Consider the following 71,070-nt stretch of genomic DNA (forward strand, 5'->3'; position numbering starts at 1 on the left):
CCATACCATCGATCATCAACACCGACGACACCAAAGAAAACACCAGAGGCACAACGAAAGTCTTCGTTCACCTCTCACCTGGCCTCCGGCAAAGGTGACTCGCCGAAAACACCGCGAAAGTCATCACTCTCCCGCATGAAGTCATCCCCGCTGCCTTCACGGGGAAGTCCCAAAAAGAGCTCGCCCAGTCCAGAGATGATGTCATACACCCAGATCAATGAGTCATCAGCGCAGGGCAGCATCACCATTGGCAAGCGCTCGGAGACTGGTCTGTTTGAGTTGCAGCTGAGGAAGTCCATCGCCGGCCTTGGGATCAGTACACAGAGAGGACAGGATGGTGCAGTGCTGGTCAAGGCGGCACCCACTGGCAAGGGTGCTGAACTAAGGTAAGGATTCACACAAGATTGCCAGAAAACGATAACTCTGAAAGTTCCTCCCGAGTGCTAACTGTTTTTGTTAGAGAACCAGGGGGGGGGGGGGAGGGGGGGGGGGAGAAAAGGGAGAGGGGGTGGGGGTGGGTTGATGGTTGTGGGATACCATAACATTAAAATTTTGTTGTTGGCAGTTTCACATACAGGGACGTTTGCCAACCGCTGCAAACCTCTGCCTGCCGGCGGTGTGGGAAATTTGAACTGGATATGTTGTACTTGATCTGATCTAAATCGAGGTTTTGTGACTTTTGTCTGCACCTTCCGACAAACAGCCGCTTTGCCGTATAAGCATACCGGTTTATTCCCAACGAATTTTGTTCTGTTTCTGTCCTCTATGTGGCTAGATCGGGTGATCAGCTTGTGAAGGTCAATGGGCAGGATGTATCCGGTATGAGCAGTGCTGAAGCAGATTCCCTGCTTAAGAGCCTGCCACGCGGCAAGGTTACCTTACTCGTGCGACCGGCCACGCTTGTCACTGCCAAGCCAGTGGAGAATGGCAAAGGTTAGGCCCGTTGATCATAAAGCAGAGTGATGTCTTTTCTGTAGGGGTGAAACGAAGTAGTCGAAGGTTCGAAGGACCTTCGTTTTCCTTTGAAACGAACCTTCGTTTTCGATTCGAACGAAGGTCGACACGGGTTTTAGTGCATGCATATGCATGCATTGATTTTGTGCGGTGTGCTGAATGCACTAGCACTGTCCATGCTGTACTACAAGTACAAGTAGGGGCACGGTCCGCGTGCGCACCGGAGCTGAAGAAGTGACAAGTCACAAGTCAGTACGAACTGGCCCTGTTCCAGTCACCGGCGCTCAGCGTGTTCCCGTTTTGCTGCAGTGTGTGGATCTACCATGGTGTACTCATAGATTACTTTCTTGATTGTATTCGTCCAGAGTGCTTGGCGCTCTGCGATACTAGTAGGAGAGTAGTTTTGCGATTTCGATCCTGTTTTCGCTCAGTAATGCTGCTTGTACCAGGAATATAGCTTGCTGTAGCTGCCGTCGATATCTACTACTACTAGTAGTGATGGTGTCTGGAAAAAATTGTAGCAGCGATACATACGAGTGTAGTCTCATAATTTGAATCGATAATAAAAGTTTCCATCGCTGAAGCCATTGCAGTATTCACTCTCCCAGCAGCAGCGAGAGGGAGCACAGCGATGGCCTGAAATCATCGAGGCAGGTGAAGTTCCTCACCCAGTGACTATTCACTCTCCTCTCCATCACCAATGCAGTCGCTGGATGCGAGCAGATAAGCGAAAAGTACATATCCAGATTTGACAATTTTTGATGAATTTGGGCATCTGATATTTACTACGCAACATGGCTCTTTCCATCCATTTTGGTATTGTTCAAGCATGCAACTGGCTGTACACTAGAGCAGTGATCTCTTGTCGCTTTGTGTCAAAAAGGCGAAGGCTAACACGTCTGTACATGATCCAAAGTACACTGATCTAAATTGTCAGAAATATGGACAATTGACTCACAAACAGGTATTAGGTATGGCCTCTATCAAGAGTATGTTAAAACTTTGCCTCTATCTATAGTTGTGTGCTGGGCCAAAGTATTCTTTTACCTGGAATGGATATACATTGATACCACCAGATTCAGAAAGAATTGCACATACAACATAAGTATGGGGTTCTGATTTTTTGCCCCCTTCTATTTTTAAGATTTCCGAGCGTTTCCGTGATCATGTTAAAAAGAGAATCCTTCGACACCTTCGTTCGTTTTAATAAAGAAGGTTCGAATGGTAATTTGAGACCTTCGTTTCACCCCTACTTTTCTGTCTTCCTTTCTCTCCAGCTCTCCGGTTCTTTGTCTTTCTTCCTTTCTCTTTATCTTTCTCTCTCTCTCTCTCATGAACCCTGCAACAAACAAAAGTTCCAGATACATAACACGTTCACAGACGAGCCCATTGGCAACATACCCAACGCTATCTGGCATATATGTACCCACCAACCGAGCTAGCTCCCCCCCCCCCCTTCAAACACACACTGCAAGCACGAGTACACGCACGCACACACGCATGTACACATGTACACATGACCTTTCCGATCAGATATGAATGTATGCCTATGCATGGTCTATACTAACAGTAACATGGTCTGTGTGTGTACGTGTGTGTGTGCACAGTGGCATCCCCATCCAATGACGATCATCTACTGGGTACTTCGCAGTCCTCTTCGGGACTCGGAACCAGTGTATCCACACTTGAGTCATCATCTTTTGACTCGCGCAAGCTGCCCCCGCACTCCAGCCCACCAGACATGCGGAAAGTACCGTCGTCAGTGGCTGATGATGCCAAGCCCACGTCGGTTATACAGCGGGATCCAGAAGAGGGGGTCATCAATATCGAGGTGAGGGAAGCGATGCGTGCCTGCGTGCATGCGTGTGTGTGCGTGCGTGTGTGAGATTACGGCTAACGGTCTTTCTCAAACTTGTGTCTATGCTAGTACCTTTTCTTTTTATTTCGTGGTATGGGAGTAAGGAGCGTAGCTGGTCCCCCTCTTTGGAGGTGCACGGCCGTTTCACCAAAATATTCTTGCGGATTGAGACATATTACCACGTGCCCCCCGTGCCCTATGCGGGCTACGTGTCTGGGAGTGCATGCTTATTGGAGGGCCGTTGTTGCCTGTACATCTTACATAGGTCTGTGTAATCGGTCTAGCTAGAAACACTCTGCAATTTTGCACTGCTATTCCTCTCTCTGCCATGTATGGAAGTGAGCACGTTCTCCACCCCTTCTCTCTGCCGTGTTGCCGTGCATGCCGTTCATCTTGAGGATGAACTGAAATCCGAGAATCTCTCCTTGGTATTGATTGTGTTAGTGTGTGTGTGTGTGTGTGTGTGTGTGTGTTCGTGTGTGTGTGTGTGTGTTCTCTGCTGTATGTACTTCAGACGGCTCTGTAGCTGCATGAACCTGGATAACATCCTAACATCATGACATCATAGGTGTGCCTTTGCCTGTTTGAATGAGGTCACGTGTGATTGTGCGGGTGTGTACATGTGAGCAATGAATGATGTCATTGGTGTCAGTGCATGATGTCATCAGGGTCTCTCTGTGTGTGATTTCATCAGTGTATGTGTATGATGTCACCAGTGCATTTTCATTACATCATAGGTGTCATGGCGTGCATGACATCCTGGAAGTTCTGCATTGCACCACATGCTATATTGCTGCCAGTACTTAGTGCTTGCTGGGGGCTGTTGATGCGACCATGGCATGCTTGGTGAACATATTCCGTATGGCAATCCTTCACTGCTGTGGCATGCCATTACCTGGATATGCACCTTGTCACCCCAGGCTGGACGATGTTTCGTTCTCAGTTTCTGTTTGGAAGTCGAAATAATTCTGACATGGCTAACTACCCGTGACAACAGTCCACATGATAACAATCCAACGCTTTCTAATCTTTTTTAAACTCTAAATAATTCATGCATGTACCTTGAGAATTATTGTTGCATGACTGCGCTAATCGAAAAAATAATGATGATTCTTCTAAGCTGATCTTGAGTGATATGCGTATCGTAGTGAACTGACCTACTGATATCTATTTCTGCTAAATCTGAAGATTAATTGGCCCACTATTAGCTGCCACTGACAACACTGAAAATGTTCTGAATCAACTTAACACATAACTGTCGTTTCCTGATGCATCGACATGCATGCTAGACGCACACTTGAAGTGTGTGTGTGTGTGTGTGTGTGTGTGGGTGTGTGTGAGAGAGTGTGTGAGAGAGTGTGTGTGTGCGTGAGAGAAAGAGTTTGTAGATTGAGTCGAGAGGGTGGTGATGACAGTGAAAGTGAGTATGGTGCAGTGGGGCATGGAAAATGTAATGACTTTGAGGAAGAGATTTTACCCAGGAAAGAAACCCCAATACCGCTGAAATGACTTCTCATGTACCCTGGGATCTAGTGGTTTGAATGTGTGGATCCTCCGCAACATTCCACTTCATCATTGCCCAGACTTGCACCACTACCACCGTCGCCACCACCACCACCACTGTCGATGCCACGACTTTCCCCGGCACCCTTGCCCTCCCCCCCCCCCCCCACAACCATAGCAGGGACAATTCCATTGAGACACGATATGGAAGATTTCCAGACAGCCGGCTTATTCCATTAGAGATCACCAGCGGAAATGGAGGATATTGAGTAAAAACTTTAGGTGCATGTTTAGACTAACAGGCCTAAAAGGTGTTTTTTTGCACATTCTAATGTTATTATCTTTATTCTCACGATGGCCGTAGCCAATAAGAGAGAGACAATACTATGTGTTATCAATCAGAGTGGGTGCAATAAACCGGGAGAATGTGAAATGGGCATACCCCTGTGCCACTGAAATGATAAAATTGAAAACAGGGTCTTGGATAACAGAGCGTGGTCATGGATAGTCAGGGTCAGTGCATCCATGGTGTGTGAGAAAAAGATCGGATAGTTGCATGGAAAACAGTCCGGCCGCTACAGAGCTACACGTCTTGTTTTCACCACACAACTTGTTTTCGAGAACAAAAAGGTGATAGCCTCGTCTTGGTTTGTTGATGCCATCTTCATTTCGCTCCGTCCATTCATAGTACATGTAGTAGTAGTTTTTGACCAGACGTGACCACACGGTGCTTGCAGCCACCAGCACAAACAGTTCACCGGCCATACTCTACAACAGCAAGTAGTTGTTTCGCTCCGAACCAGCTTGTTTCATTCCATTATCTTTTGTGGTACAGTCTGATCGGAAAAAAGAAGAACCTACAACTGCTACTACAAATATTGTCCTGGCATTAGAGGATGTGGAATTGTTTGTCGAGTACAGTACAATATCAAACGCTAAACTGCTCAAATGAATAATACCATGTCAGGGTATTATTCATTCGAGCAGTTTAACCTTTAGTATCAGCACCCATGGGCATATTGCCCCCCCCCCCCCCCCCCAGTCATGCTTCTCTTGAAGAAAGGCTATTGAGGTTATGCGAAAATAATAATGCTGTGTTGGTGAAGTAGTGGATTCTCGTATGGGCGCAGAGTATACAATGCAAGTTGGTGGATTCGCTTATGGGAGCCAACTATGCTGCGTGAATCGGCAGTTTTTGCCTGAGCTCTACATGTAGCTAATGCATCTCTGGGTACAGTGGGTAGCGGTGGTATCTCAACTAGTGATGTAATCCCATGACCTCATAACATACTGTAACATGTAGCTAATGCATCTCTGGGTACAGTGGGTAGCGGTGGTATCTCAACTAGTGATGTAATGCCATGACCTCATAACATACTGTAACATGTAGCTAATGCATCTCTGGGTACAGTGGGTAGCGGTGGTATCTCAACTAGTGATGTAATGCCATGACCTCATAACATACTGTAACATGTAGCTAATGCATCTCTGGGTACAGTGGGTAGCGGTGGTATCTCAACTAGTGATGTAATCCCATGACCTCTATAAAATCATACGGTAGTATGTAGCTTGTTAGATAACTGAACTGTCAATGCATTGCTCTGCGAAATGATACACATGTGCTCGAGCATGAATAACCGGCTGTGCTGCATACATCATTTTGAAGACTTGTGCTGGCCGGTGTGTGTATTTGTGTTTTTGTGTATGCGTGCGTGCTTTCGTATGTGGGTGATTGCCTGCAGGCATATATTATAACTATGTAAATGTATACCCAATACCCAATGCTGTAGACAGCAAGCTGTAAATGTATATGTACTAGTATGCGCATATGAATGTTTGCTTCATCGTTGCTTTTCCCGGCGTTCTCCCTGGTCCCACCCAGCTGAATCGTCTGCCGAACGAGCCCCTGGGAATCGTGCTCGAGGGCGGCATAGACACTTCGCTACAGTACGTCTTCGTCCAAGCAATTGAACCGAATTCCTGCGCCGCTCGCAATGGCAGACTGCGCGCTAACGACCAGCTAATCATGCTGGGTGATGATTGCTTGGTTGGCATGGACAGCACCATGGCAACACAGGCCATTGCAACAGCCAAGACGAAAACAAAGGCAAGTGCAGAAAAGAGTCACGTATCCAAAAACAAAGGCTTGCTAGTGGAATGATAGAATTTGTGTAGACGAATGACATCATCTTCTATAAGACTGTATAGTTTTCTGGCTTAGGGGCCATCCAAGGTTACCTGTGGTATTTTCCAAACGAAATGTTTTCGTTTGGGGGTGGGTAGGTTTTATGAGTTTCATTTTGAAAATAATAATTATTAATGAATGTACACGGAGAATGCCCAGTTACGTCTGGGTGCAGAAGATTGAAATCACTATTTTGTTGGGCTGCGTTTTACCTGCACAAAGGGTGGGTGGAAAAATACTAAAACTGTTTTGCAAAAAACAATCGGTAACCCCGGACTGGCCCTTAGAATATACGCCAGTAAAATCATAGAATGTACGCAAAGATGCATCGCTTGTGCATGCAGTAAAAGTGCACAACAATGATAAACCCTAAACCATTGCAAGTGGTCTCTTCCCTGAAAACCTCTTCAATTTCAATGGGGTTTGTCGGCCAGGGCCCACCATCAGGATTGAGTGAAAAACTGGCGAGGTGGACCTTTATCATACCAAGCAATATGAATTGATCTACGCCATACGCAATAAAAGCGCATGTGCAGTTAACACTTCAATAACGTATCCTGAGTATAGCCTGCATCTACATTCTCTTTGCATAGGATATCGAGTAGGATCAGATTGTATAGGATATCGAGTGCTGTTTTCTTAGGACCCACCCTGGGTATCTTACCCTGGGTATCTTACCCTGGGTATCTTACCCTGGGATCTTACCCTGGGTATCTTACCCTGTTATTTGACCTTGAGAATGGAGTGCCCGGGCTATACAAATACTAGTTTCCATCCCTTGAAGAGTACATTGCCGCAATGTTTCACTGTGCTCTAAGACCTGATATTTTAACGTCAATAATTAAAGTTAGCGACCTCCGGATTTTTGTGGGTTAGCGAGGTGAAATTCTAACGAGTTCTGTCTCAAAACCGGCAAAGGACTGTACATGTGCATATCGTTTTGCACATAACGACTGCAAATGTTAACAGATATTTTAAATTCGTTAAATCATTAGAATTAAATGTTCGTTAACATTACTGATCTTACAGTGAATGCAATCAAGTGGGATTGCTCACGATCATGCAACCGACATTTCAAACTTTCTGATCAATACTCTTGTTATCATCAGGGAAGTTGCGGTCGCCTTTCTGACAGGACCGAGTTTTTCATGGCAGGTAGTGGGAATTGAAAAGCTTTCCTCTCTTTTAAGCGTGCTGATATGCCGCCGGTTGGTGGTGGGTGGGAGTCTGTTCCGTTCAGCTGAGCGTTGGACTGGGCCTTTAAAACTCCAATGCATAGGACATGAGTTAGACATGTTGTTTGGTGTGTGAGCTTCTGGTTCACTCTTGACCATGTTTCACCAGCTAGATCTATCACGATATGCAGCTGCTACTGGTTTGGTACTGAGGGCACTGTATGTTCACTTTCCTGGTGTTCTGTATTGTTATCGTTTTCTTTACAGATTGAACTGGTTGTGTCTCGTAAGAAGGCTGAAGAGAAGCCCAAACAGCCCGAGCAGCCCAAACAGCCCGAACAACCCAAACGGCCCGTCCAAGCCGACAATAAACCAGCATCAACACCCTCAGCCAGCCCGGTGAAGCCCAAGACATCGCGGCCGTCAGTGAAACCAGCGTCGCACAGCACACGCCAGAGCACGGAGAGCATTCCGCACGCCACGCCAGAGCCGGATAAGCCCCCAGCGGAGGACGCTGGAAAACAGGGGGCAGCCCCAACATTACTCCAGTCAGCTACTAGCAATGCACCGCAACAGGCTACCAGCGTGAGCCAAGAGCCTGGCCGAAATGAAGTGGATGGAGAAGCAAACAAAGAAGCAGCAAAGATCATCACTCCGACACCTGCTCCTCGCAAAGCAGCACCAACGCCCCTGAAAACGGCCTCTAACCCGCCAAGGTCTGATGCTGCTATCGTAGATGTAGCTGACGGGAACGATGCATCAACACTAACTGTGGCTAATGAACACGAGTCTACACAATCAGACAAATCCAACGGGCGAGACAACGGGTCCGAAGAAACAGCAGCCACCAGAAAAGAAGAGGATTCAAAATCTGGAGACGTGGTCAAGTCAGCAACGACGACACAGCCAAGCTCTACAGCAACATTTGATTCAGCACCTGTCTCTACCTCTGCACCTGTCTCTCCCACTGCACCTGTCTCTCCCTCTGCACCTGTCTCTCCCACTGCACCTGTCTCTCCTACTGTACCCGCAGTGAAGATATCCGCTGACAATGAGGCACATCCAGCGACCACACCGGCTAAAGACGAACAGACACAAGAGCCGAAGAGAAAGGACGCCAATGTACTATCACCACCGACTGGCTCAACGCCGTCAAACCGAAGTCCACGACCGCTGAGTAGAGGTGAGTTGAGCTAGCACTACTCTTCTTTGCGTTCCCATCAAGTGCAACCATGGGTAATTTTAACCTACATACTGTGCAATTGTACTTGGGCATGATTGCGTGCAAGCAAACTCCAAACCTGACATCGTACAAGAATGATTAGAGACTGCAATGTGAGTTACAAAGTCTAAAGAGAATGTTGAACGGTCTCTGCTTGGAGGACAACTACACCATAGCTCAGTGGTTAGAGCATCGCTAGCCTCAAGAGAGGGTCCTTGGTTTGAGTCCTGGTGGTGACAGTCATTTGTTCTTCGGACTTTTCCCGTTTGCATGTTTCCCTCGACTCTGTAACTACAACATTGTAAGTTTTACAGGTAGATCCACAAATGACGTGTGCATGCACACACATGCACACACATGCACACGCATGCACACACATGCACACACATGCACACGCATGCACACACATGCACACACATGCACACACATGCACACACATGCACACACATGCACACACATGCACACACATGCACACACATGCACACACATGCACACACATGCACACACATGCACACACATGCACACACATGCACACACATGCACACACATGCACACACATGCACACACATGCACACACATGCACACAGCGGTTTATTTGCGCCCGCCTCTTTTTACATGTACTAGCATCTCTTACTTTACCCTCATTCCCGGTTGTGGGGTCCAAACGGACCCCAGGGGTCTGGTTTTTGGCATATCTTTATTTTCTTTATGATATCTCTCTGAAAATACAGGTATTCCTCAACAACTAGATATTAGAGGTAATCAAATTGTCTGGGTTAGAAGTTCTTGATTGGTTTCAATTTTATTTCGGAAATCAAAAACACTCGTCATACGACCTAACCGAGACTACCATTCACTATTCTCGCTGCGAGTACACTCGCGTGGGTGATACAGACCTGCTAGGCGATGCACACAGAAGTCAAGGACCTGCCTAGACAGTAGTGCACATGTGGGTGCAAAACAAACCCACAGTGTACAAATGCACATGACAATCCTGGGCGTGCCTGCACAAATCATGTGGGTGCTGCAGATTCGCTGCGTAATCGTTCAGCCCGCACAGAAAGTTGGTATTGTTGGATTCGACATTGTTCTCAGAAAGTTGGTATTGTTGGATTCGACATTGTTCTCAGAGCAAGATGGTTATTATAATGCATGTACAGGAATTACAGGTGCACATTACGCTGACAGGCCGTAGCCTACCAGTAAGCTGGCGTGTAACAGCAGTGATGCAGCACGCGTAGTCACACTGTTACACACTGTGTGCATGCGGCAACACACGAGGCCATTATCCACGCGATTGACCTTACTTACATACAGTCAGACCTCGCTTATCCGGTCCTCTTTTATCCGGATCCCTCGCCATCCGGAAGAAAATCCCAGGTTACTGATTTACAGCATATGCTATGCAGACATACAGTATGTGTGTTCGATTATCCGGTTCCCTCGCCTATCCGGATATTTTTGTCGAAAACGGATGTGTGCAGTTATGCGAGGTCTGACTGTACTTCTTCCGTCTAAATTTCCTTGTGCAATGTGATGCAGTAAAAGAGAGCAAGGAAGGATCGACGACCCCGACAACGGTCCACGGAACGGAGAAGCTGACGGTGGTGCTGCGTAAGGAAGGTGGACCGCTTGGTCTGGCGTTGGTCGGCGGGGTGGATACCGATGTAGGACCTGTCATGGTAAGACTGAATGATGATGATGTCATGATGATGATGGCATCATACAAGCGCCAGCGCCACAGCTTTTTAACAAGCTGCCATACCCTTAGAGCACGTTGATGTGTACGGGTGTCTTATGTTTGTTCTTTTATTTTCCATTATGAGCCGGTCTTCTCCGATTGGTGGCCCCATGCCCCATGCTCATTGTGTTCAACTGCACTTTGCGTTCCTTTTTATATTGAGTTCCAGTGCACTTTGTGTTCATTTTCCTCTCTTTTTTCATTCTATTTGAATTTTGATGTATTGCGTTTTTGCTTGCCCGTAGAAGAGGCTGTTCAAATGATGTCATGATGATGATGATGTCATGAGTGAAATACACCAACACCTGGTAAAGGTGACTAGTTAAGGTGAATCTAAACGTGATATTTTGACTGGAAATGATGGCATGTATTGCATGTTCTAGTGGAACACTGAGGAGAGGCAGTCGCGTTATCAGAATGGTCCCCGTGACAAGTGGGTCGCCTGCTTGTGTGTGTGTGTGTGTGTGTGTGTGTGTGTTTGGGTGTTTGTGTGTGTGTGTGTGTGGCGGTCAATTCTTCAGCCTTGCAAGCTGTTGAATGGTGCAATCCCAGCACAAGCTGCTATGGCTTCTGCTGTAGCATCGCTATCATTGCCTCCGGCGATGGGCGTGACATGATGTTTGTGTATGTGTGTGTGTCTCTGTGTCTGTGTGTGTCTCTGTGTCTGTGTGTGTTTTGTGTGTATGCGTGCATGCGGACACGGTGTGCAGATCAAGCGTATCGTGGCGAACAGCGCCGCTGGACGGAGCAACAAGCTGCAGACTGGCGATTGCTTGATCAGCGTCAACGGCAAGCCCATGGAGAGTGCCACGTATGCCGAGGCACTGGAAACTCTCAAGTCCGCTCCCGACGAGGTCATCCTGTCGGTGACCAGGCGTAAACAGGCAACCGCTGCACCGCTGAAAACACGCCGTGGATCAACAATGCGCCGCACCGTCAAGCGAGGGGAGTCAAGAAACTTCGACTCGCAGGCCACGCTGGACAACGAGCCGGGATTCAACCCGCGTGGCAGCAGCGAGACCATGGAAAAGTAAGCTGGCGTTGTCTTCCGCCCATGCTGTAGAATGTTCAGTTGTATTCTGTTACTTGACAGAGTGTAGCTGTGCTCAGGGTGTATCTCCTGTGTATACAGAGTGTAGCTGTGCTCAGGGTATATCTCCTGTGTATACAGAGTGTAGCTGTGCTGCTCAGGGTATATCTCCTGTGTATACAGAGTGTGTATACAGAGTGTGTATAGAGAAAGGACCAATAAGTGTGTACTCGGATGGAGAGCCAAGGATTACACTTTAAAAAAGGACTTCCTTCATAACTGAGAACCTTCCAAGCTGGAAGGCTGTTGGTTTGCGCATTCCAGACGTGATGCAGCTAAGCATCAGGTCGTTGAATGTCAGTATCACATCAGTCAGTTTTGTGCTAATTGTTGAGCATTCTGACCCACCATTATCCTGCTTGTAATCGTTAGTGTTGGACGAAACGGATAACTTGTAAAATTATGATCCTCTTTTTTTTTAATTTACTTCAAGTATGAACAATAAGTTACGAGTTATGATTATCAGTCCACCAAGGTAGCGAGATCTAAATACAAGTGCAGTCAGATAGTGCGACAACAAGGCTCAACACTGACAAGGATATTGAGACGTTCAACGACCTGACACCTAGCTCCAACACATATGCGAAGCGCAAACCAACAACTCCTCCCCTGTGTATGGACGAAGTCATAAGTGTCCAGGTTGTTCAACAACACTTTGAAAGTGTAAAAAAAAGGAACTCGCTACAATCATGCAGATGATTGACACTAACACATTGCACTTTTTTCAATGGCACGAATTGCATTACTCATAATCACACACAGACCAGATCTTTGCCAGGGTGTATGGCACGCATCATGCGCCCGTACACCCTGGCAGCATACTGTATTGCCAGCATGCACCCCATTCCACCTCGCAACACGACTCAACAGGGTGGATTGCTTATGTCAGTCCTTGAGTGTCTGAATAAGTATCTCTATGTAATGAAGATGGTTGCCCATGGCACGCGCATGCGCGCGCGCACACACCTCAGACCTCAGACCTCAGACATGCCCATCGCGGTATCGATGATAGCGAACAGCTATGTTAGACATAGCAACTTGTGCTGGGATTACACCATTCAACAGCTTGCAAGGCTGATGAATTGACCACCACTATTTTTAGCCTGGTATCCACCACACAGCTGTTTGAAGTGACTTTTTCTGGCCAGTGAATCCCTATTTTTTATTTTCCATTTTTTTAATTTTTTTTACGCACACACACACACATACACACACACACACACACAACACACACATGCGCACACACACGCACACACACACACATATGTTGTAAATGCCTTTCTCTACCTGCCCCAGCCCCATGCCATCTCCACACGTATACCATGGACAACGATAACTACATTGGAAAGACTGTTTATTACAAAATGACTACGGAAACACAACTAGACATGACAAACTGAAGACGAAGACTGCTCTTCACACCACAGCAAGACGCGCACACACCAACACCACATACGCACGCCGTACACACATTAACGTACTACAACACACATACAGGCGCTTTGCAGTGTACGGGTGCATACGTGTTATTAGCCTGCCTAAGTTCTGATTTGTCTCTGATGTTGTGAGGTGGAATTGGACAGCAATGGCCATACTCCGAAATCCTCACTAACAATGTATGAACCTGATTCAATCCTGTTTTTAGCCACTCCCCTCGTTCTTTGAGAACGCTTTCCCTGAAACATGGGTGTAATGAAACGCGTGTCTGTCTTCCCATCTGTCTGTCTGTCTTCCCATCTGTCTGTCTGTCTGCTGACATGCCCTTTTTCTTGTCCGTCCATCTGCCCAATGCTTGATAACGTAGGTACGGTTCGGATGAGGACTTTGACCGCATGAGCCTGAGCAGCACAACGAGTGAGAGACGCATGCGTCGCAAGGGTGGGCTGTCACCCGGTGGGTCGGCCAATCCAGCATTGTCTATGACCATGGCACGGCGCGCTGGCATTCAGATGTCGGACGTGAAGGCACTGGAACTTGTCAAGGGTAAGAACCACCGTGTTACTGTTATCCACCAGGGCGTCACACACGGCACGACCAGTATGACCATGCTCGTACCACCTTTTGTCCAGGATGGTCCGCCTAATTCATCGAAAAAAGAAAAAGAAAAGCAGTAAAGAGCACTAAAATGTGCACTAGCACTGTTGGCTGAAAGATCCGATTCCCCCCCCCCCCCCCCCCCGGGACACCCCGCACCCCACCCGGGACACCCCATACCCCGGGTCTTACCACTCCTCACTGCCCTGTGATGCCCCCTGTCTACAGTGTGACTTGATCTCTCTGTACCTACTCTTGTTAACGCGGCATACTGGCTTAGTGAGCCACAGAAGGAACAGTGCAGAGTTGTGGCCAGAGAGATCCGACCTGGGAGCCGAAAGCGCCGAGTCTCACGCGACCGCCTCGGCCCTCGGATGGGTTTTTGGATTGCACATGATGTAGGCACAGACCACTAGCAGAGAGGCTTGAGTAGCATTGTTGGTGTACTTCAGAGAGGCATGTATGGCAGGAGAGTCTACAGGGACAATAGATTATAACTGCCAGTAGTAGGAATAGAGTATTCATTGGTTTCGGGGAAAGATGCAAGCGGGAGAATCCTGAAGAGGAGACAATAACTTATAGCGGTATTAGTGAAGCGGACATTATGACATTATGCAAAGAACGAAGAGAATAATGGTGAGTGAATTTTCATACTCGATTTTCTTGAGACTCTCGAGATTCTTTGCGTAGTGTCCTCTTGACTAGTGCTACTTATCGCTATAGTAACAAAATCGACTCTTGAGAGATAGACGATCAACTACTAGATTATTGAACCTGGGAAAGAGAGTGAGTGGTCGAGCGACAGAGAATTGAATCATGAGCACGAAGACCGATTGCTGTGGCAACTTCGGAGGTTTCATGCTCTGAGAAATGGATCAGAGCATGATCCTCGCTTGCCAGGAGCGGCTCGGCAATCCTGTTCCTGAAAAGACGATTACTTTTTAAGCGGTAGAACTGTGCTGGACTACTGTGGTCTATTCTAAATAAAGAACTGCTTCGCCACGTACGTCAGTGAAGGAAGCCAGCTGTGCAGATATGTGAGCAATGGCAAAGCATCATACCCATATTTGGGATAACAGAGTGCATCGCTAGAGTTCTGACCCTATAATTATGGGCATACAGCTGTAGCACAAGCAGAAGCTGCATCACTTTGCACTCTGCATGCAAACACAACTTACTACTACTACTACTACTACTCACCCATGCATCCTAGGGTTCAGTGGGCTGGGACATTCTAGACAACAGCCCATGCTTCCTAGAGTCCAGTGGCCTGGGACATTCTAGACAACAGCCCATGCTTCTGAAGAGTTCTGTGAATTCTTTGAGATAGCGGGAAAGTGACAATCGTTTCCACTTGCAAGTGGTCAGTGTCAGCTGCACTGACTGTGTGTTCACTGTGCACAGTGAGTGCATTGACATTGACATGAATATGTCAGTTTTTGTTCGACGAGCATCAGTTCTGTCCTGCTGCTGTCTCTGAAGACTGAAGTGCCATGCCTTTTTTTTGGGGTTTGGTAATTATAATAATTAGTTTGTACAGTGTAAACCTCTCAAGGTGTACAAAAAGCACAGAGCGTTTGGAAACACTGGGTGGAGTAGATGGGGAGTTGTCCTAGTATTGACGCAGCAAGCTGCCTTCAAGCCCGTAACGGAATGACGTTATTTTCATTATAACTAATAACTATAACTATACTCGGCCGGCTAGACATAGCCTATAGAGAACTGTACGACAAGAGAGTCCAGTGCAGGTATGGTCGTGGAGATGAAAACACTGACATGGGTAGAAGAAAGGAATGACTGAAGGTGGTCCACGATCCAGCGTTAACCTTCTAAGAGCCACAGGAAATTTTCAAAATTCTGTTTTAATATCACCGGGCAGTTGTGCTGCTACGTGTATACAATTTTACATTTTTTTTAAACCCACTGGGCATCGAGCCATGAAGCTAAACCTAACTATCACGATATAGAACATACAGAAAACAACCTCAGTGCCCTTCAAGTACAGTATGGTGTATATACATGTAGAAACCTTACTTGATAAGTTTAACATGTTTTCCAAGTCGACAGCATGTTACAAGGCAAGGACGCACAGTGCTCCTGACTACGACCATAACCCGGTTGCCAGAGTTCCGGTCTTGTGATCATTTGAACCGTATTGGGAAAAAAAACCGGTTCGGACCCTCTTTATTGTAGAGGGCGGTAATCTGATTTTTTTAAATCTTTTTTTGCTGTTTATATTTGTGCAGGAAATTCTGGTCTTGGTTTTAGTGTGGCGGGCGGCAAGGGAGCGGGCCAGAGCGGTGGTCCCATTCAGGTGAAGACTGTCTTTGATGGCGGACCAGCGGAGAGAAGCAAGGCCGTGCATGCCGGCGATCTGCTGATCGAAGTCAACGGAAAAGACTTCACTAGCATCACGCGTCGTGAGGCGGTCGACTTCCTCAAGGCGATTCCGCCCGGCCCCGTACGCATGCTACTGTGCGGCAAAGGAAAATCCCAGTCGTAACATCGGAGTGTTGTGTTGACGTCCAGGTGTTTTCCGAATGGGCGCACACAGTCTGAACGTAATGCTGTTCCCTGCTTTTCTTGAATGCCCTTCTCACTATTCCCGGCGTATGCAGTTGCTATGCTGTGCGTGTGTAGATGCAGATAGTGTTGCACACCGTCCGCTAGTCCGTCACTGTGTGATGAATTGATGATCACTGGTGCGATGATGGTGCTGTCACCAGAGTCCCCCAGAGACCCCTGATGACGTCATGGCATGCATTTACTGCACATGTAGCAGTGCGCTCAAATGTTGACATGCCCACGAACATCACCCTGGCCCTGTAGAATTTTTATGGCATCTTTTTGACTTTTCAACTTTTTTTGGCATTGCCAGTTGTGTGACTAATCGATTATCCAGTGATTGTCGGCAGATAATCTACCTGAGATTCTTTACGAATAATTTCCACAATCACAACACCATGTACGGTCATGGTGGAACATGCCATTCTCTATTGAACACTTGTGTGTGTGTGTGTGTGTGTGTGTGTGTGTGTGTGTGTGTGTGTGTGTGTGCGTGCGTGCGTGCGTGCGTGTGCGTGTGCGGGTATGTGTGTGGTGGGGTGCGGGCAGAACGTTGATTACCTCCGCTGTGCAGCACTAAGACTAATGCGCCCTCCTCCCCATATCATAAATGAATAAATACATGGTAGCAGCCCCCACCCAATGCGTAAGAAGGCGACCGTCGTGAGACGGCCTTATGCATGATGCTGTAATGCAGTACTGGGATAGATTGGAATGTGATGGTGCCACCATCATTATGGCACAGTGTGATTTCGTGATGCAGTGAGATGGTCGTGCATGTAGGCCGATGTTTGTCAAGTGTGTCAATGTCATTCACACCACGCATTGCGCCCCCAAAGCATTGGATTGCACACTGGCGATTGAAATAGGCCCTGGTCCTGCCAATTTCACTGCTCAGTTGGAGCAGAATCTGCCAAATGTTTCGAGCATTTTCCGCCACACCAAGGGCTAGTGCAGATATCCAACACTATGAATGTATGATCTATGCTCTATGACAGCGCTGATGATGCCGTGATGCTCACTACACACGTACATGTAGGTGTGCATGCATGTGTGTACGTGCACGCGACAGTAAAATGCAGTCTGCCGCGCCGGCATGCAGTAGCTAGCTAGCTCTACATGACGTGCAGTACTTGCAGTTTCGGTATTTGCGTGCGTGAACATGTGGTACGTGGTGCACGTGTACCGGAAAATACCAAGGAGGCCGAGCAGATGATGTGTGGTAGCCTGGTCTACATGAAGGTTGTCACGTGTTTGCACGAGATTAGCGATGGTGCACCCACCCGGTACCAGTACCCGGGCCAGAGTATGTCGAGTGTCGCCACTTCCATTATCAAGACCCTCGTATCACAACGTCTCAACAACACGCACCTGACATTACTAATATCCGTATCTCCACTATAGTATAGTCCTTCTCCAAGTGAGTGTCAACACTGCTGAAGTCGTGTGCATGAGAAGTCTTCAAGATTACACCGAATATGGATCGATTGAGGGATTCCTGGAGTTAGCTTCATAACTCGTTCCCATCTGTTTTCTTCCTACACGTAGATGCTCTGTGGCAATGTTCCACGTCTTTTCTATCCTTTTCACAATTTCAGAGGTGTAACGCCCTCGTACTAGCCCAATGTGCAGCCCAAGCGAGAAATTCTGCTGGAGCGATAGTATAAAATTGATGATGATCTGCATCTGGTGGTACAGCCATTGCCTGCCTGCCGTACCTGTACATGTACGTGTACATGTACAGTGTACCTGTCGGTCTACGCAGTTTGGGCCAAGCACTGGATGATGCCCTCGGCCAATATCTGCAAACATACAAGGACAACACCCTACAATGTAACTTAGTGGTAGAGCATCGCGGGCCAAAACTGCAAAAGCGAGGACCGCTGCTTCGAGTCCTGATGGTGGCGGCCAATAGTTCCTTCAGCATTTTCCGGCTTACAACTTTCCCTCAAATTAATGAAAATAATCAATACATGTATTAAAAAGAGAAGAAAACACATGGGAACGAGTTATGAACCAACTACACCACTGTAACACGCTTTCAAGCAAGCTTTATTGGCGAGACGCGAGCCGCTGTTTACAGTCCCTGCGACAAGAAGAAGCAGCTGCTGGCACAAACCGCGACAAACTAGTGGTGGAGATGCCAGCGATCTCCATTTTCGTGCAAAGACAAGATGTTTCTTTGTGTCTTCTGTTCATCCCGGTATTTCCAGCTTTTGACTAGTTGCCGAGGAGTAGATAAAGGTGTGTTGAACGCTATGTCACCTCGAAATCGGTTGAGCCAACGTTGATTTTCGGAAAACGTCTTCCAGTATAAATCAAGTAAGTTGCAGTGCGAAACAGCAGATAGACTTACAGCCCGTCAAAAACTCACCTGCCTGGTATACATGTACAGTCGTCCCTCTCTAATCCAGCACTTTATAAACCAGCATCCTCGATAAACCAGCACAATTTTTAGTAGTCAAAATGTCCTCTTCGTACACATTGCAGCAGTAAATCCGATTAGTTAATCCAGCACCCTCCCTAATCCAGCCGATTTCCCGTGGCACAAATGGTGCCGGATTACAGAGGGACCACTGGATATGGCACTTCTGGTCATCGCAGAGCCATGACAATTTGGCTCGGAGCCTCGGACTCGGAGTAAACACATTGTACTCTCACTGTGATAATTATGTTTGCTGGTGAATATATCAAGGAGAGAAAGTGAATGTTGAGCCCGGTCCTGTTTTCAACCCCGGGGCCCCGTCCTGTGTCTAACCATCTCCTGCCTCGAGGGCAGTACATATGCCTGACTGTAGATGTCTACACAGTGTTTGCTCAATGAAAATCCGATCCAGAGAGTCACCTTTGCACCCTGCACCGGAGAACATTCCACTGCTTGCCAGTCAGCATAGCGACCAGCGCGGCGCGTAGATCTACTAATGTTAGTACTTGACTCACACGATTGGATTTCATTGAGCTGTGCATATTATCAGCAAGACCTGAGCCTCATATCATTATCCCTGTCCCAAGGACTTTTGAAGTTTTCAACGGGACTCGGGAGTCGAGTGTGTATGCACGTGATATTACCATGAGCTTTGAGCACTTCACTTCAGCCGACGACCGTGTCACGCATGATGCCTTGACGGTCCAGACTCAAGAGTCCAAAGAGCCTCATCGATCTAGTCGGCTCAGGTCAGATGATCATATCTTTACCTAGAGTTAGACTTAGAGTGACTTGAGCTGCATAAACAACTTTTAAATTTTATAGAAAGAAGCAGCTCTCGTCCGCAACATTCTAGATCTGTATTTGATTCCAAAATTCTAGAGTTGCGCCGCGTGATGTTGCGCCCAGCAGTGCACGAAGCTGTAGACGTGATACCGGTATCTCTTTACGTGGTTGGCCTCCCAGAGCTCAGCTCAGCCGAAGGTGCTTTCCTCTCGCGCCCAAACGAAGACGTGCGGTAGTCATGACGGTGGCACGAAGCCGGAGATCTGTCGGTTCGCGCTTGTGACGGTGGATCACGTCCGGCCGTACCCGTAGGTGTGTGTGTGTGTGTGTGTGTGTGTGTGTGTGTGTGTGTGTGTGTGTGTGTGTGTGCGTGGTTCTCTGCGTAGCGAGGGTAAAAGTGGTGGGTCCGTGGATAGTCGAGGTGGCTGCCGTAGATCTACGCGCGGTGCAACGATGGAAAGGCTCAAAACCCTCACCACCGGAAACTTGTCCGTTCTGCACCTCGTCTTCATTGCAGGCATTCTCGTCACGCTCTGCGCTAAGCCTGCGACACCAAACATACCCGTGCCGAGTCTGGCAATTCTTCCAGGTCAGGTCACAGTCAGCGATGGTGCTTTCGTCAGTCTGCTATGCGTGGCCACGAACGGCGAGTTCCTCTCTGATGTCCAGTGGGAGAGTCATTTTGGTCTGCCCACTGGATCACTGGTCGCGTTTTCCGGCGAGTACCAGGAGCGAGCCAGGCTGACCAATCTCGTCTGGAGCATGGATCTCAGCGGATTCGACTATGGGTGCACAGCTAATATCAGTGCGACGCCTGCCACATTTATGAATGAGACCTTTTCAGCGTCTGCTCTAGCATCTATTACCATAGGTAAGACTAAGAGTATAGTCGAGTCATGTGTGTAGTTGTCACGTGGACTACATCAGATTTGTATTTTTGTATTTGTATTGTATTTTATCATTTTACTTGGGCATTCCCAACAGACCCTAAGGTCTTCTTACAGGGTGCCCAAGATTAATGAAATTGTTAAGCTCCTGGCGAAATGAATTGGGGATATGATTTGTGCGAAGCTAGGGATTCGGGAAGCGCATTAAAGCGGTCAGCACCAAGGAATGAAATAGATCGGTATCCAGCTTGAGCTTGCACAATGGGTAAGGAAAGGGAATAATTGACTTGGCCGCGGGTTACTCTATCTGTGTGAGCGCAGTCACGGCGAAGGGAGAACATGTCAGAGAGGAGTGAACTGCAGATATTGTGGATGCAGATCTGTATTGGCACTGGTGTTTATGTAAATAATTAGGGATGATCGGGTAGCACGGGTACCCGATCGGGTAGTGTTTCCATGGTAACGGCACAATGCATCCCTTCCCTTACACACTGGGTAGACATGCCGTGGTTGGCTATAAAAACGCTGCAATCGTCACACAAAGTGGTCATTGGCCACCCCAGCCATGTATTGCTTGTAATAAAATAAATGCGGAGTATTACATGAATGTGTACACGTGCACTGTACATGATGTCAGCTGCGACTTCGGGTTTTCGGGTACTATTCTGTACCCGTCTACCTCAAGGTCCTCACGGGTACCCGACTACTCGTGCATACCACTATAAATAATTACATCAGTGTTCATGGGAATGACGTCATTGTGCAAACTTTGTATGGCGTGGCCAACCACTGGCAACCAGTGCTTGTGATCATTGGATGCCACCCCATACACAGCCCCTCACACTGTATGATCATGCAATCGTACAAATCCAGTTTGTGTAGTCTACCGCTGCATGTTCACATTGGCACAGTCAGCCCTTGCTGGATACAGTATTGGCCGCAGAAATCTTTCCAAGATTTAGTTACTTTTCGAGCATGTTTCATGCATGTTTGGTGTGTGGATATAGAAATGGAGCAAGGAGTGCCTGCCATAAGTTTCGTATTGCTCCAATTTCACTGGTTTTCGAGCAGAATCTGTCATTTTCCAGCATTTTCCACCAAGGACTGGTCACAGTGCTCCCTTTTATAATCCGGCAGCATTTATGCTACGGAAATTCTGCTGGATTAGGGAGAGTGCTGGATTAACAAATCTGGTTAGAGCCCTGGAATCAATTCGGAAACCATTCACCCTATTCACATGGGGTGATGTGAATAGCGCGAATCGATTCATGAATCGATTCGCGGGCATAATCGAACGCACTCACTCAGACTGGCAGCTAGTGCAGTGAAGATAAGACTTCATTGTAGTACGCCCATTGTACTACAAGTAGCAACCCCGAGTCTAAGTTAGTAGACTAAAATGTCAGTGTGGTCGTGCCTTCGGCTTGGTTGTGACGTAGCACTTTCAAGTCGATCCCACCCCCGCCAACTGCTCCATCAGACCTTCTCCAACAAAACGAAATGAAAGAGACGAACGACTGCAGTTTTGGCTTTGATTCAGCCTCACTGGTTGTATTTTCAAAATGACCCACTGTATACTTTCCGCCCCCAACCACCAATCCACACTTTCTGCAGGTAAAGGAAATCGAGGAAACTATTGATTTTGCTCATCGGCCCCTATGTGTACATAGGAACACACTCAAAGTCCCTGAATATGCTCCCCGCACAAGTCCCTGAATATGCTCCCCGCACAAGTCCCTGAATATGCTCCCCGCACAAGTCCCTGAATATGCTCCCCGCACAAGTCCCTGAATATGCTCCCCGCACAAGTCCCTGAATATGCTCCCCGCACAAGTCCCTGAATATGCTCCCCGCACAAGTCCCTGAATATGCTCCCCGCACAAGTCCCTGAATATGCTCCCTGCACAAGTGCTCAGCATAGAAAATCAGGGGCTTCGGACACGGTACGGTCACTACGGTATTGACCGACGATACCTTGTGCAACACCCCAGGCACCCCGTGAATTAATAAAATGCAGTCAAACCTGTCACCAAAGACCACCGTGACTAGGGACCAGCCTGGTACTACAGACCTCTTTGCCAGGCACGGACGGTCTCACATTCATATAATGGTTTTGCGCTGCCTACCTCTAACTAAGGACACCTGGCACTAAAGACAGCTTTCTCTGGCCCGACGGAGTGGTGGTCTCTGGCCCCAAGAGGTGGTGGTCTCTGGCCCCACGGGGTGGTGGTCTCTGGCCCCCAAGGGGTGGTGGTCTCTGGCCCCAAGGGGTGGTGGTCTCTGGCCCCCAAGGGGTGGTGGTCTCTGGCCCCCAAGGGGTGGTGGTCTCTGGCCCCAAGGGGTGGTGCTCTCTGGCCCCCAAGGGGTGGTGGTCTCTGGCCCCAAGGGGTGGTGGTCTCTGGCCCCAAGGGGTGGTGGTCTCTGGCCCCAAGGGGTGGTGGTCTCTGGCCCCAAGGGGTGGTGGTCTCTGGCCCCACGGGGTGGTGGTCTCTGGCCCCCAAGGGGTGGTGGTCTCTGGCCCCAAGGGGTGGTGGTCTCTGGCCCCCAAGGGGTGGTGGTCTCTGGCCCCAAGGGGTGGTGGTCTCTGGCCCCCAAGGGGTGGTGGTCTCTGGCTCCAAGGGGTGGTGGTCTCTGGCCCCAAGGGGTGGTGGTCTCTGGCCCCAAGGGGTGGCCAGGGGCGTACGCCGCTCGCCTCCAGGAGTGGTTCCCATGCCAACTGATGAACAACCATTACACACAATTGAAGTGCTGTTTTTCGTACCCCACAGAGTTTCTGCATATTCTCCTCAGACTAGGTGAAATTGCCATCCACAAGCTGCTGGACGATGTCATTGCTACGCATTTATGATTTTAAAAGACTGAACTTTTCCCCGTTTTATGGATGTTTTGTTCAGCATGACGATTGCATGCAGTCTTGAAAGCTGCCTAAGTTTCGAATCATCTGGAGCAAACATCACACAGGGCAAGCAGAAGCCACCATTGCATGCCTGTCAAAAGACTATCCAGGGTAACTCCTCCAACAAGGATAGTTGAAAGTGGCGCTGTTTGCCATCCATCTGGACACGCACAGGAAATGAAATCCTTCGCCTGCGGTGGCGCACAATGATTGTCGATGACGGAAATCTTTTCCTTGTCCAGCAAATTTCGGGGGACTGGATTCCACTGTGGACGTCGACTTTCAGAATATCCCTTCCAACACACTCCCATGTCATTGAAGTAAGTTTTGGATGATCCAGCAGCTTCCAACAACGGTCGCTCTACAGCTTCGCCGACGATTTCTTCCTCAGCGCTGCTCGTTGCATGCATACTTCACTTGCACGTCAGGTGCGTCTGCATTCTCATCTATCGCTTGACCTTCGCCGCTAGCACTGGCTACACACTTTGCCTGCAGCTCAAAATAGCTCTGAATAGAGCGCTGGCCCTCTGGATGTCGACGCTTCATTTTTCTTTTCCACAAAGCGAAAGCATCGTCAAAACACGACCAACTTTGTCAAAACAAACTCCAAAAGAAAATTTGACTCTGAGATCGAGGAATCCGGCGATGTAACTAGACTAGAGACTTTGTTGAACCCATGATGGGTTCAGGCATGGCCCAGTTCAGTAGATCTACGCTGTGTCCCACTCCCAGCACCACTTTCACACCTGGGCTAGTCACCGTCCTCGGAGTGCTCGGACCGGCAGGCGGACTCCAGACATGCAGTTGCACTGTGAGTCTGTGAGCGCATTAATACTAGCGCTGGGACTGGATCAAAAAATTCTCTGTACCCATATCGAATTTGTTTTACTGGTTCCCGGGCATCCCGGGAACCGCCCTATGTACGCCCCTGGTGGTGGTCTCTGGCCCCAAGGGGTGGTGGTCTCTGGCCCCAAGGGGTGGTGGTCTCTGGCCCCAAGGGGTGGTGGTCTCTGGCCCCAAGGGGTGGTGGTCTCTGGCCCCAAGGGGTGGTGGTCTCTGGCCCCAAGGGGTGGTGGTCTCTGGCCCCAAGAGGTGGTGGTCTCTGGCCCCAAGGGGTGGTGGTCTCTGGCCCCAAGGGGTGGTGGTCTCTGGCCCCAAGGGGTGGTGGTCTCTGGCCCCAAGGGGTGGTGGTCTCTGGCCCCAAAGGGTGGTGGTCTCTGGCCCCAAGGGGTGGTGGTCTCTGGCCCCAAGGGGTGGTGGTCTCTGGCCCCAAGGGGTGGTGGTCTCTGGCCCCATGGGGTGGTGGTCTCTGGACCCAAGGGGTGGTGGTCTCTGGCCCCAAGGGGTGGTGGTCTCTGGCCCCAAGGGGTGGTGGTCTCTGGCCCCCAAGGGGTGGTGGTCTCTGGCCCCAAGGGGTGGTGGTCTCTGGATCCAAGGGGTGGTGGTCTCTGGCCCCAAGGGGTGGTGGTCTCTGGCCCCAAGGGGTGGTGGTCTCTGGCCCCAAGGGGTGGTGGTCTCTGGCCCCAAGGGGGGGTGGTCTCTGGCCCCAAGGGGTGGTGGTCTCTGGCCCCAAGGGGTGGTGGTCTCTGGCCCCAAGGGGTGGTGGTCTCTGGCCCCAAGGGGTGGTGGTCTCTGGCCCCAAGGGGTGGTGGTCTCTGGCCCCAAGGGGTGGTGGTCTCTGGCCCCAAGGGGTGGTGGTCTCTGGCCCCAAGGGGTGGTGGTCTCTGGCCCCAAGGGGTGGTGGTCTCTGGCCCCAAGGGGTGGTGGTCTCTGGCCCCGATGGGTGGTGGTCTCTGGCCCCAAGGGGTGGTGGTCTCTGGCCCCAAGGGGTGGTGGTCTCTGGCCCCAAGGGGTGGTGGTCTCTGGTCCCAAGGGGTGGTGGTCTCTGGCCCCAAGGGGTGGTGGTCTCTGGCCCCAAGGGGTGGTGGTCTCTGGCCCCAAGGGGTGGTGGTCTCTGGCCCCAAGGGGTGGTGGTCTCTGGCCCCAAGTTGTGGTGGTCTCTGGCCCCAAGGGGTGGTGGTCTCTGGCCCCAAGGGGTGGTGGTCTCTGGCCCCAAGGGGTGGTGGTCTCTGGCCCCAAGGGGTGGTGGTCTCTGGCCCCAAGGGGTGGTGGTCTCTGGCCCCAAGGGGTGGTGGTCTCTGGCCCCAAGGGGTGGTGGTCTGTGGCCCCAAGGGGTGGTGGTCTGTGGCCCCAAGGGGTGGTGGTCTGTGGCCCCAAGGGGTGGTGGTCTCTGGCCCCAAGGGGTGGTGGTCTCTGGCCCCAAGGGGTGGTGGTCTCTGGCCCCAAGGGGTGGTGGTCTCTGGCCCCAAGGGGTGGTGGTCTCTGGCCCCAAGGGGTGGTGGTCTCTGGCCCCAAGGGGTGGTGGTCTCTGGCCCCAAGGGGTGGTGGTCTCTGGCCCCAAGGGGTGGTGGTCTCTGGCTCCAAGGGGTGGTGGTCTCTGGACCCAAGGGGTGGTGGTCTCTGGCCCCAAGGGGTGGTGGTCTCTGGCCCCAAGGGGTGGTGGTCTCTAGCCCCAAGGGGTGGTGGTCTCTGGCCCCAAGGGGTGGTGGTCTCTGGACCCAAGGGGTGGTGGTCTCTGGACCCAAGGGGTGGTGGTCTCTGGACCCAAGGGGTGGTGGTCTCTGGCCCCAAGGGGTGGTGGTCTCTGGCCCCAAGGGGTGGTGGTCTCTGGACCCAAGGGGTGGTGGTCTCTGGACCCAAGGGGTGGTGGTCTCTGGCCCCAAGGGGTGGTGGTCTCTGGCCCCAAGGGGTGGTGGTCTCTGGCCCCAAGGGGTGGTGGTCTCTGGCCCCAAGGGGTGGTGGTCTCTGGACCCAAGGGGTGGTGGTCTCTGGACCCAGGGGGTGGTGGTCTCTGGCCCCAACGGGTGGTGGTCTCTGGCCCCAAGGGGTGGTGGTCTCTGGCCCCAAGGGGTGGTGGTCTCTGGCCCCAAGGGGTGGTGGTCTCTGGCCCCAAGGGGTGGTGGTCTCTGGCCCCAAGGGGTGGTGGTCTCTGGCCCCAAGGGGTGGTGGTCTCTGGCCCCGAGGGGTGGTGGTCTCTGGCCCCAAGGGGTGGTGGTCTCTGGACCCAAGGGGTGGTGGTCTCTGGCCCCAAGGGGTGGTGGTCTCTGGACCCAAGGGGTGGTGGTCTCTGACCCCAAGGGGTGGTGGTCTCTGGCCCCAAGGGGTGGTGGTCTCTGGCCCCAAGGGGTGGTGGTCTCTGGCCCCAAGGGGTGGTGGTCTCTGGCCCCAAGGGGTGGTGGTCTCTGGCCCCAAGGGGTGGTGGTCTCTGGCCCCAAGGGGTGGTGGTCTCTGGCCCCAAGGGGTGGTGGTCTCTGGCCCCAAGGGGTGGTGGTCTCTGGCCCCAAGGGGTGGTGGTCTCTGGCCCCAAGGGGTGGTGGTCTCTGGCCCCAAGGGGTGGTGGTCTCTGGCCCCAAGGGGTGGTGGTCTCTGGCCCCAAGGGGTGGTGCTCTCTGGCCCCCAAGGGGTGGTGGTCTCTGGCCCCAAGGGGTGGTGGTCTCTGGCCTCAAGGGGTGGTGGTCTCTGGCCCCAAGGGGTGGTGGTCTCTGGCCCCAAGGGGTGGTGGTCTCTGGCCCCAAGGGGTGGTGGTCTCTGGCCCCAAGGGGTGGTGGTCTCTGGCCCCAAGGGGTGGTGGTCTCTGGCCCCAAGGGGTGGTGGTCTCTGGCCCCAAGGGGTGGTGGTCCCTGGCCCCAAGGGGTGGTGGTCTCTGGCCCCAAGGGGTGGTGGTCTCTGGCCCCAAGGGGTGGTGGTCTCTGGACCCAAGGGGTGGTGGTCTCTGGACCCAAGGGGTGGTGGTCTCTGGACCCAAGGGGTGGTGGTCTCTGGCCCCAAGGGGTGGTGGTCTCTGGACCCAAGGGGTGGTGGTCTCTGGACCCAAGGGGTGGTGGTCTCTGGCCCCAAGGGGTGGTGGTCTCTGGCCCCAAGGGGTGGTGGTCTCTGGCCCCAAGGGGTGGTGGTCTCTGGCGTAAGGGGTGGTGGTCTCTGGACCCAAGGGGTGGTGGTCTCTGGCCCCAAGGGGTGGTGGTCTCTGGCCCCAAGGGGTGGTGGTCTCTGGCCCCAAGGGGTGGTGGTCTCTGGCCCCAAGGGGTGGTGGTCTCTGGCCCCAAGGGGTGGTGGTCTCTGGCCCCAAGGGGTGGTGGTCTCTGGCCCCAAGGGGTGGTGGTCTCTGGCCCCAAGGGGTGGTGGTCTCTGGCCCCAAGGGGTGGTGGTCTCTGGCCCCAAGGGGTGGTGGTCTCTGGCCCCAAGGGGTGGTGGTCCCTGGCCCCAAGGGGTGGTGGTCTCTGGCCCCAAGGGGTGGTGGTCTCTGGCCCCAAGGGGTGGTGGTCTCTGGCCCCAAGGGGTGGTGGTCTCTGGCCCCAAGGGGTGGTGGTCGTTAGCCACAGGTGGTACTGTACACTGATTTGGGCATAATTCCCAAAACGTTCAGCTCAGCCGCCCCTCTCCAGCGAGTAAGTTGTACTTCAGATGGCTGACTGCACCACACTAAGATACCTTCTGACACCCCTGAGGTAAAAAAATGCGGAGGCTAGCTGTTTGCTCAGTCTCCGGCTAGCTGTTTGCTCAGTCTCCGGCTAGCTGTTTGCTCAGTCTCCGGCTAGCTGTATGCTCAGTCTACTATGATACATTCTTGATCTTATCTTTTCTTTTCTTTTTTTCTTTTCTCTTTAAATAAAAATGTTTCACTGCCAGAAGTCGTCTTCATATAAGGTGGCAGATATGCCTGTTTGTTGTACGACTTTAAATACATCAAACCAACCAACCAAAGTAAGGTACAGAGAACAGCTGGTAACCGTGGAAGGCCGCTTTCATTTCTTTGTGCTTGCAGATGAGAATGAGTGTCTTCGACCTGGTGGTTTCTGCACATCACCCAAGGCTCAGTGCCAGGACGTGTTAGGCGGTGCGGAGTGCAACTGCTTGCCAGGGTACAACAGTAGTGGCAGCGGTGGTGGTGGTGGTGGTGGTGGTGGTGGTGGTGGTGTGGAATGCGTGAATACAGACGAATGTGCACAGGGCCTTCACAACTGCACAGCGGAGCAAGCATGCACGGACACCAGCGGCTTCTTCGCGTGCCCGTGTCGAGACGTCGGCTATCAGGGCTTGCTGTGCACCGACGATATAGACGAGTGCTCCACGGGCAGCCACGGCTGTGCACCGCCGAGCGCCGTCTGTGCCAACACGGACGGCTCGTACGTGTGTGCGTGTGCACGCGGGTACACTGGAAATGCTGCCGGCGGTGATGGCCGCCTCTGCGAAGATGTGGACGAGTGTGAGCTGATGATGGGCGGCAGCAGCGCGAGCACCTGCAACACGAGCGAGGCGCGCGAGTGCCGTAACACCAACGGCAGCTTCGAGTGCGTGTGCGCGGCGGGATTCCGCGAGGACGCCGTGCGTGAGTGTGTGGACATTGACGAGTGTGCGGGCACGACAACGCACGACTGTCGGCGCAGTCACAAGCGCCAGTGCGTGAACACGGTGGGCAGTTTCCAGTGTGTGTGCATGCACGGCTATGCAAGCAATGGTACCACGGTATGCCAGGACATTGCAGAGTGCGCGTTGGGCTTGCATAACTGCTCCTTGAGCGGAGGCGAGTGTCTCGAGACCATGCCCGGCGGCTTTGACTGCACATGCTCGGCTGGGTATACGGGTAGCGGAGTTCTATGCTTGGATGTCGACGAGTGTTCGGCCGATCCCTGCATCTCCAGAGCCACGTGTGTGAATCACGTTGGCGGCTTCACCTGCCAGTGTAGCGTAACCAAGGAGGGTGATGGGTGCTATCACAACTCGGCATGCAGCCAACTCCAGCCGTTCTGCCACCGCAGTGCTGCATGCGACATCACCGATGGCCAGTTCACGTGCAACTGCCAGTCGGGATTCTCCGGCAACGGTACGCACTGCGCGAGCTGCTCCGCGCACCCGTTGGCGTGCGATCCGAAAGCGCATTGCACGTTTGTGAGCGAGTCGAACGTACGCTGCGAGTGCGGAGTCCAGTATCGACTGGTCAACAATACCTGCCAGAGGCGGAGCTGTCTCGACAGTGGCAATGGCAGCGCGCCCGTCAGGTGCGGCGACGTCCAATCACAGTGCATTCGTCACGGCAACGGGGAGCTTTGCGAGTGCCGGGCAACCATGGTCGGCGACGGTAGCGTGTGCACCGTGTGCTCTACCTCCATGCTGTGTAGCGCACACGCACAGTGCCATGCCGATGGCAGCATGCCATGCTGTGTGTGCCCTCCCGGTCTTACAGGTGACGGTTTTATTTGCTCGGATATCGACGAATGCTCCGATGCCACGCTGCATAACTGTTCGCAGAAGGCACTTTGCGTAAACACATTCTCAGCCTTCACCTGCCTCTGCTTGCCACCATACACAAGTGATGGCTTCAACTGTATGCCTATACCAACAGCTACTATGACCACCACTGTTAAAGTCTCCTGCAGCAATAGCCCCGATGATGTGGACACCAGTGCTCAGGGTGGATGTGAGGAAGTGGACAATACCTCTAACGACCCTACCGTCATCATTGCAGCCAGCGCTGGCGTTGGTATGATCCTGGTGTTGCTGTTACTGGTGTGCTGCTGTAGAGTGCGACGTGGTCGACACCGCCGAGGAAGTGTTCAAATACACAAGACCAGACCACACCCGTCTTCCACGTCATCTGCTCTAACGACCGATACGTGCATTCCTGACAGCGTTGTGGGCAGCGTGATAGATACGTCGTTCGGCATCGCCGCTGGGGGCAGTAAACCACTTGCACCCGGTCACGTGTACGCTAGATCAGTGTACGACGACAATGATGATGATGATGATGATGATGATGTAATCATAGCCAACAAGTCTGTATCATCTGCCCTTGGAGTAGGGGTTAGTACGACTGGTGATGATGTCATCAGTGGCAGTCTTCAGCCATTGGCTGGCATGAACTCTGGCGATGCAGCTCTGTATGATCAAGCAGTTGACGTGCGACGTCGATCAATAGAATACCTTCAGACAGCTGTGGATGGTCAGGTGGATTACATTGAGCCAAATGTTGACAACGATAGTTCCGACTATCTGCAGCCGGTGTCGGATTTCCTGCAGTCCAAACCTACAGGACCGAGTACTACCTACCTGGAGATTATTGGTCCGTCAACGGCTGAGCATGATAAGTCCACCACAAGCAGTGTAGTGGACTATGAGGATGCCACTGATGTACCTCAAGGCACCATGCGTAATTGTGCCGAGGGCGATTCCGACCTCCCCGCACATGCAGCTCCAGCTTTGCAGCACAGCCATGGAAGCAAAACCATCCGCTCCGATGTCGACACCGGCCACAGGTATGAATCTCTCGACTCGCTGCGGACCAGAGAAAGCGAGACAGTTGATGTGGCAATGATGCCGGCTGTATCCACACCCAGACCAGCATTACGGACGCGTGCTCCAACTGCTGATGGCATCACTGAGATCAACGTCGCTTCTCCACCAGTGCCACTCTCACCACGGCCACTGCCCCCACCACCACCGCCGCCGTCTGAAGAAATCGACATGACCGCAAATGTGGCCTACACCATTGACATGCCGCTGCCCCCAACACTGCCTTCGGTAGTTCCGCGACAGCCGGCGATGTATCTGGAAGTTTCGGACGGCGCGCATGCATACGACTATGCGTACACACACGCCAGACGCCAGTCTGCGGATAACACAGCTAGCCAAATCGACACACTGGCGTCTAACCAATATTTGTCCATCGATACATTCTCATGAACCGTCCACTGATCACTGTGTAAAAACTTTCTTGGATGCTAGTACGAAGTACCTGTCAACTATTCATTTGGATCGAGTATTGTGTTTTGAAATCTTCCTTTTAATTTTGGGCAGATAAGCCAGAGGCATTTTTGAGATACTATCGCATGTTGGCTTCTTTCTCACTTTACCACCCTACTGATTGCAGACCCTCTCCCCCCACCCCAGCCAGTGAAGATTTCATCATCCCGATGAAAGAACGCTATTCCAGTTCTCGTGTGCAGAACACATTTACAATATTGTGGGTCGAGAATACTTTTGATGAGCTGTTTTGAAAGCAGTTCTTGGATACATAAAGAGGAGTCGTGTGAGAAAAAAATTCACCGAAAAACAAATACAGAGATTTTCGCCATGAGAGAATGTGCACGGGTGTTTATTTTTGGGAGTATTAAAAGGAGCTATTGAATTTTTTTTTAAATGCACGTCCGCGTTACCACTGGCCATGCGTTGAGAAACACAACCAGCTTAGGAAGTTTCGCTTGTGCCAGGCCACCACCATGCCTGTAATACCAGGGTGGCAGATGCAGTACCTAACGGCGAGGGTGAGGTGGTAACTCTCACAAACAATGCCCGACAAAGGGGCGAACCTCGTTAGCTGCATCCATGTTACCCTCACTCCGAGTAGTGAGAAGTATAGATGGATGAAAGGCAAAGAGACACCTGAGCCACTTGAGATTGGTTCCCTCTATCCTGTCCTGGAGTTCAGCAATCATTGAATGACAATGTACACGATGTATGCTACATAGCAGGCTGATTTGGTGAACTACGGACCATGGTACTCTGCACAATTGCCATGCGGCCGAATACCGTGGTCGTCAGTCACTCACTGTAAAGTTATTATTACATGTATCACGACAGCCCTGGCGGAATGTGCCTTGGGTCGGGATGTAACGTCACATACTAACTACATTATGATCCTTGAAGTCAGCTCAGGAATCTTATCTATAGATCAGACTCCAGTAGAGAACAAAGCTGGACTCCGCCATCAGAGAGATTTTGCAGGTACAGCGTAGGATAGGGCTGAAACCAGCACAACTGGAAGCTGAAGGAAGCTGAAGGAAAATAGAATTCTGGGTTCGACTCCCCCCGCATGGTGAATTTACCGTCCTCCGAAGCCTAGACTCTAGAGGTACCTAGAGCTCGAAATGCAGCCCAGACTATGCTGTTTCCACAGTGACCATGGTGACACTGGCTAACTAAATAATTATTATTACTAGGCGACAATCATCATGCTCTACTACCTGTACCAGAAAATGCATGACGGGAAGCGTTTTCAATACCGGTACTTGAATTGTTTTATCGACGTCACCACCTACACCCCCCCCCCCCCCACACACACACACGGACAGTACGTATAGGCATATAACGAACGGTCTTTTCCTGTTAGCTCTGTTTGTCCAATACATGAGATATAACGTCTTTCTTGTTGTTTTTCCTTCTCCATGTAGCTGCTTCCAGCATGGCAAACGACAGTACCATGGCCTTTTCAGATTTTCATTGTACCTATTTGTAGTACCTCCCGGGATCAGTATTTTCCACTTGAAATAACATCCACCCCAATGCCTCATTCTTAGCATTCTTTTATTCGCTTCCATGTAATTGGGCTTATTGCCCGTTTGGTATCGCGAATTCAAATAAAAAACAACAAAAACCTGACACAACCTACTCATAAGAGGGGAGGGGGGGGGGGTGGAGAGAAGTAGCAGGATACTGGTTTACGTGTATATACCCACAACGCAGGACAACACAACAATGGGAAGAGTAGGAGCTCCCAGAAGTAGCTAATTTGGTGGTGAGGCAAGCCACAACGCTGATCTGTGGTCTCTGGCGGTACCGCGAGGTGTCGCACCATGACTGAGAGTTTATAGGAAGACGAGAAAAGACAAAATGGAAAGAGAATTACTGTGAAAAGAGAGAAGACAGAATGGAGCTAGTGGGGGCTAATATTGTGAAAGGTGAGGATGGGAGTGCAAAAGATGTAGGGATGATCAGCCGCGGTGGAGGGCAGGCAGGAACACATAAATGGTAGTACTGTAGGCGAGCATCATGGATCTTGATATTGGTCCACGAGAGAGGCAGAGAGGCAGAGAGAGAGAGAGGCAGAGAGGCAGAGAGAGAGAGAGAGAGAGAGAGAGAGAGAGAGAGAGAGAGAGAGAGAGAGAGAGAGGCAGAGAGAGAGAGAGAGAGAGAGAGAGAGAGAGAGAGAGAGAGAGAGAGAGAGAGAGAGAGAGAGAGAGAGAGAGAGAGAGAGAGAGAGAGAGAGAGAGAGAGAGAGAGAGAGAGAGAGAGAGAGAGAGAGAGAGAGAGAAGAGAGAGAGGGAGAGAGAGAGAGAGAGAGAGAGAGAGAGAGAGAGAGAGAGAGAGAGAGAGAGAGAGAGAGAGAGAGAGAGAGAGAGAGAGAGAGAGAGAGAGAGAGAGAGAGAGGAGAGAGAGAGAGAGAGAGAGAGAGAGAGAGAGAGAGAGAGAGAGAGAGAGAGAGAGAGAGAGAGAGAGAGAGAGAGATAAGAGAGAGAGAGAGTCAGTGGCCCGAAGCCTATGGCTAGATAGTGGTGCAGATTTGAGTTAAAAGCTTGGAGGCTCTGGAGGGATGGCGGTTTGGTGAATAGTTAAGCCGGGAGAGTGTTCGAGGTGCCAATGATGCTGAGGGGAGGGTGTTAGCACTTGAATTATTTTGGTATGCGTGACCAGCGGTTTGTCGATATTGCCTGCGAGTAACGGGCTCAAAAGCGGCACTGAGGCGAGGAGGAATCATGGCTGTAGAGGGTAACATGTACAATTGTAGAGGGGGGGGGGGCATCCTCATCCAATGACACTCGTAGTGCACTGGTGGCCCTTGGCCGGACATTGTCGGTTTCTCTTGACCAGCACTCCTGACGGGCTAGAGATGCTGGGACACACTGCAGCTTTTAACACATGGACAGCACTTTCAAGACGACAATATTATTACAGTGCTGTACCACAACAACAGCACTCAGTCACTTCATGTAATAGAGTTCGGACGTGCAACCATCACTTGCCTAATTGCATGCCAATAACTCTACATGATGATGTTCCAACGTTGGCACCAGCTGCCTCTTAGACATGAATTAGACGAAGTACTTATTACAAATGGCACCAGCCCGTTTTGCTGAAAAGAAAAACAAATCCTGCTTGCCCTGTTGTGCTCTTCCAGACAACGGATCGTGCTTCAGCAGTCACGGTTTCTTTCCCCACCATCCCTCCCTATCCAACTTTAATAATATTCCCAAAAAAAATTCGACGGGTTCGCGTAACGGGCAGGTCAAGAACAAGGAGTCGTACAACTCCCTGGTCAAGAACCACCTTTCCGCTTCCGTGGGACGCCACCACCCCATGATCAGGCGTCAGATGCGGCTCCTAAACGGTGGGGGAGGATAGATCAGATCCACCAACCAGAGGCCAAGGCCTAAATCCCATTTGCCACATCCATGTTTTACTCATGCCAGGCCACGAGCTCCCAATTAACTGTGGGTCGCAGTGACTGTGGGAAAAATCCTTCCGCTTCCAAGCAGGACTTGAACCTGGTACCTCTCGTTTCTCAATCATGGACTTATTCACACCATCATTATAATTATCGTACCCACTAATAGGGTCCACTCTCACAACTGGTGTTATTTAGCTATTTGCTGCGGCTCTGCCTTGTGCTATATTAAGTCCATTTAGCATTGCAGCTCTACGTTGAGCTAACAGAAGCTCTACTTTGAGCTAACAGCAGCTCTACTTTGAGCTAACAGCAGCTCTACCTTGAGCTAACAGCAGCTCTACTTTGAGCTAACAGCAGCTCTACCTTGAGCTAACAGCGGCTCTACTTTGAGCTAACAGCAGCTCTACTTTGAACTAACAGCAGCTCTACTTTGAGCTAATCGCAGCTCTACTTTGAGCTAACAGCAGCTCTACTTTGAGCTAACCGCAGCTCTACTTTGAGCTAACACCTGCTCTGCTCTGAGCTAACAGCAGCTCTGCTATGAGCTAACAGCAGCTCTGCTATGAGCTAACAGCAGCTCTGCTCTGAGCTAACAGCAGCTCTGCTCTGAGCTCAGTAACAGCAGCTCTACTTTGAGCTTCAAACCAGTTGTTTCGAAACCAGCACTCCTCAATCCAAAGATGCCTCTTTGTTGACTTGTTTGTGTGAGGGATGGGGCTTAATACACTATTCGCTGAAGAAGCAATTCGCCGAAGTATGCCTGGCTCAGTGTCGACGCAGTTTCGACCAGTTACTAGCCAGAGAAATCCGACCTCATCACTAAAGTGGCGCCGCGCTCAAGTGCGCAGAGTTGTGTGTTTGGTGCTGGGACTGTGTAGCCTTTGGTGCTATCAATCCATGAGGTCGGATTTCTTTGACCAGGACAGTAGAAAACCACCATTATGTGCTGCGGATCCGCTTCTCCCTCCCTGGCCCTGTTGCACGTTGACCATGGTTGACAGTGCTGTGTTGACTCAAACGAATGATGCAAAACACTTGACTCTTGACTCTTGAGCTGACCCTGAGCCTGAGGCCATATTTGTCGCCGGGGTCAAAAGTACAGGCGGCGCGGCGCGCACATGTTCTTCACTACTCGTCGTAGACCCATCTACACGTAGATCTACACTACAGCTACGCAGTACTGAACTGATTGATCCACATGATCTGACAAACAAGCAGCAGACGATTATTTTGATGACTGCATGATCCATGATCCGGCCGGTTAACCTGGTCCTGTATGCGGCTCTGCTTGCGTGGTGAGTTCGATCAATCGAATTGTTTTTCTTTCGACTTCTTATTCCACGATCCAACATTACAACCGGTGTTATCTTCTTTTTGAGATTGCTGTTGGAAAGAGCTGTAACAGGGAAGCAATTAATTGCTCTAGAATCGCTATAGCAAGTAGTGGGGAAGGTGTGGCATTTGAGAATTGTACAACTACTTTCTTCGTTGTACAAAAAGAGTTATCGAAGAAATCTATCAGTTGGCTGACAGTCTAGAGCCGATCTCCTGGGGACGCGCGGATTACGGAGTTGCTGAAACAGGAGTCCTCAGGGATTCGAGCTTCATTTCATGCGAAATGTCGGCGCAGGAGGCTCTATCATGGTAAGCGTACTTTCCGTCCCGCTCGCGTGGACGCCAAGGATCAACGCATAACTTTGTCTTGCGTTGTCACTGTTTGTCCGCGTACCTTACTGGTTTATGCTAACAGTTGTTCAAATCATAGAATCATGTGCTACCTTCATGTGCATGTACTAAGGGACACCGTGTTTGACTGCCAATGGAAGAAGGAAACATGTACGGGCGTCTGCCGACTCCGCTGTTCCTTGTCATTTGTGTACAATACCGAGTGCTAATCATGACAGTGTACATGTATGGTAAAGTGGCGTGACCACGTTCTAGAGTGCTCCGAGGCAAACAAGCGGAGCACTGCATATAGTCGAATGCCGATCTCACTGGAATCGTATTCCTTCCATCACAGAATAGAGATCGAAGTAATTCTGCACAGTTCCCAGATTTCTGTCAGGTCAAGTAGCTAATTACTTTTTAGGAGCCCTCCCAATTACCAACGCCTTTTTCGGAACGAAAATTTGAAATTCCTCCTCATACCGGTACCTCTACTCCCCCCCCCCCCCCCCCCCGCCACACACACACATGAACAAACACATGGTAAGAATTGTGACAATCTCTTAGCAGACTACATGTACGTCGATTTTTTTAAAGAGAATAATTATCACTTCATGTGTCACACTGAGCACGTTGTAACTCAAGTAAGGCCAGCTGCATACTACTGATAGCTCCTCATCTCCCGAACATTGTTTCCCCGCACATCCGTTCCCCCGCACCCCATACATAATGGCTTTCAGCGTTCCCGTATGGTGCCTTATGTTCCGTTGGCCTGGATAGCTGCTATTTAGCCTGGCTAGCTCAGTCAGTAGTGCATGAGACTATGGTTCATGGGTTGGAGCCACAAGTTGGGCACCAATTTTGAGTCCTCTGACTCCCATTGCTCAACTTTCACAGCAACCCAAGAACGATGTAGGTTGGGGGCGACGATTTTGATAGATAGAGAGGGAGAGAGTGTGCGTGTGTGTATCTGTCTGTCTGTCTGTCTGTCTGTCTGTCTGTCTATCTGTCTGTCTGTCTGTCTGTCTGTCTGCCTGTCTGCCTGTCTGTCTGTCTGTCTGCGTGTCAGAGAGAGAGAGAGAGAGAGAGAGAGAGAGAGAGAGAGAGAGAGAGAGAGAGAGAGAGAGAGAGAGAGAGAGAGAGAGAGAGAGAGAGAGAGAGAGAGAGAGAGAGAGCTTGGTAAAAGACCTGGTTAGCTATGGCATATACACGTATGAGTGTCTAAGCAGCTACCCAGGCCAACGGAACATAAGGTGCCATGCGGGAGCGTGGGAAGCTAACACATGCAAGCTCAGCACATTTATTATCAAGAACCAGTATGTTTTACTTGAAGTATGTTTATTGGATAAGGATGACATGTGCTATAGCGAACCTGTCGAGGAATGCATGGAAAGGACGCCAAAAGTGTTGACTCTGGACAATTTGTTTTCTGGAGTACATAGTGTGATGCCGGCCCAGTAAATTGTCTCGAAATGAGGCACAGTGATTTGTCATTTTAGTCTTATGGGGTGCCCTAGCCAATCTAGGGTATGGACCGCTGCGGGCAAGGTTGCAAGAGCAGCAATGGTGTATTTGGGTAAACTAGGTTTTCGAGAAGAAAAGCAATAGAGGTTTTATGATTACATCACCAGCTGAGGTGCTTTGGCAAAGTGGTGGCATAACGCTGCATAGCACTAGCGACTCACCCTCCATACTTAACGCCCGTAAGAGAATCCGCTGACTCACCCCGTCTACTGAGCGCACATTAGCTGTTCCGCTAACCCACCCCCTGAAGTCATTCTATATTCCCATGGCGAGCCGGTCCATGTAGCTCGCAAGTCCAACCTATCGTAGCAGTGCGAGTGTGGTTCATATCCACCAAGGAATCTCATCACGTAGGAAGCTGAAAGCAGGAAACAAGTTCTCAGTGCTTGTCCCCGTGGCATAGTGATATGCTGTATTTCGCGTCTCTTAGCTGCACGGGTATCAGGTCAAGATCCATAGCTAACTAGCAGACGCGAGGTGCTGAGCAGGTCACGGAAAACTAGTGCATCGCCCTGTAGGAGCAGGACGGTGGTTAGTTGCGTTCTTGCCTTCTTTGACCACTACACGCATACCAGTACACTAGCAATCAGTGTTCACCATGTTGACCATGTCTGACAGGGTACTCTCCGGCCTTGTATTGCTCGTGCCCGCACTGCTGTTTTGTGTGTGTGTGTGTGCATGAAAAATGGAAAAAAATGGATTCACTGGCCAGAAAAGAACCTTCAATCAGCTGTGTTGTGTAGACCAGGCTAAACATTTTATTTTATTTCAGTGGTGGTCAATTCATCAGCCTTGTAAGCTGTTGAATGGTGTAATCCCAGCACAAGTTGCTATGTCTAACACACCTTGTTCGCTATCATCACTTCAGAGATGTGCATGTGCAAGTGGAAGTGTGTGCGTGCATGTGTGTGTGCGTGCGTGCGTGTGTGTGTGTGTGTGTGTGTGTGTGTGTGTGTGTGGTATGCGTGCATGCATGTGTGTGTGTGTGTGCGTGTGACCGCAATACAATTGTGTCACAGAGAGCGCCAGTGAAAGCGTGAAGCGAGGTACGAAAATTTGGTGCCGCAAAATGCATGTTGAATCTATCTGTACAGGATCGAACCAGTGCTTGCTTGTGTTGAGGTTGGTTTATGCTGCTCTGTTTTCTCCACATGCAGTCTATTCTATTTCCAGCCATAATCTTGACCTGGCTCATTAGCTGTGGGCTAGTCACGCTGGTCGTCTGTCAAGAAACAGCAGATGGTGAGTTGCAATAGTGCCCGTTCAGAATGAGATTTATCTAATGTCTATTTTTCAAAAGTATTTGTTACTATGTCCGAAGTGGATACGATTCCCGGTTCTCATATTTAGTGTGTAGCCCGTAATAAGAGCTGTTTCACTAGCCAGTGACAAGAGACCATTAGCAAGGTGCTGTGCGTGTCTAAAATGCTACAATTTGGTTTCCATTTCTGACTGTTTGTCTGTTGGGCTGCATGTCCGTCTTCTGCCTGTGTGTGTCTCCATTCCTTTTGATCTGTACGCGTTTCTCTACCTGGATCGATACATTCCGCTGCCACTTTCCTCTTCCCCCATGCAGGCGGCGAGGATGAAAGTGGATCTAGAGCAGACTTGCCTGGCACAACCGTGCAACAGCCAAACAACACAGTACTGCATGCTGCTCTCGGCAGCTCTGTTCAGCTCATCTGCTATGTCACACTCAATGGCAGCATTGTGTGGAGGACGCCACGGAGTGTCAGTTCTGGCAGGAGTTTTCTCATCTCCACCAAGGTTAGTGCAGTGGAGATGACTTACTCCCTTGCCGAATAATCATCTTGATGCCAGGGCAGCGCAATGCTGTGCATGTGTGTGAGCGTGGTTGCGTGTGTATGCCCGTGTGTGCATGCGTATGTGCGTGCATATGTGTGTGTGTGTGTGTGTGTGTGTACGTGTGTGTGTGTGTCTATGTGTGTGTGTGTGTGTGTGTGTGTGTGTGTGTGTGTGTGTGTGTGTGTGTGTGTGTGTGTGCGTGTGTGTGTGTGCGTACGTGTGTGCGTGCGTGAGTACGTGTGTACTACTAGTAGTACCCTCCTTGTTTAAATGGGTGCCGAGTTGGCAAGGAACAGCCCACCCCAGAATTTCATACTGGCCCTCGACGGGTTAAAGTATTCCGAAAAAACCGTGGCTGTCCATGGACTCGTCATTGCAATGAAACTTTCTAAGCGTACGCCCACTTGATGAATGTGCCTGCCATACCGTATGGGTAGGTTTTGTCGTAGCTTCTACGGGAAGTGCATGCGAACAATTGTTTTTACAGGGATATTTCTAGGTCTTGTCAACTCATCTACCCTTACCTTATGATCAGGTTGTGGATTTCGAGGAGATATTTTTTCAGAAAAAGCCAATAAGCCACCTGGTCAGAGAAACGAGAGTCCTCAAAAAGGCGAAGAGTGACACTTCCACTTTATATAGTAGTGGTCGCAAACCTCCTTGCAGGAGGTTTTCTCCTGGAGAATTTAGGAGGGCACTCCTATTCTTCTTTGGCTTGAACCTAGAGAAGATACTTTCTCTAGATGAACATGAATGGATGTGGGAAGTGAATGTATATGCTTTCTCAATGTCCTAGTAAATTGGTCACGTACCATGTCCAGAAGAGGTTGATGAGACTTCGGCGATACTTGGGGAATTGCATGTTGCTTCCTATGTGGGAGCTCGTGCTTTTCCTGCCATCTTGAATTCTCACTTGACTGACTCATGACTGTCATCCAGAGCACACGAGCAGTCCATCGAACCCATAGCCAGCAATCGTATGTCATCACGTACATTCAAAATCAACATAATTTTGCGAATCGACCTTTTTTTCAGGATCACTTTTCAACGAGGACGAAGCAAAGTCGGCCGAACGAAGCCTAGAGGAAGAAAATCACCCTCTCCACTTCACCATCACGATACTGACATAGATACGAGATGAAACAACTAAAAAATCCACAAGAAAACTGTACGGCCATCATCGCGCTGACTTTGGTCTGACTTTGGTCTGAGAATTTCTATCACGATCAAAAATGTACGAGGAGCACTCAAAAATAAGCCACAGACGTACCTTTATCGCTCTCTACTCCTTTTTCAAGGCACAAAAGTCGACTCTCCACTTTCAAACCAGGAACTAGACATACCAGTGGTCCTTTTCAGCTGCTCCACGAGCGCAGGAAATGTTCACCAAGGGGCGCAGAGCAGCATCCATTTCAGAAAAAGAGCTAAAATACGAGTAAGACTGCATGCCTGAGTACATGAGTACATGTATGAGTACATGCAGAAAATAGTCAATTTCAGCGTTTCTGCTCCAAACAGCAACTAGCTTCGACTAGAAACAAAGATTACACCAAAGGATCAAACAACAACCATTTTCTGCAGTTTTTTTGCAGATGGCTTCCTTGTGCTTGGCCCAGCACGCCAAAAATCACACCTCGGAGGAGCACAAAAATTACAACTCTCAGATGTCCTCGATTGCTGGCCATGCTTCCACTCGGCAAACCTGCAGGAAAGCATCACTCCCTGCTCAATACACAGTGTTTCGGGGAATTCACCTCTCATGAGTTAAGCTTGAGTAGTAGTACAGTGGTCCCTCTATAATCCGGCACCGTTTGTGCCACGGAAATCTGCTGGATTAGGGAGGGTGCTGGATTAACGAATATGATTTACTGCTGCAATGTGCATGAAAAGGACATTTTGGCTACTGAAAATTGTGCTGGTTTATCCAGGGTGCTGGTTTATAAAGTGCTGGATTAGAGAGGGACGACTGTACTAGGTCTAGCTTATCAAAATGTGCGCTTCAATCCACTGACCCGTGGCTTTTCTGTATACCGGCCGCCGTGCCGTAGAATTGAGTCGGTGGGTCCTGTATTTACTTCATTTCCAGAATCTCACACGAAATGGTTAAACACTTTCGGGAATGGTAAAACTTGTTTGCACTCCTTTCTTGTAAAAGGCGAAAAACAAGATCAGAAAAGGAAAATCCTGGTGCAGTGACCAAGAAGAAATCCTCGCCCAATCAACAAGCCTAATGGAGAATACCAGATAGTAGTTCCGCTTGCAAGCCTGGGTTTATTTTCATGGTGGTGCACATGAGACAGCAAGCCCTCAGTATACGACTACACTGAGCTGGGAGTTACACTGCCGTGAACATTGAAAATTCCGGCAAGGATCTAGCCTGTCATTAGTTCAATCCCAAAGTGAGGCAGCTGGACAAGCAATCGTTTACCATGAAGTATGAGGCTAAATTGATCAAAATCCAAAAATCAAAATGACAATGTATAGCACACAATGAACACCCAACCGGGTCTGTACACACCTATGGCCCTAGCACAGAACTTCGTACATCTGTACAACGTGCATAAGGACCATTGCCAAGTCTTTGTACCGGCAGTGCAATCGACTCGTCCACCAAGCTTCCTTCAATGAGAAGCACTTATTTTGGATGTTGGTCTGATTATGTCTTTTACTATTAGAATGGCAGTACGCACAAGACATCTACGGCAAACATCCGTCACGTATCATCATGGCATGCTGGACTATACACTTGCGCACTCGGCAATGGTGTGGTCTTGAGGAACTTCACTCTCTTCATTACGCCAGGTAACGTTCATGAGGCATGATGTCGTTTGTGGTGGAAGCGGTGCGTGCCTCGGCGTGCATGCTTGCATACATACAGCTATGTGTGTGTGTGTGTTGTTGTTGTTGTTGTTGTTGTTGTTGTTGTTGTTGTTGTTGTTGTTGTTGTTGTTGTTGTTGTTGTTGTTGTTTTCTTTATTTGAATTCGCTAAAACCAAACGGACAGAACTGTCCAGTGACAAGGAAGCGAATGATGAGAGTCATAATCCTATGCACCAACACATCTCGGGGCAAAATGAGACAGACTAGAAGGAGGGTTTGCACAACACTAGTACATAGAGGAGAGTACGAGAACAAAGGCGCAGCAGAAGTCTAAGCAAGAAACTTTGAAGAAAGCGATCAACGCCAGGGATGTTGTGTGCACCAAAAACAGAGAGAGGACGAGAGAGAGAGAGAGAGAGAGAGAGAGAGAGAGAGAGAGAGAGAGAGAGAGAGAGAGAGAGAGAGAGAGAGAGAGAGAGAGAGAGAGAGAGAGAGAGAGAGATAGTGAGAGAGAGAGAAATAGAGAGAGAGGGTTACACTAAATCTTATAATGTCTAAGAAATGAGGGCTGAGACTTCTACAACAGGGTTTTACACCTGAAAACACGCACACAAAGTAACAAGCAGGTTGTCAGAGAAACAGGGAGATAGACAGGCAGGCAGGCTAACAAACAGGCATAATTATAATGAAAATATGGCGATAGTGATCCGTCTGACCTGGAAGGTTCATACTGTTTGGAACAGCAGCAGTGCGAAATTGGGCCGGGTGCGGTATGGCCCGTAGCTCGCTGGTGGCAACACATTCCAGAGCCTAGCTCCTTGGAACGCGCGAAACAACCCTTTCCCATCTCAGTACGGGTTGGTGGTGGTCTTGGACCCATAGATGACAGGAGCCGAGTAGGAGCGCCACTGGTTGGTAGCAACAGCACTTGCAGTGTAGGGCTAGCACGGGAGTAGCGGCAGCGCCAAACCAGGAAGATGAGCTTCTGGATGAAGATCTCCCGGACACGGTAGGCACCGAGTTATACAAGCAGGTTTCTGGCAGAAATACGCGGCGAGCATCCATACACAGCTCGAGCCGCACGATTCTGCAGAACTTGGAGACGGTCCAGGTGCTTACCCGCCAACAATGCTGAGAAGGCATTGGAGCCATATGAGAAATCGGGCATGATGCATGATGCGGCTTTGCATGCTGAGACAGCGGCGCATCCACCACAGAACACTAAATTTCTTGTATAAAAGCGTGTCTGTGCACCTTTGCAGGGAGAGAGAAATGTGTAGTTGTACTAGCGATTGACACGTCATGTTCTCCTACTTGTTGCAATGTATTCTGCTTCTCCCCGGTGGTTTTTCACGGTAGTTTTTTTAGCAGTTTCTTCTGCTAAGTCTATACCCTTGACCCATTTTCACTTCCCCTTCATCCCATGCACCCTTCCAGGAACCCCCCACCCCCAGATAAGTATCCACTCACGTTTGGAGAACCCTTCGAATATAGTGTGAATGAATGAAAGTGATTGAACGAGTTTTCTATAGCAAAAGTATGCACTATGGTTCAAGCTCTGGGCTCAGTGTCTGCATTCTTACGGCAATAACTGTTATTTACGGCCGAAAATGGGCTCTTATACATTACTTCTTTTGTAGAACTCTGCAGCCGATTTACTTGGCAATCAAGCAAACGACAATATCCATGAGCAAGATAGCCGTGATAAAGGGCTGATGCGCTTAGATTGTACTTGTAGAAATCACTGTGTTCACCTTGTTGATGTCGGTAGTGCAGCCTAGGTGGTGCGAGCGTAGGCTTGAATGTGTAAGCTGAAAGATACGAGTGATAATTGACAGAAGCAGGGTGAAACTGTTACAAACCCCTGCCGATCCAGGAATGCACCTGACCTCCTTCTTATTGTACTTATGATTTATTTTGAATGTGCTTGAAATTGTTCTGTGCTGCAGACGCTAGGACTGGATTTGGCTCACTGCTTTTGTACGGAACACTGGGCTGTGTGGTAGTGTCTCTGTTGGGCGCATCTTTGCTTGCTAGAATCCACCAACTCCGACACAAGAAACCGAAACCTCAACTGCGCTCCTCCTATTCTCCAGGGCGAGCAATGCTGTCGGATAACGTAGTCATACCGGGTATGCCTGATGCTACACTTCCTCATCTGGGCGAACAGCACATGTCGCCACCACCTGCAGCCCCTCCGCGTCCTGCTTCATCCCTAGAAGCCCGCAACCAGTCGCTATACTCCAGTAACTACCAGGCACTGCGTGGTGTCAAGCACCTGCTGCACAACAATGCTGATGGCCTGCAGGCAGCCGATACTGCTCTCATCAACTCGCCAAAGAGCTGGCGCTCCACTGACACTGGTCCGGCAACTGGCAGGTCAAAGCAGCGCATAGACAACATGAGGAGCACCATGTCGTATTTCAAATCTGCCGACATTGATGATGGATTGGGCTACCATGATCTGAGCGCAAGTTTTGGCGGTGAGGATTATCTTCCACCGGCGGACACAGGATTCGGTTCTAGCAGCTATAGATCGACACGGCAGAGCAGACATCTTAGTCAACAAGGATCTGCACGTCACTCAGAGAGTACTTGGTGCGGTAGCATCCATGAACAGGGGAGGCCCAGTCGCGTAGGTGGGAGCTGTCGATCTAACCATTGGTCGGGCGCCTCGGCAAAGGAAATGGTCGCTGGCACTGCTGATTTTGATTCGCGCTCATCGAGTACTAAATCACACGGAAACCCAAGGCGTATGCACGCGAGTGACGTTCCAGTCGGTTGGGAACATGATGAAATGGATGACTTGTGTGACATTGCAATGCCTAAGTCGAATTCCTTTGCATCGCACCCAAGCCCTGTCGGTCCCCTTGTTGCCCGGCATGCCGGTGGCAGGAGTGGCACTCGAGGCACTGTCACAACGCATGGCTCATTGAGACATTCTCATGGTTCACGGATAACACAAGAACATTGCAGTCCCAGACCTTTTGAACAAGCAGGTTATCCATCTTCTTCTGCAGTCATGTCAAGGACGACTAGTTTGCAGGACACTAAACCTCTCCATGTTGGTACAAGGACTGCTAGAATGTCTACTCCACAGCACTATTCGCAGGTTTCCCTTAGGAACAGTAGAATGAACACGTCGCTCAATCCTACTCCCTCTGACCTACTCCATGAACATACTCCACCCCTTCCTTGGAGGCCGGACTCTGCAGCCGGCTTGTATCGCTCTGCTACGTTACACGATGAACCCACACCAGCTGCTAGTCCCACACCACTCAGGAACGGTCATCAAGACTTTGCTATGTCACCGAGAGCGCCACGAATGTACCAACAGTGATATTGCAGCGTGGATTTGCTTTTCACTCTCTGCCAAAATGTTAATCGTTACCTCATTCCAGATCCCTTCACACAGCGACCTGAGCGTCTCTTCTTTCGAACAATTCCCAGCGGCAGAGCAGGTGCTGGTCGCTTTTCCTCAGTCACTGAGAATCCACAGTCAAACCTCTTGACAGGAATGCAATTCTCTACCTCTAACAATGCACGTTTTCCCCTCAAGCACAGCTAACATCGTAATAATATTATAATACACACCCTGCGTGTCTTTCCTAACTCTACTCATTCCTTATGTTACATTGTCATTGTTTTGTGAACTTTTGTCACTACTGCCTTGGATTTTTTTTCAATTTGGCGCAAGCGTCTATGCTTTCCTTTTAATAGTTTCTTCTAGTCTATAACGCCAAAGGTGTGGAGATGACTGGCTCTGCATCAAGTCGGCAGTCCAGCTTGCCAGCAAACCTGACGGTACACATACCCTTGCGGCGGAATTTTCTCCCTGTCACCTTTCTTGTATTTGCAGATAATTGCTGCCATTTGGGTGGGCAGGCTGTGCCTTCTCCACGCAACTGATTTGAAAGCTACTCATGCGCGCAGCCCTGTTCCTTTCTCTATCTTTGTACAGTTAATGCTTGCACATACATACATACACACACGCATACATACATACATACTCACACACACGTATGCACGCACGCTCACGCTCCGCCTCCTTGCACGCACTCTCTCTCTCTCTCTCTCTCCTGGTGCGATTTACTATTGTTGTACATATGGAGTATAGGATTACCTAACATAGCAAAGGACTTCCTGGACTGATATTTCACCCACTGCTTTATATTTCTTCTTTGGGTACTACATTATAGTCTGAAGTAATTAGTTGTTGAGACGATTATTTATAACTATTCCATACATAATACACACATGATCGCATGGTCTATGCAGTTATTGTGCCTTATTAAACTGCAGAATTATCTCGTTGCCAGTGTCAGCAAAATAGGGTGTACTGCTCAATGAAATCCGGTCCCATCACTCAAGTAATTCGTTTGCGCCTTGCATCATAATCATTCCGCAGCCCAGTGTTCCCAGATCTATGGCTGCGCGACGCCCGGCGCGTACTTGAGTGAAGCGACTGGATTTTATTGAGCAGCATTGCAGTTTTCAAGTACATGACTTGTATAACAAACTGTGCAGTCAACATCATTCTGATGTAAAGTGTTAGTTAGGGTGCGTTCGAATTGTCTTCATCGACTGTTCTAACAAATTCTTTTAAAAAGAGATAATGTCCCAATAGAACGGTTTCTATCATTCTGGAGTTTTTCAATGGAATTGTCATGGCAATAATGACGTCCGCTCCGGTTGGTCATCCGATGGACTATCTCCGCGGGAATCCAAACTCTTCGGAACTAATCCGCCTCTCCCGGCATCGGATGAGTTTGTGCCGTGGAAGTTTGGAGAAGTTTCGATTAAACCGTCGTTTTCTGAAGAGGCCAATAAGCCACCTGTTCAGAAACCTCGTCGAAAGGTGAAAGAGTGACAATTCGAACGCACCCTTAGTTAGCACGGAGGGCTCTCACGAGGCCATGCATGATTTTCAGCACCGATGTAGCCTCTCAGTAGGCAAGCGACAGAGCTATGCTGGCACACCGCATGCATGATTTTCAGCACCGATGTAGCCTCTCAGTAGGCAGGCGACAGGGCTATGCTGGCACAGCGCACCCACAGTCCGACACACGACTTTCGGCCCTACCGTATCTTTCAAATCAGGGTTTGTGTTAGCCTGTATACTCCTGAGGTTGTATGTTGTGAGGAATGATATTCATCAATACGCCGGTTATCAACTTCAACGAGCTCAGAATTTCACACCCAAAGTCCTTTCATTAGCTACATACGGATATAAAAATTAATGTTGCGACTTCGGCGGTAATAATTAGTGAAGAAGGTATCTGCTCCGAACGTCGGAGCTCGCGCTTCCTGCCGACTGACTTCACACTTGATTGACTCACGACTGCGCCATGGTCCATGGAGCACACAAGAAGCCCTTCGAACCTTCCACTCGGAAAACCTGCAAGAAAGCACCACTCCTTGCTCACAGTGGCTAGGTGAATTCACCCCTCATCAGTTGAGCTTGCCGATAATTATGATGTAGTGTTATGCTCTGTCCACTGCCGGACTGGCTTTGCAAACAGCCACCGTGCGTGTAGTGCCGGGGTTCGTGTTGTAAACTTTTTGTGCCTGTTTCTCTGCAAGTGAAGTTTAGAAATTGTTCCATGGCGCCGTTGCGACGGTGTTTTTCTGCGAGCGTGACAGAAAGTGTTTAGTTGTTTCGCTTGTTGGAACCTGAAGCCCGTTGTCACAGGCGTCATCGTTGCCTGACATTATGGATGTGTTCTGGTCTGGAGCAGCTGCTTGTCACGCTACCAGCCGTGGTGTTCAGGTTGGTAAGTGAAACGTCAAAATATCATTGTCAAAATTGAACTCAGACTAGTAGGCAATAACAAAAATAATGTAAAAACATTATTGATTCAGGGTTCCAGCCAAAGGGTGGTATTGGTAAGGGGGCGCAGCGTCCGCCTGCTCTGTTAGACAACATAATTGAACTCGTAAAAAAGAGAAGAAACATATGAGAACAAGTTATGCAGCAACTATCCACGACTGCAACAAGATGATTGGACAGGAGACTGCACTCTTGAACATTATCCTTTCATGTTGTCATATGTTGCACGTTGATACTATTAGTGTATTGTAGTTACGAATTGTGTACAGAACTGTCACATGCTGCAAGGGCAGTATTGTCAAGACATGCTAGGTCGCTTGCAATACTGGTGCGGTGCGTATTACTGCTATGCATTTCGCGAGTGTAATAATTATTTTGTTAGTCCGTTAGAATTACATCACGAGTGCATGTCTGTTACGTCTACGTCGAGACGCATTTTACGACACAGTAATTGCTATGCGTGTTCGTACCACGCCATGTTCACGAGCGGAATATCTTGTGAATTGTTCTAATGTATTATATAAGTAGAATTGTTGACACACTAATTGGTTGCAATGTACATGTACTTACTAGTACTTGATCCGTTGCATTATCGCCATCCGCGGCAACTCCGCTACGATCTACTTGGCGAAACTTACTCTCGCTGACAGGGTGTGCTGTCACCCTGTCGCTGGGTGCAAGCACCCCTTGACAGACACTGTTTTCACCTCCGTAACCAACAATTCTTTATTCTTTAATTATTTTGTTAGTCCGTTAGAATTACATCACGAGTGCATGTCTGTTACGTCTACGTCGAGACGCATTTTACGACACAGTAATTGCTATGCGTGTTCGTACCACGCCATGTTCACGAGCGGAATATCTTGTGAATTGTTCTAATGTATTATATAAGTAGAATTGTTGACACACTAATTGGTTGCAATGTACATGTACTTACTAGTACTTGATCCGTTGCATTATCGCCATCCGCGGCAACTCCGCTACGATCTACTTGGCGAAACTTACTCTCGCTGACAGGGTGTGCTGTCACCCTGTCGCTGGGTGCAAGCACCCCTTGACAGACACTGTTTTCACCTCCGTAACCAACAATTCTTTATTCTTTCACTCCAGCACATTGCAAGTCATTATTAGTTTCTGCTTGTCCTGCATTTCAAATTATTGCTTTTCTTTTCGTTGCATGCACTCGTACTCGTCCGCGCTGCACGCGGACTTTGGCAGTCGCCATATTTAGTATCTCTATGGCTACGATGATCATGCATTTTCTGTACGCTGCATTTTTCTCTCTATGCCACGTCGTTGTGTGCATGCATGCAGCGCAAGCCAAATGCACGCACGCTGCATGTTTTGCCCAGGACAGCGATTTGGCGATCGTTGTTCGGTGTGTTCTTTGGTGTTCTTGTTGGAAACGAGTGGTAATGTCGATTAAAGGAGTTTCTGGGTTTTTGTGGTCTGCCTGACGATGGTTAGTTGCGGGACCAAGTCGCACCGCAACAATGATAAACAGTCAGAAAGTGCAATAATAGTGTTATTAACTTATTTCTAGCTCTGCATCCGAGTAGTTTCATTGAACTCGGATAGGCAACAACAACATGTAAAAACATTTTTGTTTCAGGGTTCTAGCCGAATGGGGGTAAGGGGGCGCAGCGTGCCCCTAATGGGGGTAAGGGGGCGCAGCGTTCTAGCCGAATGAGGGTAAGGGGGCGCAGCGTGCCCCTAATGGGGGTAAGGGGGCGCAGCGTTCTACCCGAATGGGGGTAAGGGGGCGCAGCGTGCCCCTAATGGGGGTAAGGGGGCGCAGCGTGCCCCTAATGGGGGTAAGGGGGCGCAGCGTTCTAGCCGAATGGGGGTAAGGGGGCGCAGCGTGCCCCTACTCTCTTTGGACGACTCCTTGGGGAAATGTTTGCCCCCCCCCTCCTACTCATTTCCGATTTTTGTGTCTTTTCAGGTAATAATATATTACGAAAATGCTTGCAGGCACCGATCACAAAGACATGATTGTCGGGAATGAAGTTGGGGGAGAATCCCCCCGTACGTTGCATTTTGTATGGCAAGGCAATTTTGGAATATGGAAAAATGGGTTACCGGTAACTGTTTCCCCTCCCCCCTCCCCCCCCCCCTCTCTACTATTTTTACCTGGCAAGAAGTCTGTTCATAAGTTACTGTGATTCTATTGTACAAAAGGTCAGAAACACAGGCTGAAAATACATCAACTGAGAGTTTCTTGGCTCGGGAGAATGTTAGTTTGCTTGCTACGGTTTGAAGTGATAAAGGCACTCTGAACTGAAATTCGAAAGCAGACTGACTCAAGGCAAAGTTAAAATTTCCATCTAACTGTTTCTGGCTAGTACCAGTTCTATCGCACTTAACAATCATCCTTATTGGCGTCACGCCATCGTGGAATAAAAGAATAATAAAAGGGAAGTGCTTCGATTTTCCCAGGTGGGTCAAGATGCCAAATCGCAAATTGCATTACATGTATATACATTGCCATAACGACCAGCGCAGTGATGGCCGGCGATCCTCTTAGCTCCAACAGGGAGAGAAGGTCGATCAGTGCAGAATTTGGTCATTTTCAGTTGTCTTATTGTATTCACGGTGTCAAAGGATAGGTGCTGTGTTCAATGCTCTTAGTGCCGTGAACTTTTTATCGGCTCTTCTCCTGCATTTCCCGAGTAGTCCTGTTCCAAAGATGCACATTTTGTCGCAACTCGTGCTTTTCGCAACCATGCCAAAACAAGTCAAAGTTGCTGAAATTGCATCCATATTTTTCAGAAAAAAGCTGAAAGGCTGCTACTATCGCAAGTCAAAATGAGCGAATTCTTCGGCATACATTATGCCAAAACAACCAAAAAAAGGTGCGAGAATAGACAAAATGTAAACTAGAAGAAAATGCATGGGAACGAGTTATGAAGCAACTAGCCATGTCTGTAACAAGGTAATAAACATTCAGAAAGTGCGGTAACAGGGCACAACACTGACAAGCTACTGAGATATTCAACGACCTGAGACCTAGCTCTAACACATCTCCAGTGCGCAAACCAACGGCCTTCCAACTATGACTTGGAAGGCTCAAGGTTATGGTAAGACCGAAGAGGGGACAAGCTAAGTCCCATGGCAACAAAGAATGTCGATTGTTACAGGGCCATAACGGGACCAGTTACCGGCAATAACATGACAATGCGGTCTAACTTCAATTCGAAGCAGCGAAGCAACACACCACCGAACTTGGGTGGTTCAGCAATATCAGAAATACAGGAAAGGCGAACCTTTGCCGAAACCAATTGTACAAAGCCTTCTCCTCTTCGGTCTCCACCAGCCATCGTCTCACCTGGCTTCAGAAGATGTTACGAGATTCCTTTGAGAACAGTACCTATCGTGGTAACCTCTGCTTGTAGAAATCTGGTGTACCTCATGGAACCTGATAACAATGAAAAGAGAGATCAGTAGCCATGGCTCAACCAATGAAAAAGAGAAATCAGTAACCATGGCTCATCCAATGAAAAATAGAGAGATCAGTAACCATGGCTCAACCAATGAAAAAGAGAGATCAGTAACCATGGCTCAACCAATGAAAAAGAGAGATCAGTAACCATGGCTCAACCAATGAAAAAGAGAGATCAGTAACCATGGCTCAACCAATGAAAAAGAGAGATCAGTAACCATGGCTCAACCAATGAAAAAGAGAGATCAGTAACCAAGGCTCAACCAATGAAAAAGAGAGATCAGTAACCATGGCTCAACCAATGAAAAAGAGAGATCAGTAACCATGGCTCAACCAATGAAAAAGAGAGATCAGTAACCATGGCTCAACCAATGAAAAAGAGAGATCAGTAACCATGGCTCGACCAATGAAAAAGAGAGATCAGTAACCATGGCTCAACCAATGAAAAAGAGAGATCAGTAGCCATGGCTCAACCAATGAAAAAGAGAGATCAGTAACCATGGCTCAACCAATGAAAAAGAGAGATCAGTAACCATGGCTCAACCAATGAAAAAGAGAGATTAGTAGCCATGGCTCAACCAATTAAAAAGAGAGATCAGTAACCATGGCTCAACCAATGAAAAAGAGAGATCAGTAGCCATGGCTTAACCAATGAAAAAGAGAGATCAGTAGCCATGGCTTAACCAATGAAAAAGAGAGATCAGTAACCATGGCTCAACCAATGAAAAAGAGAGATCAGTAACCATGGCTCAACCAATGAAAAAGAGAGATCAGTAACCATGGCTCAACCAATGAAAAAGAGAGATCAGTAACCATGGCTCAACCAATGAAAAAGAGAGATCAGTAACCAAGGCTCAACCAATGAAAAAGAGAGATCAGTAACCATGGCTCAACCAATGAAAAGAGAGATCAGTAACCATGGCTCAACCAATGAAAAGAGAGATCAGTAACCATGGCTCAACCAATGAAAATAGAGATCAGTAACCCATGACCCACTCTTGGATGTATGTAACTATGTTTTAACCGTCTAGATGCAGACAAACACTCAGCACACTCAAGATATACGTAGCTCGGAGTGGTAAAATTATGACCCACAGATTTTTGGCCATAATTCAGGCCTTTGAAAGGCAATGTGATTCCTATCACAAAACACAGTCACACAATCAATATTGCCCATTCATGTCCATTGTCACACTGCACTTGCTGAATTTCCTATCATTTCTCACCTCACCTATAGTTTATTATCTGTGCAAATTGTTCCTAGGTTTGTGCTATTTTTCTTACTATGCTTGTATCCTCGCTGTTCCACTCCAAGTGTATAAATCCATATTGTAGTTTCATCATTCTCTTTAGTCACGAATTCCATTGATAATTGTGACAAGAAAACGTTCTGGAATACATTATTCGTCCCCATGGTTGTGATATGAGTGCGCATTTAGTTATATTCATTGCATTATTAAGATTATTGTCTCCACGTCGCCTTTTAACAATCAATATTGTAGTACTTTGAAAGGCAACTTCTTGTCTCTCTGACTGAACCCAGGTACAGAGCTTCAGATTGTGAAAGTGTCCGAGTGTGCGTGTGTGTGTGTGTCACCGCCCAACGGCTAGAGAACGGGACAAGTTCCCGCATATGTGTATCTGCTCTCGCCGGTTCCGACTAGTCTCGCATCTGGAGTGCCATCGGGTGGCCTGCTCTTTCTCTCTCTCTGCTGCCCCTCCGGGGCCCACGTGACCCTAGTGGTAGTGGCTCTACATGACAGGACATGCGTGTGCGTGTGTGGGTGCATGTGTGTGTATGTATGTGTGTGTGTGTGTGTGTGCGTGTGTGTGTGTGCGTTTCTCTTGAGAGAGGAGGAAGCAGTTTTTGGAGCTCCGAACTCTTCTTTCTTCGTAGTGAGTTTAGGGCCACGGGCTGGCTCCTGGCTTCTGCCAGGGCCAGCCCTGGTGAGTAGAAAACACTTAGTGACGCGGTGTTAGACAAGGCAGTCTTCATCTTGCTGCCGCGGAGGAGGAAAATTCAGCGTTGACGACATGGCCACTTCGGATGTGACCACTCGCGCTGACCCTCTTTCGCCTGGGTGTAGAGGTCTTGCAAACCCTCGCCCAGAGTCTTTTCACTCGCGTGCACCAGCGGCTCGAAAGGTTGTTCTGTCTCTGGGAACGTGGAACGTCAGGACTCTTGTCGACACTGACGAAATTTGAATACGGCGTCCAAAGCAAAAAAATCAAGGAAAGTTTGTTCGAATATTCGCGAGGAGAGAAAAATTGACCTTGTGTGTCGTCAGCTCAAAAAGTATGGAATGGACATCGTTGGCCTCCAGGAGACGCTTTGGTTTGGCTCTCATCAATATACTGTCGGAGATTGCTTAGTTTTGACAAGTGGTCGCCCAACACCGACTGGGGATGAGCCTGCTCGTCGTGGTGAAGGGGTTGCTGTCGTTTTGCGAGGCAGATGCAGGGAGGCATTTGAACGCGGAGGCTCTCGCTGGACGGCGGTCAGCTCCAGACTCCTGTCATTGCAGGTAAAATTCGTATGTGGTCGGAATCAGTCTGTGTCTTGCCTGCACTTCGCTGTGGCGTATGCCCCCACGTTTGTCAGGCCCCGTGAGGAGAAAACTCAATTCTACGCAGATGTCCAGTCCTTCATTGACAGTATTCCCAGGAACGATCAATTCGTCCTTCTTGGTGACTTCAACGCCCGTGTTGGCAGTGCTGGTGCGGATGGTGACTGGTCAAGTGTCAGAGGCCCTCATGGTTTTGGTCGAATGAACTCAGCTGGAGAGGATTTGCTCAATTTCTTGTCCAGAAATGGTGCCCTCATATGTAACACGTGGTTTCGGAAGAATGATGTTCATAAGCATACCTGGTTTCATCCTCGATACAAACAGCCTCACTGCATTGACTACTGCATCATTCCTCAGAGCCGACGCTCCCAGTGTATTGATTGCCAAGTCATCCGGTCTGCGGAATGTGATACCGATCATAAATTCTTGGCTATGAAATTGCGCCTGGCAGAGAATCCCTGTTTCCATCGTACCCGTGCTGTCATCAGAAAACCCATTGCTGTGTCCAAGCTGTTGTGCAAGCCTGGCGGAGATGACGAACCGGACACTCGTAAGGTCTTTCGCGACATGCTGGATGCAGATTTGGAGGGAGCCTGGTCGCATGAGCCATCCTTGGATGACTGGTGGACTACCATCAAGACAACAACTATCAAGGTTGCAGAGGATTGCTTGGGCAGAGAGAGCCGTAGACAGCCGGAGTGGTTTCGGGATAGTCAGGCAGAGCTTGAACCTTTCCTACTGGAGAGGGATCGGCTGTTTGCTGTTTGGGTGTCTACACGCAAAGTCAGTGATTGCAATGCCTATAAGTGTGCCCGCAGCTCCGCGCGGAGGGAAGTCAGACGCGTCAAGCAGGAATGGCTACTCAGCAAGGCCCAGGATTGCAAACGTTTCAGCCTCACGTCCAAGGGTGGCTGGGAGTGCATCAGACACATCCAGGCTGCGTTTCAGGGACTAAAACCGAAGGTCACAACAGCGATCAAGAATTCAATGGGACAGGTTTGTGACACCCCCGAGGCCACGAACATGCGGTGGCGGGAGCACTTTGGGAGAGTTCTCAATATCGTCAGCGACTTTGACGTGGAAACCCTTGACTCTATTGACCAGCGTCCGGTCTTGGGTGGAGCTTGCGGATGTTCCCGACCGTGTGGAGATTCGTAAGGCCATGCAAGCACTGAAGAACGGCAAAGCTTGTGGTAGCTCTGAAGTCTTTGCCGAGATGCTGAAGTATGGTGGTCCTGTTCTACTGGGTAAGCTGCAGGCATTGCTGGAGGAGGTATGGCGAGCTGGTCGAGTACCGCAGGATTGGGTGGATGCCATCCTGGTCCCTATCCCCAAGAAGGGTGATCTGAGTCTGACTGATAACTGGCGCGGGATTGCCCTTCTCGACGTGGTTGGCAAGCTTGCTGCACGGCTTATAGCGGACCGTCTGCAGCGTGTTGGGGAACAGTATCTGCCTGATTCTCAGTGCGGTTTTCGCAGAGGCAGGGGCTGCTCGGATATGGTATTCTCTGTTCGGCAAGTCGCGGAGAAGTTGCATGAGCATTCTTCCAAGGGATTTGCAGTATTCATTGACCTCCGAAAGGCCTATGACTCGGTGCCGCGGGCCGCCTTGTGGAGGGTGCTTGCAAAGCTTGGCGTACCAGAGGTGCTGGTTTCCGTAATTCGATCGTTCCATGTCGACATGTCAGCATCTATACGCATTGGTGGCGAGCTGTTGGAGCCGATTGCGGTGGGGAACGGACTGCGTCAAGGATGCACCATGGCCCCGATTCTTTTCAATTTGTACATGCTTGCTGTTGTCGAGAAATGGCATGAAGCAATAGCTGGTGACGACGAGATTGGACTATCAATTTGTCAGTTTCGTCAGGACAGACTGTTCAACACGCGTCTCCGAGCATACACCAGGGCTCCACTAACGGAATGCCAGTTTGCGGACGACTCTGCACTTCTTGCCAAGACTCACCCCGGTGCAGAGAGAGCACTCGCTGGGTTTGAGACTACTGCTTCCGCCTTTGGGCTCAAGGTTAACATGGCCAAGACAAAGTTCATGGCTATTGGGACTGGGGTGGTGAACGGGGACATGGCACCTTTAAACGGCACGGTGGAGCACGTGCACTCCTTTCGTTATCTTGGATGCCATGTGACACCGGATGCCAGGTGTACCTATGATGTGTCGCGTAGAATTGCTGCTGCATCGGGCGCTTTCCACAGTTTGAAGGATGCAGTGTTCTACAACTCGGACTTCACCATCGGCATCAAGCGTGTAGTCTATGGCGTCACTGTTCTGGCTGTCCTCCTGTATGGTTCTGAGACTTGGACAACACGGCAAAGGGACCTGCAGCGGCTTGACGTGTTTCACCATAGTGCTTGAGGATGATCTTGCACATCGGTCGTGCACGCCAGATTGATGAGCACATCTCCAATTTGCAGGTGCGGAAATGGTGGGGCGACTTGGAGCAGCCGGCTGACAAGATTCGCAGGCGGCGGCTGCAGTGGCTGGGCCATATGGCACGTATGCCGAGGGGCGACCGCATCCCTCGTCAGCTGTTGTTTGGCTCCTTGCCATCGAAGCGCCCACCCCATGGTCCGAGGAAGCGATGGAAGGACGTGGTGCGGACCGACCTGGCGGCAATTGGCATTGAGCCCAATTCCTGGCTCGACGTGGCAAGTAATCGCCGTGAGTGGAAGTCCCAGTGCCTTGATGGGGTGGATCGTATTGTACTTGCCCGTCAAGAGCCTGTCGACAAGCCTCTGCTTTGCGGTGTGTGCAACCGCAGTTTCCGCCGCCGTCAGGATATCGCACGGCATCGTTGTACATCGCGGCGTTCAATAGCAATTATAACCCGTGGGAATGCGCCGTCACGTCAGTCGTCGGGTCCTGGTGCCGCTTCCCGGAGACAGCGCTAATCCAAGAGCTGCCCCGTATGGGGCCACTTAGCCAGTCATGGCAGTGGAGAAGAAGGAAAAAGGAAGGTGTGTGCGCGCCCGTGTGTGTGTGTGTGTGTGCATGTGTGTGTGCGCACGTGTGTTTGTGTGTGTGTGTGTGTGTGTGTGTGCTGCTTCTATCAAAGCAGCGTGCTGTCTATACTGGTTACCCCAGCAAGTGTAGGGTGTGCATAGGTAACTGTCTTGGCCGTTTTATGCCGATGTACTCCGTGTGGTGTAGACCAGGTGTGCATTGGTGGTCGATTCACATGGCTTCGCCAGTTGTCTGGATTACACAGTTATCTGGCGCAAGTCTTGATCTGTCTCATTCAGATCTTGTTCGCTATCGTTGCTATAAGAGAAAATCTGTGGGTGCACATCCAATGCATTTGCAGATTTGCGTGCTTCTCTTGCGACGGGTGTATACACGGTACATGGTACATGGTACACGGTACATGGTACATGGTACATGGTGTGTTACAATACACTTCAGTAGTACATATACATAAATCAACATGCCATGCATTCCCTCAGACAATCACATGTCCTTGAATTATCCAGTCTAGAAAATCAATCGCATAGAGCGTGGTTAGGATATTTGTATACAGGTATACTCCCTCTGCCTGTTTGTAATCATTAGACCATACACCATAACTCAGTGCATAGAGCACTGCTGTACTCGAGCGAAGGTCCCTGGTTCTAGTACTGATGGTGAAAATCTAAGTTTTCTTCAGACTTTTCCCGTTTACATCTTACCCTGAAAATCATTGGATATTGGTGTATTGTAGAAACTTAAAATATATTGTGCATGGTCTGTGTCGTGTTCCTTCTTGTGTGAGTTAGAGTTTAGACTGCTGAAGATCTGAATCACGGAATACAAGCCATGAATCATTTCTACGCACAGTTCAGTATCAGCCATCGTCACCAACCATGACCGTAGCACACCCACCCAGTCCGGCTCGTTTCGAAAACGCCGACACCGAATACTTGCACAACCGGGATCTTCATGAATCTTCATGAGTGTTCGTTTCTGGTCGTGTATACCATTCGGTCAGCCCACCTAAAATCCTGGTGCTACAGCGCTGCCCCCAATCATGACAGCTCGCTCTCAACCATCATAACGACCTGTCCTGCCAGCTAGGACTTTGTCTATGCGTCCGAATGCATCCATCCACCTCGTTGGCGTTTCCTTCATCTTCAAGACGTAGATGCAGTATACTACATCAACAGTTACTGTACGCAGTACGGTACAACATGAATTACTCCAAAGTGTAGTGCAACGGGATTTGACCCTTCGTTGTGACTTCATTAGCCACGCTTGCAAAAATGAACCCTGAAGCAATCTCTTGCAATGTTGTATCCAGCTCTGTTCTAAGACCTTCATTCGACCTTTTTTAAATCAGCTAAACCGGTCACTATACTTCTGGGACATTTTTTGAACTACATGATACTATTAGAAGCTTGTGAAGAACGTATTCGTAACTCCGATTAGTAACTTCGGCTCTGCTCTGTTTTGTTTTGAACTGTATACGTATGTTTAACTCATTGGATTTCTTTGTATTCTGTATCTCGTTATCGTTATTCTTTTCCTCTAGCCCTCTCGCTTAGGATGAGCTTTCTTTTTTATGGCAGCTTAAGTGAAGGCTATAATGCTTTATGCAGGTTGATGCCAACGCGAACAAGCAAAATAATAATAATTCCTACTTATTGCCATATTAAAATAATAATAATAATAATATAATAATAATGTGAAGAAGAGGTTGTAGCGACTTCGTGATGCTTGGGCAATTCTTGAGAAATACACACAATTCCCTACTTTTGCGAGAACAATTCCTGGTTTTCACTAATGTTCCAGTATGCATAAATATTCACTGGTCTGGTGTGTGTGTGCATGTGTGTGTGTGTGTGTGTGTGTGTGCATGTGTGTGTGTGTGTGTGTGTGTGTGTGTGTGTGTGTGTGTGTGTGTGTGTGTGCATGTGTGTGTGTGTGTGTATGTATGTGTTTGCGTGTGATGACATTAGAGCAGACGTTTCTGATAGGTGCAAATCTGTCATGTACATACATGTGATGTACATGTTCTGCATTTTATCGCTTGCATAAGTGTGAAGTTGCCACCACTCTCCAGAAAGGATTATAAAAGAAGACTATCGATAGGATGGTGGGTGGGGATCGACTCAGCTTCTTGAGAGAATCTATGTACAAAAATCTCGTGAAAAATTCAACATGAAGTGCTCTGTAGTTCTCCTTCCAGTTCTTATTTTTTTATTTTTTTATTTATTTTTTTCTTATTGTACCTTCTTGCAGATGGTTTTGCTGTAGGCATGTTTGTGTAATGGCTGTTACATTCCTATTAAGGTTTCTCCTCAGACATATCACTAGACATGCATGCAAGGCTGTAAACATAGAAATACCAACATGGACTATGAAGCAGAATTCCAAGAACACACATCACGTGACATCACGTGACATCACATGACTCCATGCACAGTTCCCACTGGTCATCATTTCAGTACTACATTGCACTCCTGTTACGAGTCCGGCAGTGAGTCAGTCTAGTGAGATCATTTCCTCCACCCTGACGTCATAGTGATGTCATTATGCATCATTGTTGAAATTCTATGAGCAATTGAGCACCATGTCACCGCAATGTACATGTACATGAGAGTGCTGTAGATGTTGTGGCAGGTGAAGAAAAAAGTTACACGTAGCCAGACTCGAACTCACCTGCACTTTTCCATTACCAATCCTTTGAATCACGAACTTGACCACTCGGCCACACGTCCCAATGTTGTCAACATCTTACCTCAAGGGATACTTCAATTTTTACTCTACATACCTCGGGAAACGCTCCCAAGTAATCAGTGTCCGAGCAGGGGGGAACATGACGCCCCCTCCCCCTCGGGTAGCAATCGCTGCAAACTCTCCCAGCCTTCACACACGACCTTCGTGTACATGCTCTGCCGTCTGGCACCTGAAACCAGGCAACACGTTAAGCACCCAGTCATCGTGGAACATGGATATCGCAGACACCTGGTGATAACAGTTAGCTCGGCAAGGCAAGTGCCACGACCTGGACCAGCAGCAACAACAGGGTAAACATCCGTCACCAAGCGTCCATGAGTGGCGCTAGCAATTCACCTCAGTGCTTGATGCAGCGATGCAGGTAATCCAGCTTGACGCAACGCACGACTCAGCACTTGCGCGATGGATTCGACCAGACCTGGACCAGGAGACTTCATCCACTGGCAGGACACTACCATCTCAGCCAATCTGAAGATATAACAGCTGCTCCAGTCGGCTCCAGACCAAACAGCAATCAAGCAGCTCAGCAGCCAAGCAAGCTTCTTCCTCCACCCAGAGCAACCAAAAGTGCAACCGATCCCCGCTAGCGCAGCCGAATAATCATGGAACAGCCTCTTGTACGGGCAAGCAAAAACGCAATACATCAAAATTCAATTAGAATGAGAAAAGGGAGGAAAATGAGCACAAAGTGCACTGGAACTCAATATAAAAAGGAACGCAAAGTGCAGTTGAACACAGTGAGCATGGGGCCACCAATCGGAGAAGACCTCATAGAGAAAACGACCAAAACCCAAACAAACAAGAACAATAAAATATGGAATAAAAGAACAAAAGAAAGGTTTGCTCCCCACACCGGAGCTCGCGCTATTCCGCCGACTTTACTTGACACTTGACTGACTCACGACTGCCATCCAGAGCACACGAGAAGTCCATCGAACCTCCGACTCGGCAAACCTGCAAGAAAGCACCACTCCCTGCTCAATACACAGTGTTTCGGGGAATTCACCCCTCATCAGTTGAGCTTGAGTAGGCTGAGGAAGATTGTGCCTGAAGAGCACCACTTATATAGTGCTCTCCAGGCACAAACATCACCAGGGATACAAACTTACAGAGACGCTCCGCTTCCAGCGCGACAAACACCTCGTGAACACCAGATAGCAGCGTGAGTCAGTGTCGCTCCTGGACGGTGAGACAGACGTCGAGGACCCTCGGTCATTCGCAACGCTGTCACCTCCAAACCAACTAGTCGCAAGCCCGCGCTGGGCACAACAGTACGAATTAGTGGTTGCGACTTCGGCGATGATTTGTAAGAAAGGTTTGCTCCCCACACCGGAGCTCGCGCTATTCCGCCGACTTTACTTGACACTTGACTGACTCACGACTGCCATCCAGAGCACACGAGAAGTCCATCGAACCTTCGACTCGGCAAACCTGCAAGAAAGCACCACTCCCTGCTCAATACACAGTGTTTCGGGGAATTCACCCCTCATCAGTTGAGCTTGAGTAGGCTGAGGAAGATTGTGCCTGAAGAGCACCACTTATATAGTGCTCTCCAGGCACAAACATCACCAGGGATACAAACTTACAGAGACGCTCCGCTTCGCTCCGCTTGTGCCTGGAGAGCACTATATAAGTGGTGCTCTTCAGGCACAATCTTCCTCAGCCTACTCAAGCTCAACTGATGAGGGGTGAATTCCCCGAAACACTGTGTATTGAGCAGGGAGTGGTGCTTTCTTGCAGGTTTGCCGAGTCGAAGGTTCGATGGACTTCTCGTGTGCTCTGGATGGCAGTCGTGAGTCAGTCAAGTGTCAAGTAAAGTCGGCGGAATAGCGCGAGCTCCGGTGTGGGGAGCAAACCTTTCTTACAAATCATCGCCGAAGTCGCAACCACTAATTCGTACTGTTGTGCCCAGCGCGGGCTTGCGACTAGTTGGTTTGGAGGTGACAGCGTTGCGAATGACCGAGGGTCCTCGACGTCTGTCTCACCGTCCAGGAGCGACACTGACTCACGCTGCTATCTGGTGTTCACGAGGTGTTTGTCGCGCTGGAAGCGGAGCGTCTCTGTAAGTTTGTATCCCTGGTGATGTTTGTGCCTGGAGAGCACTATATAAGTGGTGCTCTTCAGGCACAATCTTCCTCAGCCTACTCAAGCTCAACTGATGAGGGGTGAATTCCCCGAAACACTGTGTATTGAGCAGGGAGTGGTGCTTTCTTGCAGGTTTGCCGAGTCGAAGGTTCGATGGACTTCTCGTGTGCTCTGGATGGCAGTCGTGAGTCAGTCAAGTGTCAAGTAAAGTCGGCGGAATAGCGCGAGCTCCGGTGTGGGGAGCAAACCTTTCTTACAAATCATCGCCGAAGTCGCAACCACTAATTAATAAAAGAACAAAGTTGAATATTATATATATTTTATTTATTCAAAGGATCTGTCGGGGAAGTGAACTGCCTGAAAAGAGAAAAAAACGCCAGACCCACCAGGACTCGAACCTGGGACCCTGCTTGTCATGAGCAATGCTCTAACCACTGAGCTATGGGACCAGGCTGAACCTAGAAGGCGCTGACAAGTCTTTCACTCCAAAGGCAGCCTTCAAATTCAAAGGATCTGTCGGGGAAGTGAACTGCCTGAAATTTTTTTTTTTTTTTTGAAGTTCTCCCAATCCTTTCCAAATTTAATCACTTTCTTTCACCTCTGGTAGTTTCCAGAAACTGACCGTGGTTGGTCCCCTGGGGGAGGGAAAAAGACCCAAGTGCCATCAGTATGTGTGGCACGTGTTGTGAGCTGCCTTTGGAGTGAAAGACTTGTCAGCGCCTTCTAGGTTCAGCCTGGTCCCATAGCTCAGTGGTTAGAGCATTGCTCATGACAAGCAGGGTCCCAGGTTCGAGTCCTGGTGGGTCTGGCGTTTTTTTCTCTTTTCAGGCAGTTCACTTCCCCGACAGATCCTTTGAATTTGAAGTTCTCCCAATCCTTTCCAAATTTTATTTATTATATTTATTTTTAACATGAAAAACTTAAGACACCGTACACATCAACGTGTTCTTAGGGCCTGGTCAGACTGCGGCAAAATCGAAATAATCCTAGGATTATAATCCGAATCTCCATAGTAACTTGCCGCCAGAGCGGCAAAAGCGAGAGTTGACGCTCCAAAAAAAAAGCAAGAACGGGCCACGCTTTTCCGCTCCAAACAGGATTTGACGCTGATACGCCATTGACGCTGATAATCACTGATTTTTTCATCTCGATATTGAGGTGCTAATTGGCCACGGACAACAACAAAACTCATAAGGATGGTTGCAAGGATTGCACTGAAGGTGTTGGCGATCCCCAAGGTGAAGGAATTTGACGTCGTTCGTGGAGATTACCACTTGACGCTCGAAATGAAGTTCGAATTTTCACTCTCCCCACGTGTGTAGTGTGATCGCGATTCAAATTCTGGACGCTGTTCTGTTTTCGTCAGGCAACCAAAATTTGCCGCAGTCTGACCAGGCCCTAAGGGTATGGCAGCTTGTTAAAAAGCTGTGGCGCTGGCGCTTGTATGATGCCCGCGAACCACGTATGCAAGTAATACATCAGCGGAGCAAACACAGCGACAATACAGATCGAAGTTGTCCCATGACTACAGAATAATATAACTCAGGATTGTTCTCAACAACCAGCGATACCAATTTTTCAAAAAACGAGTCCCCTCTGGCCCACACATGCCTGATGAAAAACGAGTCCCCTCTGGCCCACACATGCCTGATGTTGAAAAAACTAACGGTGCAAATGATGCTCTCTCTACAATGTTTACACGGGCACAATATTCTCTCTTTTTGGCCGCGACAGCAGGCTTGCCTTCGGGTGCGTTACCCGCACATAAAAAAGGCATTCTGCTGCCGGGTCCAGAAGCCCCGCGCCCTGATATCCAGACGCGCCTCCAAAGACCGGTTTGCAGTTCGATGTGGTAGTGTTTCTCCTTCGAACGGCTTGAGAAGAGGCTCCTTCCAAGGGCGTCGGAAGCGGTACGACTGGTACAGCTCGAGCTGTACCACTTTTGGCTCCAGGTGGTCCACGCGGAATGTCCAAATCCGGTGTAAAAAAATGGAGGTATCGAGTTTGTACATGACCACGCGTGATCGTGAGCTGCGATCCGTCACCGGTGCACCAGTCCGTCAGGTCACTGGGACTCACTGCACCGTGTAACGCGTAACTACATTGTAGACTGTCGACTACGGAACTTTGTACCTTTGGAGACCCTCTGAGAGGGGTATTTTGAGTGTTTTTTGAAAAACATTTCCCGCGGGAAGTCTCCCCCGGACCCCCTCTTAATGTCGAACCGCACCACTTTCTACCTCCTTCCGACGCCCCGCTTCTCCACATCTGGCAGCATTTCCCGAACAGCTTCCGACAGAAAGTCCCCGATCTCGTTATATCTTGCAATTGGGTAAACATCCGCCGGGCAACTCATGGCATGATCAATTGTCATGTCTTGCCCACAAATACACGAACTGGACACTCCCTCCAATGACAAACCATAATTATCGAATACAAACAAGATCACGAAAATCCGATTTGTTCAGGATTGAACCGGGCGTTACGAAAGACGGCATGGAGGATAACCAATTTGAAACACCCTTCTCACCAGCCGTTTCCAACAAAAGCTGTTGCTCCGGCGGTAGCATTGGGCGTAATCACTCTCTCGTACCACTCTTTCTTCCTGTTTCTTTTACCGCTGCTGACGTGACTGACGGGCGAGCTGTTGAACAGCCCCGACGACATCAAGCATACCATCGGTGCCCGAGCCTCCGGCTGCGTCATCCAGGTTAGTGATCCCCGGCTGTGGCGCAGGATGTAGGCGGAAATCATCGGGTAGAGATGACGATAAAATCAACCCCGGAGAATGGCCCCGAACGTTGTGAGGCTGTGTGGAGGACTGGTATGGAGCAGCAGGCGCCTCTTCTGGAGGCGGTACAATCAGGCGCACGAACGGCTCTGTGATCTTTGTTGAGTCCGCATACTCCAAAGGTGCCGAGGAAGGTAGAATCGGCACAGCAAGACCACCACATATCGTGGGCAGAGACATAAGCTCCCGCTGTGAGCTTCTAGTATTGGGGTCAAACTCATGGCCCAGGAGAGCTGGCAAAAGCTCCGAATCGATGATCTGGCCAGGTACCTGAAGAACCTCAGGGCTGTGCTGTGTGGCACGGAGATGGTATTGCCACCGGCCAGCCAGACCATTGGTTACTAACACCACGTATGCCGCGTGTGGCTGGGTCCCCGCCAGTCCAGCCAGAGATTTGAGTTCCTGTGCCCAGTAACGTGACTTTGCCGATGTACATTCTTCCGTGTACCTGCAATAGCTCTGCAGATTAGTCGCATATGTACCTCACTGATCGCGATTGGGCGCACACCTGGTTGTTGATCTAGTGGAATCAGGCGAGCTGATGTAAGTCCCAACATTGATTCCGGCTCCACGGTCACCGTGCACAGACATTGTGCGGCAGCAGCCATCGCAGAGCAGAGAGTATCTGAAGCCTTCTTAAAACACGTCAGCATTCTACACCATGACTCAGAATCGGGGCCGGATGGGCCGACGATCCATGCGTCCGCCGGCTTAATTTACGAATCAGTTCCGGTGTGATTCTCTGGAACAAGATGTTGTTGGCTTCGGCCGTCTCACCAGGAAGGAGGACATCTTCGGACGGCTGAGTCGCGATGTGGTGCTTCTCCAGCAATACAATGGCGCTAGCTCTTCACCTCAGCGTGTTTTCCAGCGATGTCGAATGTAGCTAATCCAGCTTGACGCAACGCACGACTCAGCCCTTGCCCGAAGGATTCGACCAGACCTGGACCAGGAGACTTCATCCTATGGCAGGACACTACCAACTCAGCCAACCTGAAGATATAACAGCTGCTCTAGTCAGCTCCAGACCAAACAGCAATCAAGCAGATCAGCAGCCAAGCAATCTTATTCCTCCAAGCAAGCCTCTTACTCCAACCCGAGCAATCAAAAGTCCAACCGATCCCCGCAAGCGCATCCGAATGATCATCATGATCAGCATCATCATTCGCAGATTTGCGTTGCTGTGACAACAGGGTCATGTCATACTGTCGAGACCATTAACAGCTACTAAGGCGGAACTCTTGAACTCTGCAGTCCCTATTCTTTTACACAAAAAAGGTACCAAATCCTGATAGTGACCTCTAACCCAGTTGAGCACATATACTCAACACAATCATGTCTCGACCAAACTAGTAACCTTAGCTGCAGTGAAGTCAACTCAACTAACATTAGTCACAATGAATAGAAGTAATAATTATGTAAAAAGAAAAGGACCTATAAGTTACTACTAGTTATGACTAACAGTCCACCAAGGTACCGATATGATAATATACAGTCCGATAGTGCGACAACAAGCCACAAAACTGACAAGGATAGTGAGACATTCGACGACCTGACACCTAGCCCCAACACATCTACGAAGCGCAAACCAACAACCTTCCAACTTGAAAGGCTCAGGTGCGGAAAGTTCCAATGAGGAGAAGGGATGCGCCACGAAATTGTGCATGAGCTATGTCCCTCAGCAACCATGAATGTCGAGGCTTGTGTCGTCTATCTCCTCACTATTGCTGTCCTGGTACGGATCAAGTCGATTGATGGATCTTAGCCTTCTCCTTCTGCTGCTTGCCGCGGCGATGTCGCTCCGAAGCATTGTGACGTTAAGCTTTTTTGGCATCACTACAAGGTGGCACACTTCACAAAACAACTCTCCAGTAGAGATGGTCAGACACTATTTAGGGAACTCCGTAACTCTAGCGGCAGGGCTGATATGCTAAACCTTCGTATAACGTTTTTGTCCTTGAGTCACTCTTGTAGTAGTTTGCATTGGCTCTGAGGTCCGCTCAAATAATCCTGTGCGCGATATTCAAGCTCCTAACCATTTTGTCTGGTTCAGTTTCATCCAAATGGCCTGGCTTTGACATATTTTCAACCATTTCATATGACTCGTCACCCTCAGAACCTCCGCCACCATCATCCATACCTGACCGCTCCTGCTAAATCATGGCCATTAGAACTGAAGTGGAAGGAAGATCGACTAAAGTGAATATATTTTTCTTTCGAAATGAATAACATAACCAAAGGTGATGAAGTACAGGTTTACTAGGAGTGAAATCTAGAAGATTGTGTAGTAGCAACTGCGTCGGGAATTGACTACCCAAACCACGTGACTTGCAACTGTACATGTAGCATTTTGACCGTCGCAACAACACATGATTGTGGCGAGATATTCTCCTCAACTACTAGCTCTTACTGTAGTGGATAAACATGCTCTGTTCACTAGCTAGCAGCAGTGCTTCTGCATACAGCTAGCTGACAATACGTACAGTGTACAGTGTAGATGACGTAGTGCTGCAGAATCTGATGTTAGTCACACACTCGCCATAAGTCGCACATTTTCTGTTCTAGGACAGACACGGTCGGTGCGTGACTTATGGCGAGTAGACTGTACCTACATGTACATGTACTTGGAGAGAGAAATAGTTATGAAAATGTATATAAAATTATTTAAATTAATGTAGTTGCGAGGCATGCGTAAATATCCACTTTGTGTAGTACCTATTACCACTCTCGATATGGGGACGGTCCCTGCCAAATCTGGATGGTTAGCAGGTATGGTGTTCATGATGATCATCATACATGTGTCAGTGTGTACCTCTTTGAAGTGGAAAACACTGACTACCTACACAACATACATGTGTCAGTGTGTACCTCTTTGAAGTGGAAAACACTGACTACCTACACAACATGCACATGGACATCTTCCAATCAGGTCACAAGTGACCCGGTGTTCTTTTTTCAAACGGGTCCAAGTACACCTCCCCCCCCCCTACCAAACGGGTCCTTCGCCCGGCTGATTCGGCCCTGGAGCAACACTGGAGTCAGTGACTATGAACAATGCAAGCCTATAATTACACGGATATGATTTCCATCACATTAATTTCTCAAATAAGCACGCAAAGTGGAGAAGTGACAAACGTCATGACCTGTTCTGGCAAAAAAATGAGGAAAGGAGATGAAGTTCAGCTGCCAAGTTCAATACTGGGTCAATTCAAGTGTCAGCAGAAGCAAAAATGTGAACAAAGTCAAGTGAAAAATGAAAAGAATACTGTGCAATTGTCACAGCAAATAGAGAGGTGCCTTAGAGCAAGCCATAATGAATTTTAAAGACTAGGGACATTTATGTAGAGATGTAGCCACAAAAAATAAGAACAAAGGAAAGATGCTCTATAGCAAACCAAATTGAATTTTAGGAACATTTTTGTATACATGTACATTATACTTTGTATTAGCAAACATACCAGCAGTCTTGGCAAGCACAGCAAACAATATAACAAAATATGTATGCGCGCACGTGCTCGCGTTTGGGATTGGGAGAGAGGTGGGGGAAATATTCAAAAAAACACAGTCGATGGAAACATACCATCAGTCTTGGCAAGCACAGCAAACAATAGAACAAAATTAATTATGTATGCACGCACAAGCAAAAATGTGAACAAAATCAAGTGAAAAATGAAAAGAATACTGTGCAATTGTCACAGCAAATAGAGGTGCCTTAGAGCAAGTCATAATAAATTTTATTAAAGACTAGGGACATATATATGTAGAGATGTAGCTGCAAAATAAGAACAAAAGAAAGATGCTCTTGAGTAAGCCAAATTGAATTTTCAAGAGTAGGAACATTTATGTATACATGTACATGTACATGTATTAGCAAAATAACACAGTCCATGGAAACATACCAGCAGTCTTGGCAAGCACAGCAAACAATAGAACAAAGTATGTATGTGCGCACATGCTCGCGTGTGCGCGTGTGAAATTGGGAGAGAGGAGGGAAGATGGGGGGGGGGGGGGGAGGTGGTGGAGCTGCTCTTTGAGAAAATATTCTCAAGGACGGCCACCTTGAAAAGAATAAACATGGAGCATATCCACAACTGGTGAGCAATCAACTCAAGAATACAATATGATACATGTGTAGATGAGGAAAAAGAACACGTTGGATAGGGCAGAGCAGTGGCAGGGGAAGAACGACACAAACAAGTATACCGGGATACCGGCAACGAGTTATGTCCACTGTGTGAGTATGACTGTTGTGATGTACATGGAGTGCTGGGAGACAGCAGTCTTGCACAATCTGAACAGTGATGTACATGGAGTGCTGGGAGAAAGCAGTCTTGCACAATCTGAACAGTGATGTACATGGAGTGCTGGGAGAAAGCAGTCTTGCACAATCTGAACAGTGATGTACATGGAGTGCTGGGAGAAAGCAGTCTTGCACAATCTGAACAGTGATGTACATGGAGTGCTGGGAGAGAGCAGTCTTGCACAATCTGAACAGTGATGTACATGGAGTGCTGGGAGACAGCAGTCTTGCACAATCTGAACAGTGATGTACATGGAGTGCTGGGAGAAAGCAGTCTTGCACAATCTGAACAGTGATGTACATGGAGTGCTGGGAGAAAGCAGTCTTGCACAATCTGAACAGTGATGTACATGGAGTGCTGGGAGAAAGCAGTCTTGCACAATCTGAACAGTGATGTACATGGAGTGCTGGGAGAAAGCAGTCTTGCACAATCTGAACAGTGATGTAACAGACATTATGCATGAACATGTGCATATACATGCATACACACACACACGCACACCAACAGATGCAAAACAAACACACACAAACATGTTGTAAAACAGACACAAGAACATACAAAAACATACCCACACATAAACGCACAGGCTCCCACATTTGAGCGCCCGGACACCCACACACCCACGCCCTCCCCCCCCCCCCCCCACACACACAGCCACAAACACAAACACACATACACACACCATTTTGTTGACCACTTGACGCCCACCACCGGAGGCGATGAAAGCGATGCTACAGCAGAAACAATAGCAACTTGCGCTCCAGCTAGTCATTGGACGTTTTGGTAGAACGTAATGCAGTGTGGAGGTCAGCAATCCCTTGCCAAGTTGGCAAGGAAAGATATGATCAGGTGGAGATAGACATGCTGTAAAGTACGAGAGAGCTTGGAAGCTCAGGGCCCTACGCTATGCTTTTTTGCCTTGATGACCTAGACAAAAAAAAGCATAGGGATGTTATAAATTATTTAAAAAATCCTTTTTTTAAAGACATAACCTGGGATTCGAACCCGCACTATCGCGCGCCCTGCATGCATCCCCCGATACACTTCGCATACATACTAATTCTTCCAAGTTGTTTCACATTGTGATCTTGCATTTGAAAGCCCTATTTGAATATGCATTGTGGCCAGCCGTCTTTGATGGCACGGTACGGTAGGGGATAGGTACGGGACAGGTACGATAGAGGGTAATACGACACCGTCTCCTGTACCGTACCGTACCATCAAACACAGCTGTCACATACAGCTGCCCGCAATATTCAAATAGGGCTTTCAAACGCAAGATCATAATGTGAAGCAACTTGGAAGAATGGGTATGAATGCGAAGTGTATGGGGGAATGCATGTAGGGCGATAGTGCGGGTTCGAGTCCCAGGATATGCCTGAAAAAAATAGGAGAATTGAAAAATTTATAACATCCTATGCTTTTTTGCCGTCAGATACGGATAGCGCCAGGCGTGACACAAACACACAAACACACAAACACCAAACGAGAGAGCTTGGAAGCTCAGGGCCCTACGCTATGCTTTTTTGCCTTGATGACCTAGACAAAAAAAAGCCTAGGGATGTTATAAATTCTTTAAAAAATTCCTTTTTTTTAGACATAACCTGGGATTCGAACCCGCACTATCGCGCGCCCTGCATGCATCCCCCGATGCACTTCGCATACATACTAAATCTTCCAAGTTGTTTCACATTGTGATCTTGCATTTGAAAGCCCTATTTGAGTTATATGCATTGTGGCCAGCCGTCTTTGATGGCACGGTACGGTAGGGGATAGGGACGGGACAGGTACGATCGAGGGTAATACGACACCGTCTCCCGTACCGTACCGTACCATCAAACACAGCTGGCCACATACAGCTTCCCGCAATATTCAAATAGGGCTTTCAAACGCAAGATAATAACGTAACGCAACTTGGAAGAATGGGTATGAATGCGAAGTGTATGGGGGAATGCATGTAGGGCGATAGTGC

The 71,070-nt window shown here is 49.1% G+C and overlaps 5 protein-coding genes across 7 annotated transcripts in view; 4 read left to right on the forward strand and 1 right to left on the reverse strand.

The window, feature by feature from the left end:
• The window catches only part of LOC135819242 (PDZ domain-containing protein 2-like), a 48,810-nt gene extending 32,047 nt beyond the window's left edge, over positions 1–16,763 (forward strand). For both annotated transcript variants that reach the window (XM_065332412.1, XM_065332413.1), the window contains exons 16-24: positions 1–386; positions 776–933; positions 2,562–2,785; positions 6,198–6,422; positions 7,943–8,858; positions 10,440–10,579; positions 11,349–11,668; positions 13,533–13,711; positions 16,009–16,763. The exon at positions 1–386 is cut by the window's left edge and continues 1,392 nt beyond it. In XM_065332412.1, coding sequence (XP_065188484.1) covers positions 1–386; positions 776–933; positions 2,562–2,785; positions 6,198–6,422; positions 7,943–8,858; positions 10,440–10,579; positions 11,349–11,668; positions 13,533–13,711; positions 16,009–16,265 — 2,805 coding nt within the window. In that variant the 3' untranslated portion in view covers positions 16,266–16,763. The remainder of the gene's footprint in view (positions 387–775; positions 934–2,561; positions 2,786–6,197; positions 6,423–7,942; positions 8,859–10,439; positions 10,580–11,348; positions 11,669–13,532; positions 13,712–16,008) is intronic.
• Positions 16,764–19,553: 2,790 nt separating this feature from the next.
• Positions 19,554–31,302, forward strand: LOC135819243 (uncharacterized). The gene is made up of 2 exons (XM_065332414.1): positions 19,554–20,409; positions 28,144–31,302. Exons 1-2 carry the CDS (start codon positions 19,992–19,994, stop codon positions 31,056–31,058), a joined length of 3,333 nt encoding a protein of 1,110 aa, XP_065188486.1. The 5' UTR covers positions 19,554–19,991; the 3' UTR covers positions 31,059–31,302.
• Positions 31,303–35,883: 4,581 nt separating this feature from the next.
• On the forward strand, positions 35,884–46,667 carry LOC135819245 (uncharacterized). Its single transcript, XM_065332415.1, has 5 exons — positions 35,884–36,183; positions 38,886–38,970; positions 39,305–39,495; positions 42,210–42,336; positions 44,304–46,667. The coding sequence occupies exons 1-5, from the start codon at positions 36,151–36,153 to the stop codon at positions 45,692–45,694; spliced, it is 1,827 nt and encodes a 608-aa protein (XP_065188487.1). The 5' UTR covers positions 35,884–36,150; the 3' UTR covers positions 45,695–46,667.
• Positions 46,668–53,929: 7,262 nt separating this feature from the next.
• LOC135819981 (uncharacterized) lies at positions 53,930–55,351 on the forward strand. Its single transcript, XM_065333281.1, has one exon. The coding sequence runs from the start codon at positions 53,930–53,932 to the stop codon at positions 55,349–55,351; it is 1,422 nt and encodes a 473-aa protein (XP_065189353.1).
• Positions 55,352–67,876: 12,525 nt separating this feature from the next.
• Positions 67,877–71,070, reverse strand: part of LOC135819246 (uncharacterized) — a 44,968-nt gene continuing 41,774 nt past the window's right edge. The window contains exon 21 of one of the 2 annotated variants that reach the window (XM_065332417.1): positions 67,877–69,284. The gene's annotated coding sequence lies outside the window, so the exon portion shown is untranslated. Of the gene's footprint in view, positions 69,530–71,070 lie in introns of both variants that reach the window. The other variant, XM_065332416.1, reaches the window with a different exon arrangement.

Source organism: Sycon ciliatum, chromosome 6 (assembly GCF_964019385.1).
Source record: "Sycon ciliatum chromosome 6, ocSycCili1.1, whole genome shotgun sequence".
Lineage (NCBI taxonomy): Eukaryota > Metazoa > Porifera > Calcarea > Leucosolenida > Sycettidae > Sycon > Sycon ciliatum.

Coding starts and splice junctions, on each gene's coding strand:
- LOC135819243 (XM_065332414.1), top strand. CDS start 19,992: ATGGAAAGGCTCAAAACCCTCACCACCGGAAACTTGTCCGTTCTGCAC. Junction 20,410..28,143: donor TCTAGCATCTATTACCATAG/GTAAGACTAAGA, acceptor TTGTGCTTGCAG/ATGAGAATGAGTGTCTTCGA.
- LOC135819245 (XM_065332415.1), top strand. CDS start 36,151: ATGCGAAATGTCGGCGCAGGAGGCTCTATCATG. Junction 38,971..39,304: donor CTGTCAAGAAACAGCAGATG/GTGAGTTGCAAT, acceptor TCCCCCATGCAG/GCGGCGAGGATGAAAGTGGA. Junction 42,337..44,303: donor CACTCTCTTCATTACGCCAG/GTAACGTTCATG, acceptor TCTGTGCTGCAG/ACGCTAGGACTGGATTTGGC.
- LOC135819981 (XM_065333281.1), top strand. CDS start 53,930: ATGGACATCGTTGGCCTCCAGGAGACGCTTTGGTTTGGCTCTCATCAA.